Genomic DNA, 72,089 nt, shown 5'->3' with positions numbered 1-72,089 from the left:
TCTCTTGTATCTTGCTTTATTTTTTCTCCATAATATTTTTACATTTAAGGAAATCTGATTAATTGAAGTAATAAATGGGACTGATTGCTTAAGGAAGGGGTCAGTGTGTTCAATTTGAGTTTATTCAAATTAGTAATCACAGGTCAATATAATTGTTGATGTTTTAACACATTTCTGAAAACTATTTCAAAATTTATAAATAGAATTTGAAGGCTTAAAAATCTTTTATTTTATAAATTCACTACTTATTTAAAAGTCAACTAACTGTAAGTAGTCCTTTAAAGTTCTAAATTCTCTCTTCAACCCTCTTTGACATCTCTCATTCTTCAAATTTAAACTTAAAATTAACTTCTTTGGAATGTTTTCCTCACCCCTCAAGTCTGGGTTGAGGCTTCTTCTATATACTCCAAAACATCCTTTCCTAAGAATATTTATCCTACAGTACTGTAATTGATGATTTCTCTCCCAGCACCTAGCACAGTCCAGGGCACACAGCAGGCACTCAATAAATATTTGTGGAAGGAAGGAAGGAATAATGGGAGAGAAGTAGGGAGGAAGGAAGACTCTCTCCTCTACCTACTCCTGTCAATGCACCTTCAATATCCTGCATTCTTTTTAATCTCACAAAATATCCAAATTCTCAAAGTGAAATATATTTTTTCAATTGACTTAGATTCAATATAATTTAAGCTTTGCTTTTAAGCTTAAGAAAGAGAGAGAAATCATTCTTTCTGGCTGGTCAAGTAACAGTCAAGCAAAATCTTATTGGTTTACTAAGGCTACATACACACAGAGTGAATTTTCAGAATATGAAATTCTGTTATTTTTATATGTTCCATATAGTGCTAAGTACGTTATACACTATTATGAAATATTAAATCAAATGCCACTGTTTCTTGACTTAACGTGTTCCATCTTGTTGCTTAGTTACTTTGTTCTACAAAATTTCAAATTCACACTTGCCACTTGAAGTAGAAATTGTAAGGAGAGAAAAGCTTTGAGGATAATGATTCAGTTCTGTAGTCTATCCAAATCTTCCAGAAGATCCTTCAAGATATTTACATGTGCAAAAGCAGAATGACTCTTCTAGGCTGTGACAATCTACCTTTCTAGCATTTTATAGCAATCCTCTTCTCTTTTTCCTATCCTTTGTTTCAGTGCCATTCTGTTCATCTTTCTTTAAATACATCATAATCACCAATGCCTTCACACCTGCTGTGGCTGTGTCCTGAATTTCCCTTCTCACTTTTAGTTCTTTATCCCAACTTTCCACATGAGAATCAATCATCTCTTCCTCTGTGTTCCCAAAGCCTATACTACATCACTCATATCTACCTTATGTCATTTGGTATAAACATAATTATAATTATACCTAGCAGAAAAGAGAAATTTCCCCCTGTAATATCTTTCCAGAAGTACACAGTGTTTGTTCAACATAAATTAATAAACAAGCTCTTCTCAGATACAAAGGGAAACCTTCAGGGGCCTACGTATAAGCAGAATCATTCCACAGTCTTTTTTCTAAGAAGAAAAAGAACATGCTGGTTTCTCCTCTGGGACAGGAAAGAGCAGAGCAAAAGACAGAGGAAATGGTGATGGGTGATCAAGGGCCCCATGATTTAAAAGGTGGTCCCACCCGTATGTTGTTGAATATCTATGATAAAGTTATAAATTCATGAAATTCTTACATGACAGAAGATTTTGTGAGAAACTGGTGAAAGTTGGAGTTTTGCACTCACTTGGCAGCAGAGAAATTTTGACATAAAGGATAGATGCAGTCAGGTGATGGCCAAAAGGAAGGCATGAAAATAAAAGGAATAAAATGTTGGGGATTTGAAACACGTTTATAAGAGTCCCTCATGGCTATGTCCACTCAGGTTTCATTTTAGACCCTTTGTCTTGGATCCTGTGATCTAGCATGCCTTCGCCAGCTCCATCTAGTATGTAATCATCCACCCTCGAACACAACCGAGGTTGTGGATGTCCTTGCCTTGACTCAAATCTGTTGAATAAGGATAAAGAGCCTGACCAGGCATAAGTCCAGATTGCTTTCAGAACACACTCCAAAGACAAAGCAAAGTTTTGGATACTACTACTTACACTGTTGAATGGTGTCAAATGAAAAGCTAGGCATATAGAAAGTAGGGTGTGAAAGTGTTAGACTCAGCAATTCTAAGAAACTCCCACATAAAGCAGCTGACTGGGAGTTGTTTTTAACACAGCTTAACTGACACACCATGTTTTAAGAAAGTGAAGAAATCCTTCCTAGAAGAGGAAAAAATGTCTGTTGTACATATATTTAAGCTACGTTTCTCTCTCCATTTCACCTATTGAGAGAGAGGAATTTCCAGCCTGGACCGCTACTATATTATTGTCTATCAGGCAGGTAATGGAATCTCTAAACAAGGTTACAAGAAACAAGGGACATTTTAAGGGAGCATATATTTAGGGTTTTCAGAGGAGGATTTAGGGCTATGGAGAGAATAGGCTCCTGAAACGTTGCAGTACAGCCACAGGTCTTCAGAGTGGAGAAGTAACGGCAATTAATAGAAAGTTGGGAGGATGCATCATATGGTCCCGAAGCCACAGTGAAACTATCTTGCAAGTAGGATAGTTTATAACACTAGAGTAGGTTTTCAGGAAAGTGGAGTTATTCCAGGATTATAGTTCAAATTTCTGACCACCAACAGGAAGGGAATGGGGCAGAAATATTTTAAGACACGTGAGACATTTAAGTAAACCATTCAACAAAGTGCTTGGAAGTCATTTTGAAAAATTAGACCCAGGGAGCAATATATAGAAATGCTTTACTTAAAAAAATTTTCAACAGCATGAACAGGTTTAGAGCCCCCTTCTTACTATTAGTGAATCTAATTCAGAAAAAGACAGAGTGATGAAACATTAGTTGCCTTCTAGGATCAAGAATAAACAGGCTACCATACTGAAAGTGAATGGGGAATTTGAATTGAGGTAAGTACAATGCAGACCCAGAAGTCAAATGCAGGTGCTAAGACACGAGTTTAAGCTGGCCCCTCATCTTTAGTAAGAACGTATGGCAGTCATGAGTGCTGTTTAACAAGTATTTCCTTTCCTTTTCTCTTCAAGCATATGGTGGTGTTGCATTTCCCCATCCCCTTTAAAGTTAGGCATGGCCATTAAACTTGATTTGGCCAATGAAGTGTGAGCAGAAGTGATTGAATTACTTTTCAAGACAAAGACATTCAGAGTCAGTACATAAGTTGTCATATCCCTTCCCACTGCTGCAGTGATTAAGGAAGCACACGTCAAGATGGAGTCTCCATTGGCCTGTGTCCTTGATTATCCCCAATGAACAGGTACATATAACATGATTGAGAAATAATCCTGTACCATTGTAAGCTCTGGTGGACATACTCTAAGGTGATGTCCAATAATGCTCACCTCCTGCTTTTGTGTAATCCCCTCCCCTTGAGAGTGGGTAGGACTTGCTTCTATGATTTTCTTCTAATCAATAGAATATGGCAAAAGTAATGGGAGGGCATTTCTGTGATTACATTACAATACGTGTAAGATGGTCTTGTTAGTAGACACACCAGGGACTCCCCTCACTGGACTTGAAGAAGTAAGCTACAGTGAAATAAGGACCTGTGTTGGAGAAGCCCAGTGGCAAGAATCTGTGGGCAGCATCTAGGAGACAAAGACAGTCTCAAGCATGAAACTGAAGCTTCAGTCCTTCAGCCAACATGAGACAGATTCTGCCAGCAAAACAAGGAAGCTTAGAAGGAGATCTTTCCCTGGTCAAGCCTCCGATGAAAGAACAGCCCTAGCCAACAACTTAACTGCAACTTTTTGAGACTCTCATGTAGAGAATCCAGATCCAACTTTTGACCTGCAGAATACGTGATATAATTAATGTGTTTTAAGCCATCTACTCTACAGCAACTTGTGATTCAGTAATAGAAAACTAATATACAAGCCGTTGTGTTTTAGAAGTTGTTACTGCAGCATAACCTATCCTGTTCCTTCTGACAGAAAGATCTAGAATAAGCTCAAGATTTGTGTTCAAGAGTGTGCCTACAAATTCCTTTACAGTATAAGTGGCCCTAACCCATAGAAGGTTCTTAAGAGCCACTGGTTTTGCTTATCTAAGTATCCATTGTGTGCTATAAAATGCAGTGGAATGATCCCATATGTGTGGGACAGATTCAGGTTTAAAGAACAACCAGAAATTCTGTGAGGTAGAAACACTTACCAGCTGACTTAGATCACAGTGATCACTGGCCTCTTAAAATTCTATCCATGAGGTGAACCCTGTTTTTATATTCCAGAATTTTCAAAGAAAATTAGTGATTTGGGGTTATGTATTACGTTTATTTGTACCACTCTACACCCTCTGGAACACTATCACATATCCCCAGATCTACATGCATCCTGGTTGAAATGTGCAATCTTATAAGAACCAACTATACACATTAGCTACAAGATGACTGCGTGGCAATGCTGACAAGAGTGGATGGGTCTACAATTACAACATTTTAACAATAGTAAAGCTGCTATTTGGCATTTATGATAAACTTTCCTAGAGGTTTACACAACTTAGCATTTGGTTATTATTTGCCTCTGATTTGTTATCACTTCTTTCTTAAGTCACTTTTCAGAGTTTTCTATGTACTACATGTACTCAACTTCTTCTGTGTAAGTAACTGACAACCTTCAGGAAAGGGTCATGTTTCATTTTGATTCCTATACTCAAAGCTTAGCAGGGTGCCTGGCAGTTGGCTCTTGGTTATTGAATGGAATGGAATAGAACAGAATGGAATGCCCTGGTCTTTGTTGTTTGGCTCATATTCATTGACCAACTTATTGGTGAATCTGTATTTCCAGATCTATGATCTATGACAGGGAAAGGGTAAGAAGACACGGTGCATGAGCACAGCTCATAGCAGGTCTGTGAGGATTCACTCAACCATTTTGGATAGAAATTTGAAAGCTGTTAGCTCAGTGCATAAATATACTTTTCTGAATGCTATCAACACCTCCTCCACCTCGAAAGGAGCTGGCTCAGAAGTTATATTTATACTTCATGATCCTGTCCCTCAGTTGTTACTGAAAAAGGAGATAACAGACTCAAGTTAGACCAATTAGATTTTATCTCTGGAAAATTTGGAATTAGGATTTACTGAAAACAGCATCTGCTGGTCGTTTGAGCTGAAAAGGAAGAAACAAGAGCTACATGGGTGACTATATGCACATAGAAGGCAAAAATTCTCAACACAGAGAGAAGAATAGAGAAGTCACAAAGACACTGCAGAAATAAGAGACCAGATAGGAAGTGGGAGAGACAATGAGAGAGAAACTGACTGACTGATGACTGAGGAATTCCCATTTCCATCCTTGGGATTGTCATAAACCTCTTTTACACTTAGAGCAGATTGTGTCTTTTATTTAATTTGAAGTATGAAATTTGTGAAATTTATCTCTAGTAAGATATCCTGCTTTCCCCAATGTCTGTTTTTGTCTTTTTTCTTCCTAATTTCTAACGGACTATGTGGCATGAGAAGGATTCTCTAAAAGAAGCTAAGGGATAAAGTAAGGCACTTTGAAAATTATAAATGGTAACATAACATTGCATTTATCACCTTCTACTAGAAAGCAGTTGTCTTATTCCAAGACATGCATTTTTAATCTTGGGTCCATAATTTCCTGATGGGACCATGGGTAGAATTCAGGTAGTCCATGAACTTAAATGGGAAGAAAAGGGCATCCTTAGCTTTACTAACCTCTAACTGAAATTAGAATTTTCTCCAGTTATGGATGTAGGAAAATAAACAGTAATATAAAATAATAACTGTAACTTTGTCACCAATAGAAATCAGAAATTTTCATATCCAATTACTGTTGTCCAAGAAATCTTGAATATTGTATATGTTGATCACAACTTCAAAATGATGCTAGTTATTAAACTCACCATTAGATAGTGTTATTTAATGCATTAATAAGGAAGCACATAATTACTATATCATAAATTTGTTTTAAATTCTTTGCTAATTGCATTTCGATATAATCGATTTCCTTTGTAATCCCATGTATTGTACTATATGAATTTTAAGACAGTATTCTGAGAAGGGATACACAACCTTCACTAGATGTCCAAATGGGTGCAAGGCAAACAAAAAGGTTAAGAACCCCTACTGTGGAGAACAAAGACAGGGGAGAATTAAGTGATTTGATTATCAGTGACTAAAAACATCAAATCCATGGAAACCAGGGGAAGACCTGGAGGAACCAGACATTTATGCCTTTGAGAATTACTGTATTTCTTACTCCCAGGTTTGGACTTTTTACACCAACTGTGTTAAATATTTGACTATATCTTTAAAGAACCTTAGTGAAAAAGATAAAAGATAAAAATTTTTGTTTCTGCTATAGCTGAAGTCTTTATGTATTGTGGCTGATGAAACATTAAGTGGTATTATCATGCTAAGCCAAATCACTCAATGTGACTACCAGTTAAGAAACAGAGGTATAGGTTGTATTCAATTTGGAAGGAGCAATGAAAAAATATAAATTGCATCACTTTCATCATTTAAAATTTTTTCTCTTATAAAGCAATGTTCCAATCCTCTTTCAGTAACTTAAGATTATATATTTATATATATTCTAGTGATGGTTTTAAATAAGTATCCTGTCAGCCTCTAGTTATTACCTAAACTAATTTAAGAAAGAGAATCCGTGGCTAGAATTACAAATGAGTGGGTTTGCAACCCATGGCACTTAGGCAGTGAAGGACCATTGACAGTAATTACTTCTTTTCCCCTTGCGGGCCCCTGAGAAGGAAAGTATAGCATTTTCCTACTGAGGAAATTCAGTGTTTGACAGACCATGCACAATTATAAAATTAGCTAATTGATAACTTATTAACATTAGAAGCATGCGCGTTAGTAGGTATTTTTTAAATAAACACCTATCCCAATTTCAAACGAATATTTCAAATGAGACCGATCAAGAAATTTGGCTTTATTTTATTTCATATTTCTTCATTTGCATCGTCTGCTCCCTCTGATCAGTTCTAGAATCTTTAGAAGTTTAGGTATAAGTAGACAAAACCACTTACTATGAGGTCTCTGAAGTTTCCAGCAATTGCAAATTGATCTATGGCATTATTCTAAAAATGTTAAAAATCATCATCAACAACTACAACAGAAACCAGCCCAGATAAAGAACGGCCACCACTGCCTGCTTCCTTAGCATTGAAAAACACACCCCTTGATTCTTGCCTATAGGAGGGCAATGAACACTAGACAGAGGGAGAATAGCTGATGTGTGCATACAGCGTGTTCTCAACATCCCTGAAGACTCATTTCAGGAAAAGGCTTAGATTGAGCCATTCTTCTTCAACTACAAAATTCTGTAAATTTTAGTGTCCTGAAAAATAACAATGGAGAAAAAAATACCTTATGAAGAGAATAGCTCTATTTCATAATGTTCAAACAAAGATTTACTAAACAACAGAAAATCTTGATTCTAAAAATCTCATGATGCCATCGTTAACGGAGGTGTTTGAAAGCTGCTCACTGTAAGGAGCTCAAATTCCAGCTCTGCCACTTTCCACCTGCTTGTCCTGGGGAAAATGATTTAATGCACCACAGATGACTCGTGTAAAAGGAAGAATATAGTGATTCTTTTAAAGGGACTTGAGGATTTCAGGAAACAATAAAAGTGTCAAGTAAACTGCGGGTGCTCAGTGAATTTTAGCACATCTTTCTCCTGCTGGTTTGTATCCTTACTGACCATCAGGCTGAGCAGCATATGCAAGAGTAACTTAAATGCATATTGATTTCAGGTGAGATGAAATCAACACAAAAAAGAAAACAGAAATTTAGAGTGATTGAATTTGAAAAAGGACTAAACCTGAAGAGAGGGCAATAAAGTAATACATCTCAAATGGGTAATAAAATAGCTCAGGCTTAATGTCTTTAATTCTCGTTAGTTTGGATCTCTGAGGGCCTTAGTTTCTCCTGCCTCAACAGTCTCTTTAGCATTTCTTATTGCTTTCCAGAAAATCCTTGCCTTTTATTTTGACCATTTGGATGTTATATATTTAAATTAGACATTAAATTTTCAGTGATTTAATGGAAGTAGACTGACAGGGGTAGTACATAATAATATTTCTTAATGCTTAATGTCTTAAACTGAGATTTAGGTAATAAATCACTAGGGCATGGATTTTCCCATTCTACAACTCCATAGCCCAAATGACTGACTTGTTTAAGCAACAATAAGAGAGAAGGGAAGGAGAATGAAAAAGAAGGAGAGAAGAAAAGAGAGAGAAAGAGAGGGAAGGAGGAAAACAGAGAAAAAAACAGAAAGAATAAATACATACATTTTTAAAAAAATCTAATTTCAATTAGGTGAGTAGTGGGTGGCTTCCTCAGAACGCAGACTTGTGTTTCTGTGAACCCGAAGTCTAGCAAGGCGTGGATTGTTTGCAAAATACAAGAAAACACACTGCCTTTTCCATCTGCTTCTTCCTCTATAATCCTATATATTTCTTTGTTTTTGCACCTCCAGAATTGCAGAATGGAACTGGTAAAATTCCAGACAAGGAAAACTAAAGCAATCACAAGGATTGAGAGTGGAAATAGTGCTGGCGGAGACAGCTAGCAGTGCAAGAAGGAACTGAAAGAGTAAAACTATTCAGTCTGGAAAGGCAAAACCAGGAGATGCTAACCAGATTAAAATCTTAAAAATATAAAAAAGTGATGATTGATGTGACCAAAACAAGCATAGACTTAACTTTCAAAATCTGTAATACTACGGTGAGTCTCTTTTAAAGGAGATCGTTTTAAAAACTGAGCAAAGTAAACTTGGGACCAAAAAAATGGAAGCACTTTATACAGAGGACAATAATCCTATGAAATTCTTAACCCCCCAAGAGGCAAGTATTGGGTTTTAAAGAGGATTTGGCTGAATTTATACACCATAGCGCAATCGATGGAGATTATGAGGAGCAGATGCATGCTCTACCTCTAAGGCTGATGTCAGGATGAAAAATTACAATCACTCATGATTCGTTCCTTAGGGCCATTGTTTGCACAGATTTGGGGGCTGGATGGAATATTAATCTAGACCACTCATAGTTATTTCTAAGTTTCTAAGCTTTATCCTCCTACTTTTTTTTTTTACAGTATTTTTTTTTTATTGAGTTAATGATAGGTTACAATCTTGTGAAATTTCAGTTGTACATTAATGTTTGTCAGTCACGTTGTAGGTGCACCACTTCACCCTTTGTGCCCACCCCCCGCCCCACCTCTCCCCTGGCATCCACTAAACTGTTCTTAGTCCATAATTTTAAATTCCTCATATGAGTGGAGTCATACACAGATTATCCTTCTCTCACTGGCTTATTTCACTCAACATAATTCTCTTAAGGTCCATCCATGTTATTGCAAATGGAATGATTTTGTTCTGTTTTGCAGCTGAGTAGTATTCCATTGTATATATGTACCACATCTTCTTTATCCATTCGTCTGTTGCTGGACACTTAGGTTGCTTCCACGTCTTGGCTATTGTAAACAGTGCTGCAATAAACATTGGGGTGCATAGGACTTTTGGGATTGCTGACTTCAAGCTCTTTGGATAAATACCCAGTAGTGGGATGGCTGGATCGTATGGTAGTTCTATTTTTAATTTTTTTGAGGAATCTCCATACTGTTTTCCATAGTGGCTGCACCAGTTCGCAATCCCACCAGCAGTGTATGAGGGTTCCTTTTTCTCTACAACCTCTCCAACATTTGTTGCTATTAGTTTTAGATATTTTTGTCATTCTCACGGGTGTAAGGTGATATCTTAGTGTAGTTTTGATTTGCATTTCCCTGATGATCAGCGATGATGAGCATCTTTTCATGTGCCTATTGGCCATCAGTATATCTTCTTTGGAGAAATGTCTGTTCATGTCTCCAGCCCATTTTTTGATTGGGTTGTTTGATGTTTTGTTGTTGAGTTGCGAGAGTTCTTTATATATTATGGATATTAAGCCCTTGTCAGATATATGACTTGCAAATATTTTTTCCCAGTTAGTGGGTTGTTTTTTTGTTTCATCCTGTTTTCATTTGCCTTGAAGAAGCTCTTTAATCTGATGAAGTCCCATTTGTTTATTCTTTCTATTGTTTCCCTTCTCTGAGAAGGCATGGTGTCCGAAAAGATCCTTTTGATACTGATGTCAAAGAGTGTACTGCCTACGTTTTCTTCCAGAAGCCTTATGGTTTCAGGTCTCACCTTTAGGTCTTTCATCCATTTTGAGTTTACTTTGGTGAATGGTGAAAAAGAATGGTCAATTTTCATTCTTTTACATGTGGCTTTCCAGTTTTCCCAGCACCATTTGTTGAAAAGACTTTCTTTTCTCCATTGTATGCCTTCAGCTCCTTTGTCAAAGATAAGCTTGTCCATAGATGTGTGGTTTTATTTCTGGGCTTTCAATTCTGTTCCATTGATCTGTGCACCTGTTTTCATACCAGTACCATGCTGTTTTGATTACTGTAGCTTTGTAGTATGTTTTGAAGTCAGGGATTGTGATGCCTCCCGTTTTGTTCTTTTTTCTCAGGATTGCTTTAGCAATTCGGGGTCTTTTGTTGCCCCATATGAATTTTAGGATTCTTTGTTCTAATTCTGTAAAGAATGTCATTGGGATTCTGATTGGGATGGCGTTGAATCTGTAGATTGCTTTAGGTAGAATGGACATTTTAACTATATTTATTCTTCCAATCCATGTACATGGAATGTCTTTCCATCTCCTTAGGTCGTCATCCAATTCTCTCAGAAAGGCCTTGTAATTTTCATTATATAGGTCCTTCACTTCCTTAGTTAAATTTACCCCAAGGTATTTTATTCTTTTTGTTGCGATTATGAATGGTATTGTCTTCTTGAGTTCTTTTTCTGTTGGTTCATTACTGGAGTATAGAAATGCTACTGATTTATGCAAATTGATTTTATACCCTGCAACTTTGCTGTAGTTGTTGATTACTTCTAACAGTTTTCCAATGGATTCTTTGGGGTTTTCTATATATAAGATCATGTCGTCTGCAAACAACGAGAGTTTCCCTTCTTCCCTCCCTATTTGGATTCCTTTTATTCCTTTTTCTTGCCTGATTGCTCTGGCCAGGACCTCCAGTACTATGTTAAATAAGAGTGGTGATAGAGGGCATCATTGTCTCGTTCCTGTTTTCAGGGGGATGGCGTTCAGATTTTGCCCATTGAGTATGATGTTGGCTATGGGTTTGTCGTATATGGCCTTTATTATGTTGAGGTAGTTTCCTTCTATGCCCATTTTGTTCAGAGTTTTTATCATAAATGGCTGTTGGATCTTGTCAAATGCCTTCTCTGCATCTATTGAGATGATCATGTGGTTTTTATTCCTCAGTTTGTTGATGTGGTGTATCACATTGATTGATTTGCGGATGTTGAACCATCCCTGTGTCCCTGGGATGAATCCCACCTGATCATGATGTATGATTTTTTTGAGGAATTGCTGAATTATGGTTGCCAAAATTTTGTTTAGAATTTTTGCATCTATGTTCATCAGTGATATTGGCCTGTAGTTCTCTTTTTTCATGGTGTCCTTGTCAGGTTTTGGTATCAGAGCGATGTTGGCCTCATAGAATGTGTTAGGAAGTGTTCCATCTTCCCTAACTTTTTGGAATAGCTTGAAAAGGATAGGTATTAAATCCTCTCTGAAAGTTTGGTAGAATTCCCCAGGAAAGCCATCTGGTCCTGGGGTTTTATTCTTTGGGATGTTTTTGATTGCTGTTTCAATCTCTTTCCTTGTGATTGGTCTGTTCAAATTGTCTGCCTCTTCTTGAGTGAGCTTTGGGAGTTTATCCTCCTACTTTTAAACTTACAAAGTCTTGAAACAAACTGGAAGAAAACTTAGAGCCTATCTAGTCTAACTTCCTCATAGTATTCATAGGAAACTTGAGTTCCAGAGTCATATTGACTTACCTCATGTCAACCAGTTGGTTGATAGAAGAATAAGAAATAAAATCAGGAGCAAGTCCTGATGGCCTAATGGTTAAAGTTCACCCCTCACCACTTTGGCAGCCCAGATTCACTTCCCAGTGTGGAACCACACCACCTGTCTGCCAGCTGCATGCTGTGGTGGTGGCTCACATAAAAGAACTAGAACGACTTACAACTCGGATACACAACTATGTACTGGGGCTTTGGAGAGGGGAAAACAAGAGGAAGATTGGCAACAGATGTTAGCTCAGGGCGAATCTTCCCCTGCAAAAATAAAGGCTCACCCCTTTCTTAAAAAAAAAAAAATAATTAGGGGCCTGACTGGTGGTACAGCAGTTAAGTTTGAGCACTCCACTTCAGCAGCCCGAGGTTTGCCGGTTTGGATCCTGGGTGTGGACCTATGCACCACTCATCAAGCCATGTTCTGGCAGGTGTCCCACATATAAAGTAGAGGAAGATGGGCATGGATGTTAGCTCAGGGCCAGTTTTCCTCAGCAAAAAGAGGAGGATTGGCAGCAGATGCTAACTCAGGGCTAATTTTCCTCAAAAAAAATTAAAAACAAATAAAGAAATAAAATCAGGTCTTCTGATGCTAGTTTTGTAGATAGCACATTGACTTTCTTCTCTCCTCATAGCAAACTATAAATAAAGATATTGAACATAATACAGCTACACCAAGATGCATGCCCAGAGTAGGAATCACTGTGGTTCTCCTTCGTCAATCAGGAAATTAATTTCTGAGCAACAGTTTAAGGCATTCTATCTACCTCTTCTATCTATCTCTTCCATCATATGCCTTGAAATTCACATAAATTTAATTTCTTTACTAACTTCTTCAGTTCTCAGTTTTGAAGCCTGAACTAAGGCAAAAAACCTCTGAGAGAGATTTTTTTTTCTGTTAAAAGAACTTGAAATTATGGAAATCAAAATCATCTTTGTCTTATTGATTTTAAAACTCATCCTGGTGAGCAACTCTACAGGAAGTAAATGATATGACTATGCAAGGTTTTGTATGTGTAAATGCCTCCCACAATGACTAACATTGAACTAAAACATAGTCAACATCCCTCCCGGGCTTACCTGAGAACGTGGACCACTCAGTCATAGCTGGCAAGCATGTTCCCTCTTCATTAATGAGTGTGCACATATTTTTAGCCATTCTACAGAGATTTTGCTAATTGGCATTGCATTTACAGACTTCATTGAAGTAGAATGTCTCAGATACTTACTGAAAACAACTAAGAACTATTATTTACCATGTAAAATGTAAGATGTACGTGGTATTACCTCACTGCAAGGATATTGCAATTTTACTTGACTGATACTCAGAGAAATCAAACCACAATTGAAATTAACCTGTCATAACCCAGGAAAGCTCTGGTCACCAAAATGTCATTCATGAAATCCTGTGTTAACGTCAGTTATCAGAACTTAGTAACCAAAAGGATATGCAAAGTATAAGCGATATAGATTAATTGAAAACATAAACTACACATAATTATACCCAGCATATAAATGCCCATGAGTAGAAAAGAATATGAGAAGATTATGCAAAAAGAGAAAAGCCTGTTCTTCTGGATGAATGCAATCTATCCAGGGTATGAGTTTTGCCTAAGACTTTGCTTGCTCTCAGGCACTTCTGAGACACTTGGTTGTAGCATGAAAATGTAAAGTGATTTGTCTATAGAAATACTGTTGGAAATGCCCAATGTTAAGACTGGGTCATTGGAATTCTCTGTCCACTCCAGCCAACAGTGCCCTCTCTATACTCTGAAAAATTCTAGTACTCCATATTTTGTATTTAGGTAATGATTATATTTTCTGCGTCGATTTTTTATTAGACTATGACTTATCACGGGAAATAATAAGATAATCTTTTAAAATGTTTTTAAACTCATTGTGCCCCACAGAATACCTGACCTGATCCATTGATTGATGGAGGAATCATAGATCATAATAGGCAATCAAAATAGAGCAAGTAAATAAAAAGAAAACCATATGTCAAAGTACATTTATATTTATGATTTGACCTTTAGATTTCTTACAGAATTTTGGAAATGATTTTTTTGATAAGATAAAATTATTATTTGCATGTGTAGGAAATCTGCTATGGCTGATATTTTGGAATGAAAAGAATTTTACACAGCATAAAAACATATCTAAATATACTTTTAAAAGAAATTCAATTCTTGCCTGGCCATGATGGAGTAATCATGTCAAGAATAATTCTTCTACCATAAAAATTTAAAAAGTGAACAGAATAGATGAAATTGCACCTTTCATTCACTAGAAAGTAGACAGCACAGACCTGTTGTCAATGAAAACAGGAGTCCTGGCTTTCTACCAGTAGGCAGTTTCAGAACGTGACAAAGGGAAGGGAAATTAAAATAGTCTGCTGTCTCTCTCAGTTGAGGGGACAAACTTGAAGTTCAGTGAGGCCAAAGAAGCCCGAATTGGTTGGGGTGTCAGGGGAGGGGGAGGGAGAAGTTGTGGAATACCAGAGAAGAACAAACAAAAAGGTCCAGGTATGCATAATGGTCCCCATGAGTCCTTAGCTGACTATCAATCTTCAGACATTTGTTATGGGCCAGGCAAAAAACAACTTTCAGGAAGAGAAAAATTATTGGGGATCTTTAGGCAAATAATTCCCAGAGCTTACTTAGGGCGTGAAATAATTTGTGTTCCTACCAGCCGGAATGGAAAGATCTCACTGTTAATATGCACAGCATTCAGTAGATGTCCCAGAAGAATTATGGTTTAGTATTGAAGTTAGAGTGTAGGCTACCCTATACCTACTCCAACCCCAAAAGCTTGAAAACAAATCACAAAAGCACCAAAATGATCTGTAAGCAACTTTATTGCCTGCCAGGACACTCTTTATATACATTTAACAAGTCTGATACTCAAAAAATGTAAAATCATAATGCCCAACAGCCAATCAAAACTACTAGATATGTGAAAAGGCAGGAAAATGTAACCCATTACCAGGAGAAGAATCAATCAACAGAAGCAGCCAAAGAAATGACAAAGATAATGGAACTAGCAGAAAAGGATGCTAAAACCTTTATTATTAATATGTTCAATAAACTCAAAGATTTAAAGAAAAACATAATAAGAAGGGAAATGGAAAATATAAGAAAAGAATAAAATGGAACTTCTAGAGATGAAATATACAATACCTGAAATGACTATCACTGGAAAGAATGAACACCAGATTAGACACTGCAGAAAGAAAGATCAGTGAACTTAAAGATATAGCAATAGAAACTACCCATAAGAGAGAAAAAGAAGAGGCTTAGTGACTTGTGATTAATTGCAAGTTGTGTAACAAACGTAATTGGATTTTTCAGAAGGGAAAGAGGGAGATAGGAAAATATTTAAAGAAATTAAAATTTAAAAATTATTCAAAAGTTTTCCAAATTTGGTGAAAACAACAAACACACAGATTCAGGAAGATCAATGAAACCAAACAAAAGAACACAAAGGAAACCACACCAATGCACATTATAATCAAATTACTGAAAACTTGTAATAAATAGAAAAATCTTAAAAGCATATAGAAAAAAGGACATTTTGTACAGAAGAAAAAACAAGAATACTTACAGACGCATCAAAAATTCAGTGATCCAGGGGTCCAGCCCCGTGGGCAAGTGGTTAAGTTTTCGCAAAGCAAAAATATGTTTTGGTGTATAATATATACATATACATGTATTTGTAAATATACATCCGTAAAGTGTACCATGACAAAAGCAGAAAGGATTAGCAGGGAAATGGTATAGGGAAATGATTTTTTAAGGTTTTTAAGTTATACATATAATTTAAAATATGTTAAGTTAAAGATACACAGTATAAAATCTAAAGTAGCCACAAAACGATATACAAAGATGTATGTGTAGGTGATAAACTGATAGTGCAGACAAACTGAAATATTAACAAAGCAAAATAAAACAAAATAATTAATCTGAACGAAAAAGAAGAGGAAACAAAAATCAAATAGCGTAATGGCAGATTTAAGCTCAATTATGTCAAAAATTACTTAAATACAAATGGCCTAAGCACTCTAATTAAAAATCAGAGATTATCAGATTGGATCAAAAAAGCAATTATGAATTATATCCTGTCCACTTTTTAAGTATACTTATTTCAAGTATAAAGAGATCAACAGGATAAAAGTAAAATACAAAAAGATACACTATGCAAAGACTAATATTAAGAAAGTTGTAGTGACTAGCTAGGTAAAGTAAACTTCAAATTCAAGAATATTAACAGGGATTAAAAAGAAACATTTCATAATGATAAATGGGTCAATGCCTAACAAAGCTATAACAATCCTACATTGTATGTGCATAAACAGAATTTCAAAATTCATAAAGCAAAAACTGGCAGAACTGAAAGGAGAAAGAGACAAACCTATTATTATAATTGGAGGGGCTGGCTCCGTGGCCGAGTGGTTAAGTTCTTGCTCTCCACTTCAGCGGCCCAGGGTTTTGCCGGTTCAGATCCTGGGCGCAGACACGGCACCGCTCATCAGGCCACGCTGAGGTGGCATCCCACATGCCACAAGTAGAAGGACCCACAACTAAAAAAATATATACAGCTATGTACCAGGGGGCTTTGAGATATAAAGGAAAAATAAAATCTTTGAAATTGGAGACTTCAATACCCTTATCTTACTAATGATAGAATATGTAGACAGAATATCAGTGAAGATGCAGAAGTGAGCAACGCATTCAAATAACTTGACCTAATTGACATTTATTTATAGAACATTTACCAAAGAACAGCAGAATATACATTATTTTCTACTGAACGTGCCGCATCCACCAAGATGAAGCATATGTTGGGGTGCAAAAGGAGTAAATAAATCTTAAAATATTCAAATACACAGCATGTCCTCTGACAACAATGGAATTAACACAGAAATCAACAAGAGAAAGCTATCTGGGAAATCCCCAAACAGTTGGATATTAAACAATGCACTTCTACATAAATATGTCAAAGAAAGAATCACCGAAGGAATTAGAAAATACCTTGAACCGAATTAAAATGAAATATCAAAATATCAAAATTTGTAAGACTTGGCTAAAACAATGCTTAGAGAGATGTTTATAGCTTTACATACTTATTTTAGAAAAGAAGAAAGGTCTAAAAATAAATGAGGTAAACTTTCAATTTAAAAAACTAGAAAAGAAGAGCTAATTAAACAGAAGTTAGCAGAATGAAGGAAATAATAGATACACGATTGAAAATTAATAAAATGAAAAATAGAGAAAAGTCAGTTAAAACAAAAGTTGTTTCTCTGAGAAGACCAACAAAATTGGTAACTATCTAACTAGCCTGAGCAAGAAAAAAAGAGAGAAGACACAAATTGCCAGAAATGAAAGAGGAGACATCACTAAAGAGCCCACAGATATTAAAAGTACAAAGGAAAATTTTCATAACTTAATAATAGTATAAGCTACCTTCAAGAAAAACATAAATGCCTTGAAAATCACAATAAACCAAAACTAACACAAGACAATACAGAAATCTAATTTTTGCAACATTCATTAAAAACGTTGATTCTTCCATCAAAATTATTCCCACAAAAAACTACATGACTTTATTATTCAATAATGAATTCTGTCAGACATTTATGGAAGACATAATACCAACCATATACACATTCTTTTGGAAAACAGAGGAGGAACCACTTAACAAATCATTTTATGAGGCTAGTATCACCATGATACAAAAATCAGACACAGACATTACAAAAACGGAACTATAGACCATATCCCTCATGTGTATAAATGCAAAAACCCTTAACAATTTATAGCCAATAAAATCCAATAACATATAAAAAGGGTAACATATGGGGTTTTCACTGGGAATGCAAAGATGATGATGGAGGAAGGATTAAGACGCACAAATGGATCTTATGTGGGGAATGTAAGGACTGGAGGAGGTGACTGCTTCTTCAAATGCGAAGATAGAAATACAAAACTTCAAGGAACGTGAAAAATCAAGGGAACATGACACCACCAAAGGAATACAATGTAGCCTTTTCAGTAGTGGTTGGGAATGACTGGGTAACTATGGAGAAAAATAAATCTTAACTCATACCTGTATCTTAAAAAAATTAACTGGAAATGAATCTCATATTTAAATGTAGAAACTAAAATTATGAACTTCTAGAAGAAAATATAAGCAAAAGCTGTGTGATCTTGGGCTAGGCAAAGAGTACTTAAATCACAAAAAATCATGAACCATAAAAGAATTGAACTTCATAAGAATTAAAAATTACTGCTTTTCCTGAGACACTATTAGAAAAGAAAAAAGAAGTCACGATCTGGGAGAAGATATTTACAATACACACATCTGATAAAGGACTTGTATGCAGAATATGTAAAGAACATTTACAACTCAATAATATGAAGGAGATCAAATTTAAAAATGGGTAGGTGATTTGAACAGACACTTCATCAAAAAAGAATATACAAATATAGTCATGTGTCACACATAACCTATAATGTGAGGGATAGATTCTGAGAAATGTGTCGTTAGGCAAATCCGTTGTTGTGCGAACATCATAGAGTGTACTTACACAAACCTAAATGGTATAGCCTCCTACACACCTGGCTATGTGGTACTAATCTTTGGGACCACTATTGTATATGCTGTCCATCGTTTACCAAAATGTCGTTATGAGGTGCATGATTGTGACTAATAAGCACACAAAAAGATGTCCAACATCATTAGTTATCAGAGAAATGCAACTTTAAACTGCAGTGAGGTAACACTCACTCAAATGTCTAAAGTAGAAAAACTTAATCATCCAGGCAGTAGAATGACTAGAACTCTTACATGCCTGTGGGAACACAAAAAGATAAAACCTTAGAAAAACTATTTGATTTTTTAAAAAAAATTTAATCATATAGTAACTGTATGATCCAGCTATTCAACTAAAATATTAATCCAAGAAAACTGAGGGGCCAGCCCCATGGCTGAGTGGTTAAGTTCGCGCACTCCGCTTCAGCGGCCCAGGGTTTCGCTGGTTCGGATCCTGGGCACAGACATGGTACCACTCATCAAAGCCATGCTGAGGCAGCCTCCCACAGGCCACAACTAGAAGGACCAACAACTAAAAAGAAATATACAACTATGTACCAGGGGGACTTTGGGGAGAAAAAGGAAAAATAAAATCTTTAAAAAAAAAAGAAAATTGAAAACATATATGCACAAAAACACTCATACAGGAATGTTCATGGCAACTTTTTTCAGTAGTCAAAAACTGGGAATAACCAGAATGTCTATCGAGAGGTAATGGAAAAGCAGTTTATAGGATACTAGTTAGCAGGATAAAAGAAGCAACAACTGAGAAAACAATGTGGCTGAATCTGGATACAATATGCTAAGTGAGAGAAACCAGACACACAAAAGCACAAACTCTATGATTCCATTTCTATAAAACTCTAGAAAAGACAAATCTTATATGTAATGGCAGAAAGCATACCAGTGGCTACCTGGGACCCAAGTTGTGGTGATAGACATGTTCTATATATTGATTTTAGTGACGGTTATGCAGATACATACATTTATCAAATCACATAAAACTCTACATTGACAATCACATCCTTTCTGCTCCCTTTGGTTACCACCGTGAGAGACTGCCATGTCGGGGGCGCCCTGTAGAGCTTACTTTTTATCTGCACATTTATGACATTTAATAGCATAATTCAAATAACATCATCGTAGATACGGACATGCACAGACTCTATATAAACATTTGTTAATAGGCTATGTTGCCTTGGAAAAGTATAGATTTTCTCAGTGTTGGCTGCAGGCTTCTGTAAGTTCCATTCATTCAGGTTGTTTATCAGATTGTCAGCTTGATCTATCAGTGTATAAAAATGTCCCATCAAAATTCTGTTTTGACAATTTCCTGGGTAATTCTGTCAATGTTTGTCTCATTTGTTTGAAGCTACATTGGGAGGTGTATTCAGGGTTCAGAACTGTTATATCTTTATGGTGAATTTTATTAAGTGATAATTCTCATTATCCCTAGCAATATATTTGTCTTTGAAATCTATCTATTTTTATCTATTTTGATAATATTGCCACATAAACTTTCTTTAATTGGAATTTTTCTAATACATATTTTCCACTTCTTACCTTTTAACCTTTCTATAATGCTTACTTTATATCATAGGGATGTCTCTTGAAATTAGCTTGGAGTTGGATTTAGTTTTTGCTTTTGTAACACGTCTCTCTCTCTCAGTAAAAGATTCTCATCAAGGAAGTTTCTTATATTTACAATTATTGTAATTACTGATACATTTTAACTCATTTGAATTTCTAATTTTTCATGCCTCATTTTGGTTAATACGTAGGCTTTAATATCCAGTTTGTAATATTTATCTGTAGTTGTATTTCTTACAGGACTATGACTTTTCATTTGAAGCTCTTGAGAAGTCTTTCCTAAACATTATTATCAAAAGAGGGAGAAGAGGCACCAATTGATGTCTGTTTCTTAATTGAAATGAGCAGTCTTTCCCACAATAAGAAGATGATATATTTGTGAGAACTTTGGAGTTGGAAAGAATCTTACGGAGGTTGCCTAATTCATTTTACACGTGAAAATTGAAGGCTGGAGGGTTGAGATATGTTGCTCAAGGTCATGAAGTGAGTTAGTAATTGTGATACCACTGAACTGAAGTCTTCTAAGTCTCCGTCTAGTGTCCTTTCAGATTTATGTCATACAGACCATTGAATATCATCATTTCTGCAATACAATAGTAGCAGATGTCTTCCTGAAGGAGCTCGTAAGTTGAATCAAATCTGAGATATGCATATTAAGTTAGGAAGCATGCAAGCAGATGGTAAAATGCAAATGGATTAAGAGCTCCAAGGTTATACAGATTTGAATCATTTTTAAAAAATGATAGTCTAAGTCTCATCAGTGACTTTGAAAACAATACGCTCAGCCATAAAGGGAAATATGAAATATTTTCTAACTTGCAGTTGCCCTTTGTAAAAAATGTTTTATTTCAACATCTGATTTATTATTTCTCATTTATGCATACCCTGCAGCATTATTGCTCTACAACTTTTACCTTCCCATTGAGTATTTGATTTTTTTATCATTTATTTTCCCTCAAAGGCATTAACCTGCTTTTCTAAGTCATATTTCATTTTCTTTGTTACTTTTCCAGATACCTAAAATTTTTAAATATTATTTCCAGTTAATCCCAGATGGTACACAAGATGAAGAGCCAGCGTAGAGAATAATCACTCTGTATTTCAAAATACAGAACTGCTAGAGTAAATTAGATGATGGAAAAGTATGGCCTCGGGTCTCACAGTATTGACAATGGAAAAGTGGCAGTCATATTCAGAAAAAGCTTATATTTTCTCTGCATGAGAAAGAAAAGGGAAACACTAAAACTCAACTTCAAATTATGCTTCAATGTCTAGTTTAGTGCTCTCTTCTTAAAATATACATTGCCAAACCCCCTGGTTCAGCAGATCTTTCAAAATCAGTCTCCAAGATTTCTGTCTAGGGCTGCGTTATGAGCATATACTTTAGCAGATAGACCAATTAGCCTTTTTTTTCCAACAGCAGCCAATGTTGTGGGGACTTGGTTGAATTTCTGTCACATCCTGTGTTTATGAAAATGAACTGCATCCTTGGGAATTTCAAAAGGTAATGAAGCACGGGCCTGAGGAGAGCACCAGAGCAAAGCAGAGCACAGAGTGCATCATTGTGAGGTTCTTGTGAGGGTACTTGATTTATAATGATAGTGATGGTTCTCTATGGTAATAAGTCCAAAGAATCAGACTCAAAACAAAATGTCATGAATTCTAATATCTAGAAAAATCTAATTCTTATTAAACTCATGTGTACTACCAATTAATTCTGAGAAGAGGTATCTTTGAAATGCTGTATATTTTATTTTTTACAGAGACATATTTAAATCTGAGAAACGGCAGATGTGAGCTGTCCACAATATCTTGGGCATACACCATATTGAGTCTGCTGCATGCCAGCTCCAAGCTCAGGCTTTCATATTTTTGGTTAAAGAGCTCTCTCAAAGGTTAGCTTCTCCTGAACTCTGCTCTCAAGCTCTGGCTAGTCCCATTCTGGTTTTATTCTTCTCCCTCTCTTATTATTCTCTCCATCCCAGACACAGTCCTGCATTTATCTGTTCATCTTCAGATTGCCTAGAACTTCACTTTGGGTGACCAATCATCCCACTTTGTCAGGGGCTATCCAGTTTTAGCCATGTCCCAGGAAAGCCCCCCCTTCTCCTTTCTAAGATGCTCTGGAGATTTACATCTTTCTCCAAGCCCAAACTAGTTACTAACCCTGCTTCAGATCCATATCCTCAACAGGTTCCTCTAACAAAACATCACTGCCCTCTCTCCAAACACACACATACACACACACACAAACGTACAGAGTTTAGAAATATACTGAGAATGAGCCAAGGCTGGAACCTCACTTGCAAAATTTGCTTCAATCTGCTTAGAGCCTGTGTGTTCCCAGGTCAACCTTGTGCTTAGTAGGTATTACTCTCCCTTTGTCTCATCTTACCAAGCTTTTCATGCTCTGTAATGACCTTCACTTGCTGGCTCAGTCTTGCCTTGGATACTGAGCCAACCTAGGAGGGAAAGTTCATATTTCAAGAATGCCTCTCCACCTTATTTCCATGAAGTAGAATGTAGAATTGTCACACTTCACACTGTGGGATTTGCTGGCCCAACTATAATTGCTCATCTTTTGTATGTGACCTGCTTTTCTCTCCTTCTCTGGAAGCTTTTAAAATCTTCCCTTTGTCCTTAGTATTCTGAAATTTCACAACTGTATCCTTTGGTGTGGGTATTTTTCTATTCATTGTGCTAGACACTAAGTGGGCCTTTTCATTCTGAAAAATTATGTCTGTTGATGCATTTTTATACCACTTTTCTACTAATTTATACTTCCCATAATTTCTCTGTTCTTTCTAATAGTTTATTGTTGCTGAGTTCTTTTTATTATATATGATATCCTGTTTTTTTTAATGGATGCAACATTTTCTCATATAAAGGTGACCATAAAATGTAATACAATGCAATTTTTTAATGTTGATTTTCATCTTTCTAAAGATCAAATAATTGTATTAGACTATATCTCATGGTGCCCATAATTGTTTTGCTTATAAATTAAATTGTATAATTTCAAAAAGTAAAAGTTTCATTTTATGAATGTTGAGATTATGGCAACATATAATTAAGTGAAATTTATTGATGTTCAGAGGACTGTGGAAAATCTTGTTTCTGTCTGATTTCACAGATTTGGAGTACTGGTGAAAACTGAGAGCAAGTCTAATATATTATGTGTTTTGTATCTGCCAAAAGATAGATCATCCTAATAGAGCTACCCTCATATTTTCCAGTCCATGGAGGTCAGTTGAAGAACTGACATGCTTTAATACTAATCAATGTTTTGAATGAAAATACAGAAACAACACTTAACTCCACATAGGGATAGCTTTTTTAAATGATAAGGAAAAAAAAAAGAGTGATCTCAATCAATTAAAAATGAGCCAAAAGCCAAATGAATTTTAAGTACAGTAAGTCCTTGGGGATAAAACCAAATTAAAATATTCTTGATGGCACAAGGGTCCTTAGCCATAGACAGGAAAACTATTATGAGTCAATATTGAATTAACAACAAAATATCTTCTCTATTAACAAAATTATTACCACATCACAACAGAATAAATGACACAGGAAGTCACTTTTAAGTCAATGTTAAAGCTGAAAGGAATGGTGCAGAGGAATTAGTCCAATCTTCATTTTTATAGAGAAGCAACTGAGACCAAAAGAAATAAAGAAGTCATTCAAGTTCTCACAAATAGTTAATGGCCTATGCAACAAATATGTTGTGTTCCAAGATCAAACTCTTTAGTCTCTTTGTTCCTACAAACTTCAATGTTCTCTTCATTATAGTAATTGGTCGTATAATGGAATATCTAATTCAACTAGAGTTAAACTCTGTAGGTTAGGAATAATTGGCAAATTCTAGTTATGGTCATATAAATTTAATATTCAATACAATACAATTTCAAAAAGGAAAAAGAAGATTCCAGCTCTATATGTTTTAAACAAAATATCATTTAAAGTTCAGCATGAGATGGTACAGAAATGAACAATAAAAGTAAGAACAAATAAAAGAGAAAGCAGAGAACATTTGCAAGGGCAATTAAAAGAAGTTGGGTTGTAAAATCTAGAGAAGAGAATGTTAAAGAGTGACTTTCTACATTTAAAAGATAAATCTAGGCTATTATTCTCCATCCTCCCTGAGACTAAATATAGTTAGACCCAAGTTAGTACAGATGCAACCAAGAAGCAGTTCTTGAGTGTGGAGTGACTTACGTCTGGTCCAGCTCCCAGTGAATGAAATGCAAGGGTAATGGTAGATGGATTACTAGAGTTTTGCGGGAAATGGACCAACAGTTAGCAACCCAGTCACTTGAAATTTGTTGGTCAAAGGTCTAGGAGCTGGACCAAGTGATCATTATAATATGATAATACCACAAAGCAAGCTGCCTCTCCTAATCTGAGAAATAACAAGTTCAGTTCTTCCAAGCCAAAGGCATACTGTCATGGTTAAGCACACAGACTCAGGGGTCAGGAGGCCTGGGTTCAAGTACCGGCTTCCTCACTAGTTATCTAAATTTAGTTAAATTTCTTTAAGGTGCCTGAGGCTTCTCATATGTAAATGAAGGGGATTTTGGTACTCATCTAGGAGGGTTTTTAAACAATTCTTGGGACAGTGAATAGGAAATACTAAGTTATTATTATCTCTCAAATGTCTCAACTCATGCTATCTGAGAGATCCCAATATTATTTGTAAGATAATTATTGAAAATATCAATAAAAATGCTGATTTTAAAAGTATCTATTGAGGATATCATCAGCTTGATTTAAGGGGGAAAAATGTAGCTAAAGATATTTAATGTCTTTTATTACATCAGAATGACACATCAAATGGGCAGTAGTGAATACTTTAATTAAATTCTAATCAAGAGTCTATTAAATTAGTGAATTTTTGAGTCTCACAATTGGCATTTGTTTGCTCCACGTAATGCTGGGCTCTATCCTCATGAGCACTGGAGAGACAGTTTTCCAGCCATTTTTATTAGAAACCATGAGGCAAGACTATACCTCTCTAAACATAAAGTTCCACAAGTACTCATAATGTATACCCTCAAAGCAAAGCATTTCCAAATGGCTGAGTCTTTTGGCTGCCAAATGAACTCTCAAATGAAACAATGGAAAAAACACAAAGAATCTAGAATTTAGACACAAATAAGGAACACTCAACAGAATGACTTGGTAGTTAAACTCGATAGTAATGAAATGCCAAAGTCTTAAACTTATTTATGGCAAGAATCTCAGTCAAGACTTTAGGCTGTAAGTATGGTGAAATGACCATAGAGCAAGAGAAGGAGATTTTAGAGTCTTCACTAATCAGATATCCCAATACAGTCAGTTCTGTGGAAAGGAGATATATGTGTTCCTAAAAAATCACTGTGTTCTGCAAAATGATGCAATAGAAACCATAGGGTTTATGCCAAAAAATGAGGCTAGGGGCACAGCATTCAAAAGGTTCATCATAAAACATTGAAAACAAAAGATAGGAACCTAATGAATATGGCCAGAACAGTTGTACACATGTTAAATAGTTAATAAATATATAAACACTACAATACACAGGGTATTTTACCCTGAGAAAGACCTGAAGTTGGTTTATGTAAGTGGGCAACAGAGAGGTTGGAGCTTGTGAATTATTGTAAAGAGGTGAAAGAAGGATTAACAGAAATCAGAGGGAAGGGAAAGTTGTCATACCAGACATAGGTGGGTATGGCTCATAGCACACTCTGAATTGAGGCACCAGGAAGACATTTTAGATGTATGTGTGTTCATGTGTGCACCTGGTATATTCCCACCTGGATCAGCTCAGCTGGGCACAGTTTTCTGTGTTCATCTAGTATTTCTCGCAGATAAAGTCATGGATAAGCCAATGCAAGATTCACATTATGCTCAAATTGTTCTTTAAAATACCAAGCGCATGGGAACAAATAGGTATTCAAGATAGGGGCTATGTATATCACATCTTAATCACTGATAGAAAGGCTTTTGAGACTGGGAATAACATTGCCAGAAAAATAAAATAATTAACATTGAACTTTGTAGGATTGAAGAGGTTGTTGAATAAATTGAGTAAATTGAGTAATTTAAATTAGAAAGATTAGCACATTTAAAAAAACTTCCTTTCTTGGATTTTTTTATTTCCCTGCCTTTTGAAGATGAATTCAGCCATTTCCTAATATATGTCCAAATTACCTCCTTTCTAATCTTTTCCTAACTTTTCCTCCTCCCTGTTCATCACCTTGAATTATTTTCTTTTTGAAAAGTGTTTTTTAACCTAACATTCTTGATTTTCATTCTTCTAAACAGAATATTAACTTTATTTCAGTGTGAGAATAAAGCATTTTAAAAATGCTTTATTTTGAGATGAGTAGGAGAGATTTGGGGATTAGTAAAAAGGATAGATGGGCTTTGAATCGTTTCTAGGAGCTGCATTTCTGTTCTTGCGGAGACTCATTCTAAGTATAGTTGTTTTTAATTCCTCAAAACATCTGATTGCAACCTGAATGATATCAAGAGACTGGACCACCCATCCAATTACACTGTCCTCGATTCACTTCTTTATATCAGGAAGATGATCTTCCACTAAGATGGAAATCAAAAGATTCCTATGTTCTAGATTTAGAGCTGTGTGTCTTTGGACTATTTTAGTAAATCCTTCCAGAAAGGCTTCATGTTTTTCTTACCCTCTGGGTACAGTTTCATTTTAGCTTAGGGGAAAAGGCCTAAAAAGAAACTTCCTATCAGGCTCTGAATATCAGCTTCCAATTTGGTCAACTTCTGACCATAGAACTACTTTAAAAAAAAATCCTTTCATATATCTTGTCAAATTTCAGCCAGGACAAACAGTAAATATTCCTGGCAGGACTGAACAACCCCTTGAATACAAAAGGCATTCCCAAAGAGAGTGTGACAGATACTATCCTCCCAAGATACAGAGACAATCCCAAAGACAACCAAAAGAAAGACGATTTCCCTGAGAACTGGCAAGTGTCAATAGGACCCTGGCGACAAATGGGCTGCAACCCACATTTCTGTCCAGTCATAGTTTGCCCCGCCCCCACCCCCAACTTGATGGTGGCCAAGGCAAGTTCTCAGGACACGAAAGGAGACAAGCAAGAAGGAAATCGCTGTCCCTGGGAGAGAAAGGATTGACAATCCATGGGTACCCAAAATCAAATTCACAAGTTGCAATTCAAAGATCTTATTCTTACAAATGTTTTTTACCTACCAATTTGAATTTGGAAAGGAAGGGACGACGTGAAATTTTACTTTCCTCTCTCTGCCAGGCACTATAGACAGAGCTCTAGAAGAGCTGACCTTAATAAGAATCTCACCCTTTGCCAGCTTCTGCCAGCTTTTCCAGGATCCCATTTTCAGGCTCCAGAGCGAGTGGGGTGGCCCGGTGGATTTAATCCTGGTCACCAGAAACTGTTGTTGAGTCAGAGTCGATTTCAACTCCTCGTGACCCTGCGTACAGCAGAGTTCAACCCTGCCGAACTTTCTGTGCCATCCTCTCACCTTCCGGTGCTCTATCAGACAGTGCTCTGCGCTAGTCACAGGGTTTGCATGGCAAATTTTTTCAGAAGTGGGTGGCCAAGTCCTTCTTCCTACTCTGTTTTCGTCTGGAAGGTCCACTGAAACCTGTCCACCATGGATGAGCCCGCTTGTGTTTGAAATACTGGTGGCATAGCTTTCAGCACCACAGCAACACACCAGCTGCCACAGTATGACAAACAACAGACGGGTGGTGTGGTTCCCTGACCGGGAAGTGAACCCAGGCTACAGAGGTGAGAGCACCAAATCTTGACCATCGGCACTGGCTACTGGAAACTAGAGGAGGAAAAATAACTTTTCCTTTACCCTTTGTAGTGAGTGCTTGGCCGAGACGGCTTTTTCCCTACGGCACCTCATAAATGGAAAAGCTTATCTCGGTTAAAAGTTCTCCACTTTGGCCACTGTAATTCAAGATTAACTTTGGTAAGGTGAACCTGCTTGTTCAGCTTCAAAACAGAATTTTATTCACCTGAGGCCTCCCATTGGCTCCAGTCCAGTTTAAGTCAGACACAGTCTGATTCCAGAACCAGTCCAGCTTCCAAGTCAGGCCCAGTTGGATCTCAGACTCAGTCCGACACTGGACCCAGTCCAATTTTTTGAGTCCGACCCAATTCGACTCCAGCTTGTTTCTGGACGCAGTCTAGAGTAAAAACAATGCTCTAGTAAACTCTGAAATCTCATAACACAAATGCTGTGCAGCTAGGATCTGAGAGGGACTTATCCGCCACCCCCAGAGGCAGCAAGAAAGCAGTGAGCTCAGCGGGTTCAACAGGGCTCTCTGCCTGGCTGGCTTGTGGCTCCTGGGACCATCAAGGGTAACCTTCTTTTTTTTCTTTTTTTTTTTTTTTAAAGATTTTTATTTTTTACCTTTTCTCCCCTAAGCCCCCCAGTACATAGTTGTATAATCTTCATTGTGGGTCCTTCTAGCTGTGGCACGCGGGACGCTGCCCCAGCGTGGTCCGACAAGCAGTGCCATGTCCGCGCCCAGGACACGAACCAACGAGACACTGGGCCGCCTGCAGCGGAGCGCACAAACCCAACCACTCGGCCATGGTGCCAGCCCCAGGGTAACCTTCTTTTCCCTCTTCTGACAACAGAACTCTTAAAAGATCAGATGAGGCATATTAAAAATTTTAAGAGTTTATCTGAGCAAAAATCAATTCAAATTGGGCAGCATCCAATCTAGTAGATAGAAAGGAGGCCCAAGGGGGCTACCCAGTCACATAGTGGTTAAGTTCAGCCGCTCTGCTTCAGTGGGCCTGGGTTCTCTAGTTCCAATCTTGGGCATGGACCTACACACCACTCATCAAGCCATGTTGTGGCAGCATCCCACATAGAACTAGAACAACCTACGACTAGAATATCCAACTTTATACTGGGGCTTTGGGCAGAAAAAAAAAAGGGGAGGGAAGAATGGCAATAGATGTTAGCTCTGGGTCAATCTTCCTAAACAAAAAAAAAAGGAAAGGAGCCCCAAGGAGCTGTACAAAATGAAAGATTTTTAAAGGCAGCAGGGAGCGGGAACAAGGAAGTTGTACTAGGCAAAAGATCTTGGTTATTGTAAGGCTACTTTCCTTTAGGGGATGGCACAGGCTTATCGGGCAGATTACCTAACTAGTGCTGATCACGTGATTCCTGACTGACTGGTTTAAGATTCCATTTCTGGAAGAGCCAAAACTGTAATTAAGTTGTCTAGATTTGGTGACATGGGCCTTAACATAAGCAACTGTATTTGTGGCCTGTTGTCTTGTTTTTAACAAGTATTTTAAATTATGTTCATTTATTTGACATGTACCAGACAGAAAAAAATGTTATGAAAGTATCCATTTCCCAAATTTCCACCAACCCTTGATATTATTGATCTTTATTATTTGTAATCATCTGGTGGATATGAGTGAAAGTGATATTGCATTGTTGGATTCATTTGAAGTGCTCATATTAATAATAAAATTTAGCATTTTTCCATATGTTTACTAACCATTTATAGTTCTTTTTTGAATAGCCTATTCACATCCTTTCCCAAGTTTCCATTGAATTGAGCTTTTTACAAAAGAATTTGCAAGACATTTTTCTTTATTAATATATAAACCTGTCTATTATAGATCTTACATATGATTTTCCTGGTTTTTCATTTGGCTTTTATGCTTTTTTAATGGAGCTTTTTATAATGGAGAGTTTTCCAATTTTTATGTAGTAAATTCTGTCCATATTTAACTTTACGCCTTCTGAGTTTGGGAAATTTTTACATCCCAATGTATTTTTTAATCTCCGTTACTCCCCCGATAGTTTATAGTTTTTTCATTAAAATATTTAATCTATCTGAATTTTTTTGTATATAGAAATAAGGGTGAGACCTAAACTTTTCTTTACAAACTATAAAATTGTTCTTGCACTAAATTCCCATATACGTAAAAAACTGTTTCTGCATTGTATGTACTGTTTTACTAATCTGTGGTAGACATAAATTAAATATTTAAAATAAAGAATTAGCAAATCAAATTCAATATTTTATTAGAAATAATATTTATCAGGATCTCGTCAAGATGGCGCTGTGAGCAGACGTTGAACTCGCCTCCTCCCACGAACACAACCAGGTTACAACAATTTTGGGAAGAATCACCCTGGATGGAAAACTGAAAACTGGATAAAAATAACCCCCACGACAAGGGACAGTCCTGACGAAAGCAGAAGAGGCAGTAACTCCAGCAGGAGAGGAAAAAAGCCACCTTTGGGAGCAGCAGAGCTTCTCAGCTGGCCAGGCAGGAGCCAACCTAAGGTACGCAGCCCTCCCTGGAGGAGTAAGGTCCGGAGCGGAGGCAATACTGCTATAACCATCCTTCGGACTCAGCCCAACTGAGAGGGGCGTCTTACTGTCTGGCTTTGCTGGCTATTAACTGCAGCGAGGACACCCCAGAAAAGCTATCGGCCGAAAGCCGAAAAGATCCGGGTCTTAAAGGGCCCACAAACAAACTAACTCATTGCAGCAACCTAAAATCACCAGAGAGAAGGCTGACTGTCCTTTGGTGAAACAAGACTCACCTGGTGGGCTCTGGGGACATCTTGGTGAGAGGAGGATCCTCTCCAGAGACTGAGACATTGGTGGGGGCGGTTGTTCTGAGCTGGTCCAGATGTGCTGATATGGACACCGGTGGGGGCCATTGAGGTGCCTCCCTTGGGCTGTTAGCCCAGGGGTCTGCCACACCCACTAGAGAACAGATTTAATCCAGTTCAGCCAGGGCAGGCAACCCGCCCTAGGGACTGGCCCCACCTAACAGCAAGCCCTCAGGCTACTTTTCAGCCTGCATTGACTGAGTGCATTGATCTTCTACAGGCAGGCAAGGGTGTCTGCCTCTGTAGGGCAGGGCTTGTGTGAGGACCAGGTGAACTGTGGGGGGCACTGGGGCAGAGGTGGGCACCTCTGCAGTGTGGCATTGGGGTATGCTCCAGGGGGTTGAGAAGTGTGCACGGACCAGGACTGTGTTGACTGTGTATATGGTCCAGTGGGGGGTGAGGCTTATCAGCGGCAGAAGACTTGTGTTTCACAAATAGCCATAAAAAGGATCAGGCCCACCTTCCAAAGCCTGAAACAACTGAGTGCCTCCATGCCAAGGGCTAGCCCCACTCAGCTGCACTCCTGAAAGAACTGACAACAGCCTTGTTGGCATCAGGCCTATCACAACTGTAGGCCCCTGAGCCTAGCAACCAGCTACACTGGGTACCAACCCAATTAAGAGGACAACTGCAATAAGAGTGTGATAATAGACTTTGTAGCCAACAGTGCTGAGGCCCCTCCAAACCGGATTTACAAACAGCTGGCCAGTCTTTTGATCAGACTCCTTGGGTACCTGCAGTGGGAGCAACCCTGCCACAGCAGGAGAACACAAGTAGCCCACAAAGGGGTCACTCCTGGTTCTTATGGTCTGGTGACGAGAGGCAAGCACACTGCTGGGCCTTATAAGGCATCTCATACATAAGGCCACTTCTCCAAGATCAGGAGACATAGCCGACTCACCTAGTACAAACAAAATCGCACAGAGAAAGAGGCATAATGAGGAGGCAAAGGAATACTTTCCAAGCAAGGGAACACTACAAAACACCAGAAAAAGAACTAAATGAAACAGAAACTAGCAACCTCCTTGACAAAGAATTCAAACAAAATATAATGAGGATGCTCACAGATATGCAGAGAAGAATGGATGAACAAAGCGAGCACATCAGCAAAGAACTGGAAGATATAAAAAAGAACCAATCAGAAATGAAGAATGCAATACTCGAAATGAGAAATTCACTAGAGGGACTCAATAGCAGAGTAGAGGAAGCAGAAGAACAGATCAGCGAGCTAGATGAAAGATTAGAGGAAATCACCCAAGCAGAACAGAAAAGAGAAAAAAGAATTAGACAGAATGAGAACAGTGTAAGGGAACTCTGGAACAATATCAAGTGTGCTAACATTCAGATTATAGGGGTCCCAGAAAGAGAAGAGAGAGACAAAGGGGCAGAAAATTTATTTGTTGAAATAATAGAGGAAATTTTCCTCACCTGAGGAAGGAAACAGACATCCAAGTTCAGGAAGCACAGAGAGCTCCAAACAAGAGAAGCCCAAAGAGGCCCACACCAAGACATATTGCAATCAAAATGTCTAAAATTAAAGACAAAGAGAGAATCCTAAAAGCAGCAAGAGAAAGGCCACAAGTGACATATAAAGGGAAGCCCTTCAGGCTGTCAGTGGACTTCTCAGTTGAGACCCTACAGGAAAGAAGAGAACGGCACAACATATTTGAAGTGCTAAAAGAAAAAAAACCTACAACCAAGAATACTCTATCCATCAAGGCTGTCATTCAGAATGGAAGGAGAGATAAAGAGCTTCCCAGACAAGCAAAAATTAAAGGAGTTTATCACCAAGAAAGCAGTTCTACAAGAAATGCTGAAGGGACTTATTTAAGTGGGAAAGCAATGACCACAAATAGAGATAAAAGAAAAAACAATTCTCAAAAAACCCCAAAACAACAACAAGAAAAAACAGGCAATAAAATCACTTGTAAGGTAAAAGTATAGTAAAGGCAGCAGATCAACTACCTGGGAAGATAATATGATGGTTAAAAGACAAATGCACTAAAATCACCTATTTCAATGATAAGAGGGTAATGGATAGACACACACTAAACAAAAGACTATATATGATGTGAAAAACATATAATGTGGGACGAAGGGAGTGAAAAAGTAGAGCTTTTAGAAAGAGGTCAAGCTAAAGAGTCTATCTACTCAAGATAGACTGTTATATGTGGAGTATATTAAACAGGATCCTCATGGTAACCACAAACCAGAAACCTGTAACAAGCAGGAAAAAAAGTAAGACAAAAGAAATCAAACATATTACTAAAGATAGCCATCAAACCACAAGTGAAGAGAGCAAGAGAAAAAGAAAGGAACTGAGAAGAACTACTAAAACACCCAGAAAAAAGAAAAAGTGACAAAATGGCAATAAATACATATTTATCAATAGCTACTTTAAATGTCAATGGACTAAATGCTGCAATCAAATGCCATAGGGTGGCCAACTGGATAAAAAAAAACAAGATCCATGTATATACTGCATACAAGAGACACACTTCAGACCTACAGACACTCACAAACTGAAAGTGAAAGGATGGAAAAAGATATTCCATGCAAATGGCAAAGAAAAGAAAGCAGGGGTAGCAATACTTACATCAGACAAAATAGACTTTAAATCAAAAGCTGTAATAAGAGACAAAGGCGGGCACTACATAATGATAAAGGGAACAATCCAACAAGAAAATATAACACTTGTAAATATCTACACACCCAACATAGGAGCACCTAAATATATAAAGCAATTATTAACAGACATAAGAGGAGAAATAGACAGTAACACAATAATAGTAGGGGACTTTAACACTCCACTTACACCAATGGATAGATCATCCAGACAGAAGATCAATAAGGAAACACTCACCTTAAAGGACACATTAGACCAGATGGACTTAGTAGATATATACAGAACATTGCATCCAAAAACTACAGAATACACATTCTTTTCAAATGCCCATGGAACATTCTCCAGGATTGATCATATATTAGGCCACAAAACAAGTCTCAATAAGCTTAAGATGATCGAAATAATACCATGCATCTTTTCTGACCACAAAGGTATGAAACTGGAAATCAGCTGCAGAAAGAAAACCAGAAAAGCCACAAAAATGTGGAGATTGAACAAAATGCTACTGAACAATGATTGGGTCAATGAAGAAATCAAAGAAGAAATAAAAAAATTCCTGGAGACAAATGAAAATGAAAACACGACATGCCGAAATCTGTGGGATACAGCAAAAGCAGTTCTACGAGGGAGGTTTATAGCAATTCAGGCCTACCTCAACAAAGAAGAAAATTCCCAAATAGACAATCTAAAAGTGCACCTAAAGGTACTGGAAAAAGAATAACAAACAAAGTCCAAAATCAGCAGAAGGAAGGAAATAATAAAAATCAGAGCAGAAATAAATGAAATAGAGACTAAAAAAACAGAAAAAATTAATGACACCAAGAGCTGGTTCTTCAAAAAGATAAACAAAATTGACAAACCCTTAGCTAGACTCACCAAGAAAAAAAGAGAGAAGGCTCAAATAAATAAAATCAGAAGTGAAAGAGGAGAGATTACAACGGACACCTCAGAAATACAAAAGATAATAAGAGAATACTATGAAAAGCTATACGCCAACAAATTGGATAATCTAGAAGAAATGGATAAATTCTTAGAAACATACAACCTTCCAAAACTGGACCAAGAAACTGTAGAAAATCTGAGTAGACCGATCACCAGTAAGGAGATCAAAACAGCAATTAAAAACCTCCCAAAAAATAAAAGTCCAGGACCAGATGGCTTCCCTGGTGAATTCTACCAAACATTCAAAGAACACTTAATACCTATCCTTCTCAAACTCTTCCAAAAAATTGAAGAGGAGGGGAGGCTTCCTAACTCCTTCTACAAAGCAAACATTATCCTGATCCCAAAACCAGACAAGGACGAGGCAAAAAAAGAAAATTACAGGCCAATATCACTGATGAACATCAATGCAAAAATCCTCAACAAAATACTAGCAAATCGAATACAACAATACATTAAAAAGATCATACATCATGATCAAGTGGGTTTCATTCTGGGGATGCAGGGATGGTTCAACATCAGCAAATCTGTCAACATGATACACCCCATTAACAAAATGAAGAATAAAAATCACATGATCATCTCAATAGACGCAGAGAAAGCATTTGACAAGATACAGCATCCATTTAGGATAAAAACTCTAAATAAAATGGGCATAGAAGGAAAATACCTCAACATAATAAAGGCCATATATGACAAACCCACAGCAAATATCATTCTCAATGGAGAAAAACTGAAAGCTATCCCTCTAAGAACAGGAACCAGACAAGGATGCCCACTGTCACCACTCTTATTTAACATAGTATTGGAAGTCCTGGCCAGAGCAATTAGGCAAGAAAAAGAAATAAAAGGGATCCACATTGGAAAAGAAGAAGTAAAACTGTCACTCTTTGCAGATGACATGATTTTATATCTAGAAAACCCTAAAGAGTCGACTAAAAAACTTTTAGAAATAATAAAGGAATACAGTCAAGTTGCGGGATACAAAATCAATGAACAAAAATCCGTTGGGTTTCTACACACTAACAACGAAGTAGCAGAAAGAGAAATTAAGAATACAATCCCATTTACAATTGCAACAAAAAGAATAAAATACCTAGGAATAAACTTAACGAAAGAGGTGAAAGATCTGTACACCGAAAACTATAAAACATTGTTGAAAGAAATCAAAGAAGACACAAAGAAATGGAAAGATATTACGTGCTCTTGGATTGGAAGAATTAACACTGTTAAAATGTCCATACTTCCTAAAGCAATCTATAGATTCAACGCAATCTCTATCAAAGTTCCAACAACATTTTTTACAGACATAGAACAAAGAATCCTAAAATTTATGTGAAACAACAAAAGACCCCAAATAGCCAAAGGATTCCTGAGAAAAAAGAACAAAGCTGGAGGTATCACACTGCCCGATTTCAAATTATACTACAAAGACATAGTAACCAAAACAGCATGGTACTGGCACAAAAACAGACACACAGATCAATGGAACAAAATTGAGAGCCCAGAAGTAAACCCACACGTTTATGGGCAGCTAATATTCGACAAGGGAGCCAAGAGCATACGATAGAGAAAGGAGAGTCTCTTCAATAAATGGTGCTGGGAAAACTGGACAGCCACATGCAAAAGAATAAAAGTAGACCATTCTCTTACACCATGCACAAAAATCAACTCAAAATGGATTAAAGGCTTGAATGTAAGACCCGAAACCATGAGACTTCTAGAAGAAAACATAGGCAGTACGCTCTAATGACATTGGTCTGAGCAGCATATTTTCGAGTCCCATATCTGACCGGGCAAGGGAAACAAAAGAAAAAATGAAAAAATGGGACTACATCAAACTAAAAAGTTTCTGCACAGCAAAGGAAACCACCAACAAAATGAAAAGACAACCTAACAATTGGGAGAAGATAATTGCAAACCACATATCAGATAAGGGGTTAATATCCAAAATATACAGAGAACTCATACAGCTCAACAGCAAAAAACCCAACAATCCAATTAGAAAATGGGCAAAAGATCTGAACAGAGATTTCTCCAAAGAAGATATACAGATGGCCAACAGGCATATGAAAAGCTGCTCAACACCATTAGCTATCAGAGAAATGCAAATCAAAACTACAATGAGGTATCACCTCACTCCGGTCAGAATGGCTATAATTAACAAGACAGGAAACTACAAATGTTGGAGAGGGTGTGGAGAGAAGGGAACCCTTGTTCATTGCTGGTGGCAGTGCAAACTGGTGCAGCCACTATGGAAAGCAGTTTGGAGTAGCCTCAGAAAATTAAGGATAGATCTACCATATGATCCAGCTATCCCACTGCTGGGTATTTATCCAAAGAACTTGAAAACACAAAAGCATAAAGACACTTGCACCTCTATGTTCATTGCGGCATTATACACAATAGCCAAGACTTGGAAGCAACCTAGGTGCCCATCAAGGGACAAATGGATAAAGAAGATGTGGTATTTATACACGATGGACTACTACTCAGCCATAAGAAATGACGAAATCCAGCCATTTGTGACAACATGGATGGACCTTGAGGGTATTATGCTGAGTGAAATAAGTCAGAGGGAGAAAGTCAAATACCATATGATCTCACTCATAAGTAGAAGATAAAAACGACAAAAAAAAAAAAAAAAACACATAGCATTGGAGATTGGACTGGTGGTTACCATTGGGGAAGGGGGGAGGGGGGAGGGCAAGAGGGGTGATTAGGGTCACATGTGAGGGGACGCACTATAATTAGTGTTTGGGTGGTGAACACGATGTAATGTATACAGAATTCAAAATATGATGTACATCTGAAAAAAATAAAAATTAAAAAAATAAAAATAAAAAAAATAAGTTGCTGGAATGAAGAGCAGGACTTGCACAAGCCCACTGTTTCTGAAGGGAAAACTTAAAGTGTATCTCAAGAAAATTTGTATCCACAAATAAAATAAATATTCAAATCCTTAAAAAAAATTTTTAAAAATTAATAAAATAAAATATTCAAATTTTAAGTATCAAAAAATAAGAATATGTATCAAGATCAAGCTGGGTTCATCCCATGAATGTGAGGATGTACAGCGTTTTCTCTTAGTTATATTTGCTTATTTCTATTTTTGCCGGATTGATTAATTTTTTCATTCTTTTTTTCTTTTGATGGTTTAGAGGGTCACATCTTTGATACTGTTAGTGATTATACTTAGGCTTTAAAAACCATATTTTTACATATTTTCCTATAAACTTTGAGAACTACTGAGTATCTACAACTATTCCTTGAATAGGCAAACATTTAACATATTTAATTTCTCCTCTCTTCCCCAAGCAGCTGAAAACCATATTTCCCAACCTTGCTTGCAGCTAGACATGGCATGCAACTAAATTCTGGGGTTCTGGCCAGGGAGTTGGGAGTGGAAGCGTCCGGTGGCAACTTTTTGGCACCTTCTTAAAAAATAGATGCCACACATTCCTTGGCTCTTCTCTTCTATGTCACTTCCTCCATCCTACTGCCTAGAATGTGGATATCCCTGGCTGACATTCTGAACTAGATGAGAGCCTGGGTCCCTGAGGAACAAATCTCTGGATGGCCTCCCTGTGGACTTTTACATGACAAACAAAAAGCTTACTTTTTCAAAGTCACAACTATTTCTCTTCTCTTACTTGTAATTAAGGTCAATCCTAACTGATACAGACTTCCTAGATAGATCCTATCTCTATTTTTCACATTTAATATATTTTCATCCTTTTTACCACGTTCTATAAGAATCACATGCGAGGGGATATTGGGATGCTGTAGGTCAGAGGGTACAAATTTTCCTTTGTAAGGAGAATAAATTCTGAGGATTTATTGTATAGCATAGTGACTATAGTTGATAATATAGTATTGTATACTTGAAAGGTGCTGAGAGTAAATCCTCAGCATTCTCATCACAAAAAAAAGAGTTAACTATGTGAGGTGATAGCTGTGTTAATTATCTTGGTCTTGGCAATCATTCTACAATGTATATGTATATCTAATAATCACATTATACACTTTGAATATACACAGACATCTGCCACATAAGGATGCTTTGGTCAATGATGGACCGCATATATAACAATGGTCCCATAAGATTAGTGCCATAATGGCTAGGTGTGTAGAAGGCTATACCATCTATGTTTGTGTAAGCATGCTCTATGATGTTCACACAACAATGAAATCACCTAACAACGTATTTCTCAGAATATATCCCCGTTGTTGAGTCATGACTGTACAATTATATTTGTCAATTATTACTTAAGTTAAAAAAAACCACTTGGATCAATCTTCCAATTTATCAATTTGGTTTCAGTTGTATCCTTTCTATCTAATCTATCTACCTTTATTTTTCAATTGTTATCATGTGTTTTAATTCCAAGAACTTTAAATTTGCTTTTTCATTGGTGTGTTATTCTATTCTCTGCCAGAGGGATACTAACAGTAAATACTTTTAAATTTTCTTCTTTTCCTATATTAAATGTTTTTTGGGATTCTTTCTTAATTTTGTTGAATTTTCTTTCTCTTAGGTTTCCTTACATTTCTGATAACTCTTGTTGAACCTTTCTATTTTTAGATTATCATCTAGGAAACACTGAAAAATCCAGGCAGGGAAAAAGGTTCTGATTTAGGAGTTCCATCTCCAGAGGCTGTGCAGTGGAGCACAAGGCAGGACTCGTGGCTGGGTTAGCATTTCGTAAGCACATGAGAATATTTTGTCTGCCAGGGAGGGGGGCTCTCATTCTTCTTGGTAAGCATGTTATCTGGAACCTTTCTGCATACCAGCTCTTGTAATCCCTTGTGAGAATGTCTAAATTAGAATGCCTTATTCATGTTCCCACCAACCTACCCTGAGGCCAAAATTAGGAAAGGGTGGGAAGGATTAATGAATGGACATTTGTCATTTGTTTTGCCTCGCCCAGCATCTGAACCCCTTTAAGCGTCAGGAGTTTCCATCTTATGAGTCTTGCCGAGGCAAAGAATGCCTCCCTCCATAAAATCTGAAACTCCGGTGATCCACCTTTCTAGGTATCTGACCTAGGCTCTGCCAATTAAAATACAGCTGTGCCAAATTTGATGCTCTGAAAGGGAAGACCTGTGCCCACGCCTGCAAAATTAGTGTCCTAGAAAGGAAGTGGCTCGATGGCAAATCATCGGAACGCTACCTGAATGAGGTAACAGAAATTTCATAATAAGGCCACTTCTGTGGCTTGGATTTGGTTGTTGCTCCTGGCAGCCCAGCTTGCAGCCTAATTCTCCAGGCCTCCTGCAGTTCTGTGAGCCAACCAAGCCCTTATCTGATTCACTCAGGGTGGGCATGTTTGGCTTCCTTTTAAGAACCTGATTAATATAATTGGCACAACTATGTTAGTACCAGTAGCCCTTTAATTAATTACCAAGCAGACCTCACATGGGCTCCTTCTCTAAAACTTAATGCCTCTAGGAAAAACTTTTTGAAGCACCTCTTTTTCCTCAGTATGTGCTTTCCAGCAATCTTGCATTCCTTCATCAACCTCATAGCACATGTTCTATTTCTTTTAAAAAAAGTGCATCACTGTTCTGGTTTTTTGATGACTCTTGCCTACCTTTCCAAATGCCTATATATCCCATTTTCTTTTCTGTATGTTTCCATGAGATTTGGGCCAAAAGGAAAAGTAAATCGTATATTTAGAAAGCCATATTGAACTGAAAGTTAACTATTTTATTTTCTTCCTGCTTCATTTTTAGAATAATAATTGGTATGTAAGTATACTTACAATTTGTATATGTATGTGTATATATCTGTGTATGTGTGTGATCTATAGGTCACTTTAAGAGTTTCTAACAATGCAGATGTTAGGAAGCAGGCCTGGGGCCATGGTGGTGTAGCATCTTATTGCACTCACGTGCAGCTATTTATTATCATGATCTATGTAGCCAGGTTGCTTTCAAGTTATATTTATTGTCAATCAACAAAGTAAATATTCCATCCCAACCTAATCTGCTTTCAATGGAAATAATCTACAGAGTGTTTATTCTCTCTTTCTGTTAGTGTGTTTGTCTAAATATGTGCTTGAGATGAAATCACGAAGTTTATAATGGTGCCTATTTACCATAGTAAATGTGATGTTTCCTGATTATCAGGCCCACCAATAAAATCATTACCTAGCTTTATTCAACACTGCAGTCCATTCAATTTCTGAAATCATCTGCTACCAAAAAGCTTGTATAAAATAAATGTTTTGTAAACTGGACCCTACTTTAAGTGTAGTTATGTCCATTTTAAACCGATATACTTAAAGCTAGAAAAAGAATCTACACTTGTTAGTGCCAAGTTGTCCACACATAGCAGATGTCCAATCACAGTTCTTGTGTGACTGATATTCTCCCTCTCTCACCTCCTGACAAAAAACCCTCGAATTTATCTGTGTGTTTGTGTTTTTTAATTTTCAATGCTTGAGTTGGGCTTTCCTAAGATAGGGCACACCTGCATATATCTTTCCAGTTGAATTTTCCAGTCGCGTCAATCTCACATCCCCAATAATTACCCTGAAGGCATTTTCTGTTTCTGTTTCCTTTCCCTTTGCTGGTTTTCTCCTAGTGAACTAACACTGTTTAGGAACTCCCTTTTCAATTTGCTTTAAACTCCTGACTCTACTCTCTGAATTTTCCTGCTTCTCTTTAAACTTGAGTCAGGCTGTCAACACCACTTATTGAATGCCTGCTGTGAAAGGATACGAAAGGAATCAAGGCAACACTTCCTTCCCTTGAAGAATGCAAAATCTACCTGGTGAGACAGAACATACATTCCCATTAGAAGCATCTAAAACACTTCAAAATAGCTTGAAACAAACAAGTATTAATTTAGCATAACCCTTATATGAATTCTGAAAGAATGCAACGTTATTTAGTACTAAACAAGATTGATTAAAAAATGCCTTCTAGATCTGATATATGAGTCCTGAGCCTGTCAGACATTATGCCTCCCTTTTTAACAAATGTTTTATGACCCTTTACTATCCTGAAATAAAATTAATAGATGATAAAACTTAACAATGTACATAATTTCAAAGAAATTAATGTAATGCCTTATCTGCGTTATAAAGGAGAATAATGCAAAAATAATTTATAATCAAATAATACACATTTCAAAATATAACTGATCAGGCACGTGCACACTAGAAGACAAAATGATGAAGAGTCAGATGCTGATCCTCTATGTGACAACTACAAATGTGTTGGTGACTCAAAAGTCAGGAGAGGCTTGGCTGACAGAAGTGTGGTTGTCTAAAGTGGTGACTGACTCTTGGTCAAGTTCCAAAAGAAAACAAAACTTCCCTTGGTTTCTATGTGGGTTACACTCATGAAAAAATCCAGTAAGCGTTAAAACTTTACAATAACACTTTGTTTCCTATATGTAAAGGAGTTATATTCTGGTCTCAAATAATTAGAAACAGGCTTTCCACTTACATGAATAACCAGTGCCTATTCAAATAGGGTGAGGATTTAGAACAATTCTTTATTGTTTAAGATTGTCCTCACACTGAAGGATGTCTAATATCTTACTGCTCACAATCCTGTCCAATCATATGACAATTGTAAGTGTCTCCGCAGATTTAACAAAGCATCCCCTGGGGATGGCACTACCTCTGTTGACAATAACTGGAAGTAAAAAGAGGACAGATTTGCAACGAGAAATGGGTCAACCATTTTAGCACCCTCTTCTTTCATCCCATTGCTTCCCAAAACTTGTTTGTGTCAAAACCGTGTGGAGAGACTTCTGATTCATCGAGTTAACGCACACTTAACACATCCTTACATCGTGCTGACTATGCCTCAAACTGCTGTAAACACTCTACAACTGTTATCTCATTTAATCTACTTAACAGCCCTTAAACATAGGCATTATTATTACAGATTACAGATTGGGAACTGGGCCATTGAGAGGTTAAGTGATTTACCGAGGTCACACAGCTAATAAATATAGAAGCCAAGATTCAAATATAGATATTTTGGTTTCAAGGTAAATAGTAAGCACTATAATATGTAGTGACTATATACGTCCCATCCTGTATGATTTTTATTCAGTAAATCTGGGATAAGAACAGAGAAATCTGTACATATTTGAATAAGACATTCACATATAGTGAGAAGGGCACTGACTGGTATTTGGGAACCACAGCTCAACTGGGAGTGAGGGAAAGGAGACTTCTATGGTTAGAGTCGAAACTCTATGTTAGAGTCTAGTAAGAGAGCAAGAACTTTGGGTGGGGACTATCCACACAGAACTTTTGGAGGCACACTAAAACACATCACTTTTATAAAATGGTCAATAGGGAGCTATGTATTCTTCAATAGAATGAAATATTCTGAAAGCACAGCATCAGATGAACAGTATAAACAGCATTAATAAACATAATGTGAGTATAACGCATTCAGCAAACAAACACACAAAGATAGTAAATCTGAAGCTGGAGAAAGCACATTAGGTTTACGTATGATGTGAAAAAAAGTGATAGTACCATCTAACCAGCTGTTGAATAGCTTTCAGTTATGAAGCTAACAAACCAATTAGGTAATTGTGTGATCATAGATGGATAGGCACTGGGAGCTAGAAAGTGGCTTTGAGAGCATTAAGTCCGGAGGCCACAAACTCAAACATCTATAGGCTCAGGCAGATAACGAAGCAAAATACTTCTAAAAGCGAGCAGTGGGGAGGGTGTCAAACCAGAATGTGCACAGAGGGCAGCTGTCTATCTGTTCCAGGCAATTGCTTGTATAATTATGTTAGCCCGAGATGAGCAGATACTCTAACTTTTGAGGAGAGGCCAGACATTCAGATTTTGATTTAATAATTCACATTTACCACATTATCTTCAAACATATTTTGGAAGTTTTATCCAGTGATTTGTTGAAATCTGGATATAGTGTACTTTTTCACCTCTCAGTTTTTATAACGCATCAAAAATGACTGATTGTGACTATAAAAAAATATAGGGACTTTATTGTTGGATGCTCTTTTACTAATTTCTCACCAATGACAGGTTGCAATTAAAAAAAATCTGGCTGTTCCACCTACAGTGATCCCTGTACTCCTAATGGCTGGTGGTAATAAACTACACAATTTAGGAGTCAAGAAAGATTAGGTGCAGAGCCACGTCTCCCATTTATTAGACACGTTACCTTCACCAAATGCCTTAACCTTCTGTGCCTGCTCTGTAAATTGGAGATTGCAATTCCTAATCTATATTTCTCAATAGATTGCTATAAAAATCAAATAATGTGTATCAAACATATTGAACCTTGCACAAATGCAGTAATTGAGATTATCATTGGACTGGAAATTAGGGGATCTGATCAATTAGTAGTTGGTTTTCTAACTTTGAAATGAGAAGGTTGATCTGGAGCCGTGATCTCTAATAGAAATGTAACACGAGCCACATATGTAACCTTAAATTTCTAGAGTCTACATTGAAAAAGGAAAAAGAAACAGGTAAAATTAATTTTAATAAAATAACTTATTTAACCCAATGTATCCAAAATATTACTATGTCAACATACAATCAATAAAAAAATTATTATTGAGATTTTTACATCTTTATTCATGCCAAAATGTTATCTGTTGTGTATTTTACACTTACAGCATGTTTCAGTGTGAATTAGTCACATTTCAAATGCTTGATAGTCACAGGTGGTAGTGGCTGCTGTATTGGACAGCACGGACCTGGATAATGACTAAGGTCTCCCTCAACTCTTAACTTTGATACCTTCTTATTATTATATATCTCATTATGCCTCAATCTTTTTAAATGGCTAAAGCTTAAACCGACATCATGATGATGAATTAAACAAGGTCTTTAACATTTTTTTAATTAGGAAAAAAGTCCAGCAAAATCATTCTTTTCAAGTTCCATCATAAGAGAAGATACCAAGAATTACAGTATATAAACAACATCCTTTGACACACTTAAAACTGACATGGCAAAAATTAAAATTTTAGTCAACAGAAAATTTATTCAGCCCTTTCATTGTTTAGAAGGGGTATACACAATTTCACTCATGTAAACTGCCTGCTGTATTTGTTGCCAAGTCAACTGAATGCCAGACATATAATTGAATTTTGAAATCATCTAGGAGGTATCTACCACCACACCGGCACAAAGAATTTGTTTAGTGCAGATAAATCTATCAGTATGGTGACAAAGAAAAAAGATGCATGGAAAAACTTCCCAATTTTTTTTTCAGGTACACTGAAATATTGTTTTCCTTTTTGAACATCTTATGGGAATTTCTTACAAGACACAGCGGGATCTCATTAGATTCCTTAGCTAATGGAACCTTGACCTTAAGTGCGGGCAATGAGTTAGTCATTACTTCAACACTGCAGCTTTCAGTCAGGAGTAAGATGGAAATTCTGGTGCCTGGAAGGAATGATTCCAGAGATTTCCCCTTGGCCTTCTTTAAGGGAAATTCTTAAATCTATCAGCATTATATTTGTGTTATTAATAATGCTCTAAATTCAACTTGCCATGCATACAATGCTGCAGGACCACAGCACTCAACTGATCCAGAGGGTGCCATTTACATTTTATTCTATGGCGATGCCAAGACGGTTATAGCTGGGTGTTTGCAACTTGGCAGGCTTAAAGGGCTGTGTTTCTCTCCAGAACATTTAAACATGTCTTAACTTATGATTAATCAACACAAGTTATCCAGTTTAGCCATCATCTATACATATTTTTTTCCTGTCAATTCTCTAAGTACACATATATAAGCACTTGTTTTGCAAGTGAGAGTCCTAGCTCTGAAGTTCCCACTTGTCATCCTCTACAGTTGATTAAAATGACAATGAAGTATTTTCTTTCTTTCCCTGCAGATGCTGCTTGAAATATAAATATCAGAAAAAAAATAGCTGGAGCTAAATTATCCATAAAATGACACTTCCTAGCTAATCAAATATTTGCAAATTTTATTATGCTGTTTCTATTACAATAAATGAAGCAATCTTGTAGAAATTTATGTGTTTTCTACCAAAGAAAACATAAACTTTGCTTTAATTATCAGTATTATTAGCCTTATTAAAATCAGAATTTGATTTAATTATATAAATTACACAAGTTTTCTTTGTATATCTGCCATAAAACATGATTCAAAGTGGAGAATGTGGGAGGGGGCAGGATCTGCCATTAGGTTAAAAAACCATAATTAATTTGAAGTTGAAAATCTCACGCAAAGTTGTGCAAGAAAACAGTAGCAAAGTTAAGGATCCAGAACAGATCTAAAATTTCCATTAAGAAACCTCACTTAGAAAATAAAAATTCTTTAATAAAGCATGTGCATGTATACAAGAAAGCAAGGGAGAAGACAGAACAAAAAAGAAGAGATAGATGATATTCAAGCAAGCAATTTCAGGGTGGTGTTTATATTTAGTATTTTCTTTCTATCAAGCTACATCCTTAAATATTTTGGATCCTTAAGAGGAAGAACTAAGCAGCATGTGCAGATTCAGGCCTTTGACTTCTTTTCACAGTGTTGGTGTTGTACTATAAGGTCAAAAGACATATGCTCACTGCATAAGGAGAATTAAGACACTCACAACAATAATAAAATGAGGGGCTGGCCCCGTGGCCGAGTGGTTAAGTTCGTGTGCTCCACTGCAGGCAGCCCAATGTTTCATTGGTTCGAATCCTGGGCACGGACGTGGCACTGCTCATCAAACCACGCTGAGGCAGCGTCCCACATGCCACAACTAGAAGGACCCACAACGAAGAATATACAACTATGTACTGGGGGGCTTTGGGGAGAAAAAGGAAAAAAAAAATCTTTAAAAAATAAATAACAAAAAGAAAATGAAAAGTTTCTAAAATGATATTTGAAAAATGAATGATACTCCCAGTAAACTAGGAATATAGAGGAACTAACTCAACTTAATAAAGATCATCTGTAAATACCTAGAGTTAACATCATATTTCATGGCAAAAAACTTGAAGCTTTCCTGCTAAGATCAAGAACAAGATAAGGATGCCCCCTCTCACAACTGCTTTTGACCATCATATGGAAGTCCTAGCTAATGCAATAAGATAAGAAAAGAAAAGAACAGGAAGAAAGATTGGGAAGGAAGAAACAAAACTGTCTTTGTTTGCAAGTGACATGATCATCTAAGAATAAAATCCAGAAGAATTGACCAAAAATTATTGAAACTAACAAATGATTTTAGAAGAGTGCTGGATACAAGGCTAATACACAAAAGTCAATCACTTTCCTATACACCAGCAATGAACAAGTGGAATTTGAAACTAAAAACACATTATCATTCATGATAGCACTCCAAAAAATGAAATACTTAAATATAAATCTAACAAAACATGTACGAGATCTATATTAAAAAAATTACAACACTATAATGAAAAAAATCAAAGGACAAATAAACAAATAGAGAGATATTTCATATTCATGGATAGGAAGACTCGATACTATCAAGATGTCAGTTCTTCCAAACTTGACATAGATTTAATGCAATCCCAATCAAAATGCCAGCAAGTTATCTTGTGGATAGCAGCAAACTGATTCTAAATTTATATAGAGAAAAAGACCCAGAACAGCCAACACAATGTTGAAGGGGCAGAACAAACCAGAGGGATGACACCACCCAACTAAAGCTACAGCACTCAAGACTATGTGGAACTGGTGAAAGAATAAACAAATGGAGCAGTGAAAACAGAAGAGAGAACCCAGAAATAGACCCACATAAATATAGTCAGTTTATCCTTGACAAAAGATCAAAGGCAATACACTGAAGCAAAGATAGTCTTTTCAACAAATGGTGCTGAAACAACTGGACATCCACATGTAAAAAATTAATTTAGGCACAGACTTTACACCCTTCACAAAAGTTAACTCAAAATGGATCATAGACCTAAATGTAAAATGCTAAAGTATAAAATTTCTAGAAGATACCATAGGAGAAATCATAGATGACCTTGAGAATGGTGATGACTTTTTAGATACAAAACAGAGTACACAGTCCATGAAAAAAATAATTGATAGCTGGACTTCATTAAAATCTAAAAGGTCTGCTCTGAGTAAGACAATTTCAAGAGAATGAAAAGATAAACTACTTGGAGAAAATATTTTCAAAGGATGCATCTCATAAAGGACTGTTATCTAAAATGTACAAAGAACTCAAAGTCAATAATAAAAACATGAACAACCTGATTAAAAAATGATCAAAAGACCTAAACAGATACCTCACCAATGTGATGATGACAGATGACAAGTGAGCATATGAGAAGACATTCAACATCACATGTCACTGGGGAAATGCAAAGTAAAACAATGAGATACCGCTATGCGCCTATTAGAATGGCCAAAATCCCAAACACTGACAACACCAAATGCTGACAATGAGGTGAAGCAATAGGAGCTCACATTCATCACTCATGGGAATGCATAATGTTACAAAAATTTGGAAGCTAGTTTCTTAGAAAACTAAATATAGTCTTACCATATGATCCAGCAATTGCACTCCTTGGTATAAATCAAGTGAATTGAAAACGTATATCAACACAGAAACCTGAACACAGTTGTTTACAGCAAGATTATTCATAATAGCCAAAACTTGAAATTGACCAAGATGTTCAGCAGGTGAATGGATAAATAAACTGTGGTACATCTAGAGAATGGAATGTGAATGGAAGGTAAATAGATAAATAATCATTGGTACATCCAGACAGTGGAATATTATTCAACACTAAAAAGAAATAAGCCATCAAGCCATGAAATGACTTGACAAAGACTCCTTCCTTAAACTTTAGTTCAGTCCTCTGAAACCTCTTCCTACCTGAGACTCAACATTTGGACTTCTGTGTCCGTCTTCACATTGCTTAATGTGAGCGAGAATCTTTCTAAGTCAGTTACAAAGAATCTCCCATGCTCAATGTCTGATTCCCGTGGCTTGCCAGCAAGAAAAATCCTGTCAAGTCTGTTTAGCCAGAAATTCTCCTTTAACCTCAATTTTTCCTCAGTAATTTTCCATCTATGGACACCCACCCTGTTCCTTTGCTATAAATCTCCATTTGTTCATGTTGTATTCAAAACAGCCCAATCCTATGCGAAGGTCTCCTTTTCCCTATTGCCATGGTTCTTGAGCCAAATATTTTTACAACTTTAACTACTGACCAGCTGGAGTTTTCTTTGACACATGGAGAAAAATTAAATGAGTATTGTTAAGTGAAAGAAACAAATCTGAAAAGTCTACATACTGTATGATTCCAACTATATCATGTTCTGGAAAAGGCAAACTATGGAGACATTGAAAAGATCAAGGGTTGCCAGGGGTTGGGAGGAGGGATGGATGAATGGACAGAGCACAGAGGATTTTTAGGGCAATGAAACTATTCGAGATGATACTACAATGATGGATACATGTCATTATACCTTTGTCAAAACTGGTAGATTGCACAACACCGAGATTGAAGCCTGATGTAAACGTCAGGCTTTGGGTGATAGCGATGTGTCAAAGTACGTTCATCAGTAGTAACAGATGTATCACTCTGATGTGGCATATTGATAATGAGAGAGGTTGTGCATGTGTGGGGACAAGGAGTGTATGGGAATTCTGTCCTTCTGCTCAATTTTGCTGCGAACACAAACTGCTCTGAAAAACAAAGTTTTATAACATAAAAAATACTGCTTCTCATAGGATGTTGCTCTCATTCTGTAGTATTAGTTTTATAAATGCTTGGGCCTCCTCTTGTTGAATTTGCAATAAAAATTTTTTATTAATTCTTTTAAAAAATGATGACTGGGTCTGACCCCATGGCCTAGTGGTTAAGTTCAGTGCACTCCACTTCAGCAGCCCAGGTTTCTGGGTTCGGATCCTGGGCACAGACCTACATCATTCATCAGCCATGCTGTGGCGGTAGCCCACATATAAAGTAGAGGAAGATTGGCACAGATGTTAGCTCAGGGCTAATCCTCCTCAAGCAAAAAAAAAAAAAAAGAAAAAGATGATTATATCTTCCCTTCATGTTAGAGGAAGTTGAACATCAACGTCCTTCTTATAACTACTAAATTGCTTCTATTAGCAAGAATATAGGAAAAGGTGCCTTATTTACTTATTTCTTTATATTTTCCCCTCAGATTTATTGAGATATAATTGACATACAACGTTGTGTGAGTTTAATGTGTACAAGGTGATGATTTGAGTTACATATACAGTGCAAAATGATTACCACAATATGGTTAGTTAACATATCCATCACTTCACATAGTTATCTTTTGTATGTGTCTATGTGTGGTGAGAACATTTGCAATCTACTCTCTTAGCAACTTTAAAGTATACAACACAGTAAGGTAAACTATAGTCACCATGCTCTACATTATATCCCCAGAACTTATTCATCTTACAACTGGAAGTTTACCCTTTGACTAACATCTCCCCATTACCTTAACCCTCAGCCCCTGGAAATCACTATTCTAGTCTTGCTTCTATGAGTTCAGCTTTTCTAGACTCTACATATAGGTAAGATCATACAGTATTTGGCTTTCTCTGTCTTAATTATTTCACTTAGCATAACGTTTTCAAGTTCCATCCATTTTGTCACAAATGGCAGGATTTCCTTCTTTTGTATGGCTAAATAATATTCCATTCTACTAATGCTGGGCTTAGTTTGTTCTTGTTTTTTCTAGTTGCTTGAGGTGTAGAGCTAGGTTTTTCATTTGAGATCCTTTTTTTTTTAACTTAATGTAGGCATTTATTGCTATAAACTTTCCTCCTACAACTGCTTTTGCAGCATCCCATAGGTTTTGGTGAGTTGTGCTTCCATTTTCATTTGTTTCAAGATTTTTTTTATTTCTCTTTTGATTTCTTCTTTGACCCATTGGTTATTGAGAACTGCATTGTTTAATTTTCACATATTTGTGAATTTTTCAGTTTTCCTCCAGTTAATAATTTCTAGTTCATACCATTGTGGTTGAAAAAGTTGCTTGATATGATTTTAATCTTATTAAATTTGTTATGTCTTATTTTGTGGCCCAACTTACAATCTGTCCTGAAGGATGTTCCGTGTGAGCTTGAATAGAATGTGTATTCTGGCGCTGTAGGGTGGATTGTTCTGTATATGTCTGTTAGATCCACTTATTCTATAGTGTCATTTGGGTCTTCTGTTTCCTTGTTGATTTTCTGTCTGGATGATCTACCCAATTTAAAAGTTGGGGTACTGAAGTCTCTAGCTACTATTGTATTGCCGTCTATTTCTCCCTTCAGTTCTGCTAATATTTGCTTTAAATATTTAGGTGATCCAGTGTTAGGTGCATATATATTTATAATTGTTTATGCTTTTGATGAATTGATCCCTTTTTCACTATGTAGTGACTTTCTTTGCCTCCTTTGACTGATTTTGACTGTAAGTCTAGTTTATCTGATACAAGTATAGCCACTCTTGCTCTCTTTTGGTTAACAGTTTGCATGCAATAATTTTTTGTATCTGTTTATTTTCAGCCCATGTGTGTTCTTAAAGCTGAAGTGAGTCTGACTTCACCAAAAGCTCCACTTTTAGAGAGCCTCTGATTGCAGTATTAGCTTTTATGACGTGGAAAGAGTTGGACAATGAGAGAAAAATCAGGTAATGTCATTTTCTGGGATAATTTCATTTTCTGTCATATTTTGGGAAGAATTTGGAATAAAGTATAATATAAAATAGTTGAATATTTATTAATTTGTGATTTTAAATGGCTTACCTTAACATATAGAAAGCCCATAATGAAGAGTTTTGAAAAAGTTTTGTTCCCTTCAGATTTTGCAGAAGCCTCAGATATGTAGTCTCTAAATAATAGAAATTAATATTGTATGTGCCATATATTGAAAATGAATTTGAGGATATACCCCAAGTTTATATTATATTTACTCATATATATACACATGCTACTCTCTAGTATATCTTCTTCACTCTCTGGGGTACATGTTCCCACTCTGGAAATAGCTGGCATATCCTGTCAAGTATCTTCTCTCTGTCCTGTTAACTATGATTAAATGAATTATTCCAGTTAAGTATTTAAATGTGCTCAAGACTCTCTTACCATTTAAGAGGAAAAGACCAAATTCCTTGATCCAAATATTCCCCTCCAGCTACAATAATAGCTTTTTTCTCTCTTGAGTTGTCTAATCTTATTGTGTCCATCTCCTTATTTCCCACTCCCTCTTCACTCTACTCCAATTTGTTCATCAGGGCAAAATCATTCGCATCAAATTAACTAATGACTTTCAAATTGCTCAAATCCAGTGAAATTTTTGATTCACACAACACATAGAGATCTGCATATCTCTATGCAGCATTTGATACTCTTGAGCATTCTTCTCTTATCCTCTCCATGATCTTTTCGTTTGGCTTCTAAGATATCTCCTTTTCCATGTGCCTCCTATCCCTCTGGCTACTGTGATTCAAGCTTCTTTGCAGATCCATCATTCTCTAACTGGACTGTAAACACGGGAGCTCTTTAAGGTCTAGGTCAATAGCTTTTAAATTTATATCTCCAGCCAAGATCCCTGCTCTAAGACTACATACTTATATTAAGCAGTCTACTCATCTTTTACTCTTAGGTATCTTAATAATACCTCAAACTCAACATCTATGAGACCAAATTTTAAATCTTCAATCTAAAGTAAAATCTACTTGTTGTTTAACATTCCACATCTCCCTAAATGGGACTATTGTTCATCTGATTATTGTTCAACTGACTGAACAAGTCTGGAACATAAAAGTCATCTTTGACTCTTCCCTAAATATCTCTTGAATTTATTCAGTCCTCTCTACACCCACTGTACATGCTCTAGCCCCACCTAAACTACCATATTAGCCTCCTTACTGACATCCCTCCATTTACTTGGCCCATGCCACCATTTCTCAGAGACTTTTTACCCTGAAGCTAAAGCAATTTAATAACTTAAATGTGATCTAATTATACTCCTTCTTAAAATCCTTCAATCATTCCCCATTAAACTAAGAATAAAGACTATAATACTCGATGCAGGCTCTAATCCCTGCTTGTGTTGGGAAGACAACCTTTCCAGGTTCATGTCACACTCTCTACCCCTCACATTCTGTTCTTCAGTGGTTCTGGCCTTCTTTTATTTCCTAGAGCCCACCATGCAAGCATCAGCCACAAGGCCTTTTCATGTACTGTTTCCTATGCCTGGAGTGACATGAATTCCTCAGTCCCACCTCACATATTGCTTACTTAACTCCGATTCATCCTCTAGATCTGAGCTTGAGACTCTGTCCCTCGGAGAAGTTTCTCTGACCCCTGAATCTATATGAGCCTCCTTGGTTATATACCTTCATAACACTGCTTCTTTCCTTGAGAAAATTTATCAAAATTTCTTATTATGTGTTTGTTTTATGATCATGTTTTTAGTGGCTGACTTCCTCGATATGCTCTAAGTTCCAGAAAAGCAGACTTTCTGATTTTACTCACCAGTACATCTCCAATGTTTAGCTCTTCGTAAAGGTCTTATTTACTTTTAGACTGTAATACATTAATTTGTAGAACATCAGTAAATTAAATTCAAAAGAACACAAGTTGATACTATGAAAAATTATATGCCAACACACCATCTTATGCAACACTACTTAATGTTTTATTGATTGAGATCCTGTCCCCAAGGAAAAACAACTATAGGAAGGTAAATGTAAACCTATAACTCATAAAACTAAAGCTAATAATAGCTTTGAACCCATAATCACTTTCCTTTAATACTAGGAGTACAGATTATTTCTATTACACCTATAACTTAAGTTAAAAAATTTAAAAATTGTACAGACTTAATGAAAACTCAGGCAACACAAAACATTGCTTCATTTAAGTTCTAGTTGGATTTAGGTTAACTTTCAGAGTTTTCCTTCACTACTGTGAATTTGTGAAAGTGATTCTGGCCAGAATTTACCACTTTGTCCAGAAAACTTTTTAAAAGGGCTATTGAATGTAAAGTATATTTTCTAAGTTTTCTCTCAGGCTCTGCTAATAGAAAAGAACCTCCCAGAATAGTGATGGAGGTAAACTCTTCCTCTTTCTTTGGTTCAAGTAGGATATCATAATTGCTACCCTCAACACTTCCAGAGGTAACACAAAAGCAGGTGCTCTAAGCTTAGTGCTCAATAAGATGGACCCTGGAGTTCCGTAACAACGAATACAGAACAAAAATTAATGCCACTGGTTAAACAATATTAAAATTAAAATTTTAATTTAATTTCAAATTTTAGTTTTAATAATTAAAAATTATTCAATATGTATGTAGTAACCATTGTCTGGAGTTTACACAGTGGTTGCTGATATACTGTTAAGTGTATAAATGAGAGCTACTCTAGCCACAGGGAGTTTTACCTGGGTCACATAGCAGAAATAGAGCCAGAGGAAGAGGCAGAATATGCATTTAAAAATGAATTCAAATGTCAACAGCTAATAAAAAATAACCAATATGAGTATCAAACCACGGAAGAAATGAGGATCAACCTTGGGGAAGTCCCAAAACAAGCGGAGAACAAGAATAGCACTGTGAGTCCTAAGTGTGGTAGACCGTACAATCGCCTGCCTTCCCAGTAAGAGCATTACACATCCCCACAGATCGCAGTGAGCTTTCAGTATCTCTCTATGTGCATCTACTTCCTTGCCTCATTGTCAGGCTGGGCCATCTGACTTGCCTTGGACCCGGAAATATGAGCAGAAGAGACATTTTGCCAATTCTAAGCATAGGCTTTACAAACCTTTGGGTGCTTCTGCCGGCACTCTTGCCTTTTCTTCTATGCCATGAGATGGGTCGGTCAGGATTAGGGGCGCTTCTTCAGCCTCAATTTTGGAATGAAGACACAAGGGCCACACCAATGCATACCAATACAGCCACTGTAGTCTGCAAATACCATTAATGAGAAATACACTTCTGCTATGAGTCAACAAGATCAACGATTGTTACTGCAGCCTTACCTGGTGAAAACAAACTGGTACATTAAGCATCCACCAGGACTACCTTCTAGTGTGTGATCTGGAGGAGTTCACCAAGTCAGGGTTAGAATCTTGAAGACATCAGGTCAGGATGGAAGGACATTTGCTTAAAGCAAGGCTTTGTGCTAAAGGCCACATGATAGATGATAGTTTTTGCTTTTAGGGACTTTACATTCCATTTGAGTGAACTTATACGACTGCAACAAGCTGTAAATAAAGACTGTCTAAAGTCATGAAAAAAATGTCAGAGGACTTTAAGACTCACCCTTTCCAGAGAGAAATCATAAGATGTTTCATAGGAAAATTAAAATTTAACTTGAACTTTGAAGGAGGGCAAGATCACCTCCTGTATATGAACAGAAGGGATACTCACATTTCTTTTAAGAGTAAACATGTAGGTAAATGTACAACATTTAGGAGGCAGACATAGGTAAATAGGTGTAGGAGTGAATGCTTCAAATAAGAGAGGATAAACTGGAAGTAAAGGCCAAACCAAATTGCACAAAGCCTTGAATGCCAACCTATAGACACCAGCATTGAGTATTACAGATTAATTCTCACAGACACTCGGAATTGACATCAAAAAGTGATATAGTCCCTATAATAATTCTGGACAGAAGTCTAAATAACAGTGGTCAGATTCCACTTTCCCTATCCTGAGTCACAAGCCAGAAGGGAGAAACTTAGCTCAGGAGCCTCTTAAATGGCACGATGTTGCATGGAATCTGTTGCGTATTTCTCAAGGCAATCAGCCAATGCCCCTTCAAAATCGCAAAGCTCTGCTCGCCAATGTAGTTATCTTTGGAAACTTGCTGTTTTAAATGCCCAGGTAGGAAATGAGGGAATACAAAGCCATTATATATAGCACCTAGACGAGACATCACCGTACATATATATTTTTTTAATGGAAAAATTTGACTAATACTGGGCAAAAATATATACTTTTTATGGGTTACTTTAAGTTGCCCATAATTCTACTAAACAATTATTTGATTTAGTAAGCCTTTCTTTTCCTTCCATTATTGCAATTATCTTACCTTCTCTCTGGAAAATAAATTAGAAGGAATAAAAACAGATTGTAACACTGCTACTTTACAGATGAGGTTTCAAACCGAAAAAGTATTCTTGTTAAATCTTATGGCTACCATTTCTCCTGCTAAATGTGTTTTGCTATATGGAATGTTCAATGAGTGTTAAGACAATCCCGCAATGCTAATTTAAGTTTAGTACTTCTTGCGTTCTTTTTATTTCAGGTCACAGCTTTAATATTTCATTAACATTCTAGTAATATTTAATGTATTTGTACATTATAAACACTATTATCAGGGCTTGAATTACTATGCATTTTCATGCATCTCTTATCTAGAAAGTCACAAGACTGTTGCTAAAATGTTAGCTCAGAAATAACTGATTTGAAGTCAGTTCTTAGATGACAGTCCTAGGAGGAGTGACTCAAAACCATTTTATAATCAATCAAATCTGCATCTACATATGCAGTATTAAATGAAGAATAAAAGCAATTCTCTAAATAATTCAGGCAGAATTTCATTTAAGGCGTATTTTTGTTTGTTTGTTTATTTTGTTGGTTAGTTGGTTGGTTGATTATATTTTTGTGCTAAAGTAACATTTAGCCTGAATTCCACCAAAAGTATTAATCTATAGTCATTGCATTAGGCATTTAGACACAATGTCAATGCTAATTATATTCATGTGTAGAATAGGAAAACTTACAAATATAATCCCAGTAATTTTCAGAAGCCTCATATTATTATGCCTATATTACAATGTCAAAGAAGATTTTGTTCAAATTAATATAATATTTACAGAGGGCCAATTTCTTAGTAAATCCAATGCACAAATAGTTATTGAGGCTGTACCAATGGAAAAGACACTACACTAGGGGCTATAACCAGAAAGAATCTAGAAGCATTTAGCATCCAGTTAAGGGACAAAGCCCTAGCACCTCAAGCCAAGTTAAAAGTAGCATTTTAAAGCTAAATGCAAGTCTGATCAAGTCACTCATGTATTTAAACCCCTTCAATAAAATTGCACTGTTCGTGGGCCCTGCCTACTTCTTCACTTTCGCACCTAGCCACCCGGGGGCTGGAGAATCTGTAGATCTCTGAAACTCTTCTCCATACGTACACAATCATGCATCATCATCTGACCCTGAGATTCTTATTTCTGCCCTGTCAATCATTGATTTCATTTCTGTTGTCTTTCTGCACTGACTTGTTTTTAAGTTGTAATACGTAACAAACATACAGAAAATCCAAAAAGGCAGATATACAACTTAACAAATTATAAAAATAAACATCCCTGTAACCCCCACCAATGTCAAGAACCAGCACATGGCCAGCATCTGGAAGGCCTGGGGGCTCCCTCTGGATGCCCTTCCTGTCCTCAATGCTAACCATGCCCCTGAGTATTGTGAAATTCACTTCTTTTTCCATCTTTCATAGTAAAACTATCTAATTGTTCATCTCGAAACACTGTGGTTTAATTTGTTGCCTGTTTTTGAAATTTATATAATAAAAATCAAACAGTAGATTGTTCTTTGATATCTGGCTTCTTTCACTCAACATTTTGAAGGTTTATTCACTTTTTTGCATGTGTCTGTATATATTGAGGTCTAATATTTTGGGGTGAATATACAGTAGTCTGTTGACCTATTCTAATGTTTGTGGAAATTTGGGCATTTCCAGTTTGGAGCTATAATGAACAGCCTTGCTATGAGCATTCTTGTCTATGTTTCCTATTTTACTTATGTACACATAGGAGTGGAATTGCCAGACCACGTAATATGTATGTTTTCAGCAACTTCCAGATAGTGGCAAGCCGCCTTCCAAAGTAGCCATGACCATTTTGTATTTCCACCATCAATTTATGAGAGATCTTATTGCTCCATGTATTCACCAATTTGATGTTTTCAACTTTAAAATTTGGTCAATCTGGTGGTTGTAGAGTGGTACTTAGGCTTTTTTACCTTACATTTTGAGTTCTTCTTTCACAATAGTTATACATTTAATATCTTTTTGTTGCAATAATTGAAGCAGTGATAACCACAAACTTCTATGCTCTGATCTCCAAGGAAATGTTTCCCAGATTATACTAAGTGTGATGCTTGCTCTCACTTTTACGTAAGATACACTTTAAGTTAAAGAAGTTCTCTCATTTTCCTAGTTTCTGAATTTCTAGCATAACTAGATATTGAATTACAGCAAACGCTTGCTCTGCATCTAATGGGATAATCATATGATTTTTCTTCTTTGTTAGGCTAATGTGGCAAACTACATTATTTCATTTGTTAATGTAAAACCAACCTTGTACCCTGACATGAACCTAACTTAATTGGGAAGTATTATTCTTTTTATCTATAGACAGTTTTGGCTTACTAATATTTTATTTAGGACTTTAATATCTATGTTCATGACAGAGATTGGTCTGTAGGTTTTTAAAATTTTCTAGGTAATAAAACCAAGATCACATTGCCTTCAAAATATGAGTTGAGAAATCTCTTTTTTATTCTGAAAAAATTTGTATAAGAATTGGAGTTCTTTCTTCCTAAAATATTTAATGTTTATTTATCATTGTGTCAGAGTTAAGCTGCATTTTTCTTAGAATGTGTTCATTTCATCTAAATGTTAATATTTATTAGCTTTAAGTTTTCCATAAAATCCTTATATTTTCTTTGAAATTTCTTAGCATTTCTAGTGATGTCCTCTTTTTCACCTCTATTATACAGTTGTGTTATATGTGATTATTTGTGTTATTTCATTTACTGTTTCTTTCCTTCTTTTTTCTCTGAGTTTATTTTGCTATTCTTTTTCTATTTTTTCATACATTTTACATATGTCTCTTGTGAACAACATACGGTTTGTTTTGTGTTTTTGAGTCTAGTTCAACAATCTTTGTCTTTTATATACAGCATTTAGTCTTTTCATCATGTAATTACTAATGTATTTGCACTTAGAGCTACCACCTTACCATTTGGCTTCTCTATGTAATGATTGTTCTTGTTTATCTTTATTTTTTTGCATCTATTTGTCATAATTGACTATCACATCAGTCAGTGTTCAATTAGAGAAACAGTGCCACTAGGAAAGGTGATGATATACATAGAGAAAGATAGATACAAAGGGATTTATCACATGAATTTAACCTTATGCAATTATGGGAGTTGGTAGCAGTCTCTATAACACTGTCATTTTCCCTTCTGATGCTAGAGCTTGAAATCCGTAGGGTAGGCAGTTGGGAAGGAAATGTGGAAGAAAAGCAGAAGAGAGCAAAAACAAGCTGGAACTCACAAGGACGAGCAGGAGTCCCCAAGTACAGACTGAAATCTGTGTCAGTTTTTGTTGTCTTTAACCTTGGTGACATGGGTGCCCTGCAAAAGCCAAGAGCCTTTGTATTGTTGCTAAATACACACTCCCCTGGCTCAGGAGTCAGAGAAGGTAAAGGACAATCCAAAGAAAGATGAGCAGTTTCAAGCTTGGCCGCTGACTCAAGTCAATGGGGAGTCCCGCAGGTAAAAAAAAACATGTGAGCTACAGAAAGACTACTCCTTCACTCCCACCTTCTAAATCCCCCACAAGAATTTCTCCTGTGGACCACCCTAACCAGAAACTTACAGGATAGGAATTCTGGGAGATGTAGGTTAGCTTAGCCAAGTTGACATATTGCAAAGCCACCACAACCGGTTTATGCTATTCCATGTTTTCCCTAGTTTGGAATTTACATGCACTTTTGTTTTCTGTACTTTCACTGTATGTGTTCAAATGTAGGCTTCCATTTAATTATGCCATTTGACATTTGTTGGGCTTATTGATCAGTTGTAGAAAATTGTCAATAATTATCTCATCATATGTTGCTTCTTCTCATTTTCTTTCTCCACTCTTCTGGAATTCTAATTGATAAATGGATTTTAGACATTCTCATTTTACCCTTTATAGTCATACTCTCTCAATTATATTTCTGTCTTTCCAGTTCTCCATTTTTCATTATGAATTTCTTCTGATCTATCTTCCGAGTCACTAATTCTCTCTTCAGTTGTATCTCCTCCATGATAAGGGTCATCTGTTAATTTTAATATCAGTTATTATATTTTTCAGGTATATCATTTCTAGTTGGATATTTTTCAAATCTGCAATATCATGTTTTGTGGTTTCAATGCTTTGCAGAAACTTTTTGCACTTAAATTTTATTTCTAAGAATGTAATGACATAGTGCTATTACATTCTGTGTTGGATAATTTCCATGTTTTTACCCTTGTGAGTTTATTTCTGTTGGTGATTGTTTCTGCTGATTTTAGTTTGTATTTTATTGCCTTATGTACCTCATAAACTTCAACTGCTTGCTGGATACTTTATTTGCTAAATTCCTTTTAGAAATAATTTGAGATCTATAATTTTATTATCTTGTGTCAGAAATTATTTTATTTTATTTTTTCCCTCTTCCAATTTCCTGGGAAATTAAAAGTCCAAGCCCACAGCATTAGGATTTTCTGTGATACCTAGATGATCAGGATATTATTCCTATCCCCACACTATAGTGTAGGCTTTTTGGGTCCCTGCCCAGAACAGGGGCCACCTAACACAAGGTTTCGACTTTTAGAGAGGACTTAAATTTGATCCTTTCCCTTCAGTTCTAGGAATTTGTCTCAAAGTTCTACTTACCTGTTAACAACTTTCCTAGAATTTGCAACTGAAGAGGGAAGACAACTGGAAATTCTCTGGGGGCTTTGCTCCTGGTGGCTAGAGGACTTTGATTCCTGTCCCTTAGTTATTGTTCATGGAGACCTAGCTCTCATATGCTTTGGAAAATTGTCCCTGGGTAAAAGCAGCTCTGGTAAAATTCATTGGCTATTATCTTCCCCTTTTCTTGATCTGGTACTATCTTACCATCTTATAGATTTTTGACAAGTTCTTTTAGTTATCATTGCTGGAAGGATTAGTCCAAATCAACTAGTTAGCCGTTTCTGGAAGTGGAAGTCTCTCAGGCAGCTTTTCTTTCCCTATCTTATAGTCTTCATTTTTCCCTAGTGTCTTTGAAAATATTTCATTGGCATTTAAAATGTCTGCTCATCTCTAAGTATTTTTGAATCTTAAATTAGAGCCTCAGATATATTCTCAGACTCTTTGAATTATTTCTTAAATATTAAACAAAAAATATTTTTATAATAAAAACTAATTGCATAGTCGTTTAAGGTCATTTACTCTTACTAAAATGTAATATCAATACCATCATAATAATATGCTTATAGTAATTAACATTTATTCAGTGCTTACTTTGTGCTAGAAACTCTCCTCAGCAATTTCCATTGGTAAGACTCAAAGAGTTTAAGTAACTTGCCCCAGGTCATGTAATCAGTAAGTGATGGAACCTGCTTACAAATGTGTACAATCTGGCTCCAGATTTCCTTCTATAAACCTTTACATCAAAAATTCCTTGGAAACAGTGATAGTGGTATCTCATTTACCACTTATTTCTATTATCTAACAGAATGACTTATACACAGCAAGTGCTCAGTAAATATTTGTTGGATGAGTGCATGAATGAATTCAATAATTTCCACATGTACTGTAAACATGATAATTTCTATAAAAATAAAAAGAGAGAAAGATTATATCAGGTTGGATGGTCAGAGAATACTTTACAAAGCAGTTAGATTCTGAATTAAGTCTGGAAGCCTGAATCCTGAATGCTGATTACAATTTGAATAGGAAAATAGAAATAATGAAAGCAAAAGCAAAGAGGCAGAAAAGCACAAATATATCCAAGATCTGCTTGCAAATATGTTTGGATGGAGTAAAATGTTTGGAAGTCACAATATGTATCTCAATATTAATAGTAATTAACATTTTGAACAAGGGTTCTGAACTAAGTAGTTTTTATAACTATTTCATTAATATTATAAAGAATATACCATTTATTTCCATTTTACAGATAAGAAAATTTAGGTGCCAAGAGAAACAATTACTCCCTCAAATCATATGGTTAACAGGTGGTGAAGCTTGTAAGTACAGAATGAGTAGTAGAAGAAAATGGGATAGGGAAATTAGGGGCTAGAATTCCAATTTTCTATGCCTACATAGGCATTTGGATTTATCCACTAGGCAAACAACACTAAGGAAATTCCACTTTTGAGGACAGAAGTAACCAAAGTTCATGTGTATGAAATCTCATGATAGTAGGCATGATAGAATTTCTACATACACTAAAGTTGAAACGAGTTTTCATTTCTTGTACTCTTTCTGATTAGACTGGCATTTATCTATTTGTAGTTGTTGCTCCATCTGTTTGTTGTTCTATTTTTAATGTGGCAACAAACACATATCTGATTGTAGTCTGTGTCAGGCACTGGGATGGTTCCCAGGAACACAAAGAAAGAGCGGAAACAATGTGCAAACAAACAACTCCACATACAATATGGTGTGTGCTATTCATCTAAGAAGTAGGCATAGGGAGTTATGAGAGTACAAACAAAAATCATTTAGACCATCTTGGACCAGAGCGCGTCTGAGAAAGCTTTCTAAAAAGGTCATACTTAAGCTACTCTGATGAATGTAAAGAGTTTAGTCTGGAAAATACGGGAAGGTAAATCCACTCCCAAATAAATGGACAGCATAGGGACAGGAACGGAAATATGAGACTGCCTTGTACGTAGGTAACTATTTCTCAAAGCTGGTGACAGAAGAGACATCCAGAGCTAGGTCACAGGGGCTCTTGCACACCATGTCAAGCAGCTTTACCTTTATTCCATAAGGAGTCTGGAGCCATTGAAAGATTGCACCCAGAGCCCTGGCACAGATAGCTGTCAACATTTTGGTACATGACTTGAAATTTGTCCTCAGTAATTTCTTATTAAGAACTTTCTACCTACTCTATGTGTGGCTACCCCACTTCCATTAACCACACAGGGTTTCAGTTTTGGAGTCCAGAAATTTTTCAATTTAGAATTGCTTCTCCCTCCATGGAAGCTGTTCAGATATTATTTGATTTACAATATTCTAAAATAAATGTGACTACAGAAGGAACCATAACGGAATAAACCACTCTAAGTTATGACATTTCACTGAGGATTGCAAAGTATTGAAGGAGAAAAATCCTGATATAAATATAAGACATTAAAAAAATGAATGAAAAGTGGCTGGCCCCGTGGCCGAGTGGTTAAGTTCGCGCGCTCCGCTGCAGGCGGCCCAGTGTTTCGTTAGTTCGAATCCTGGGCGCGGACATGGCACTGCTCATCAGACAACGCTGAGGCAGCGTCCCACATGCCACAACTAGAAGAACCCACAACGAAGAATACACAACTATGTACCGGGGGGCTTTGGGGAGAAAAAGGAAAAAAATAAAATCTTAAAAAAAAAAAAAAGAATGAAAAAATACAATGAAGGAACTTAGGGTTAGCAACACAAATGTGAAAAAAGCTTCCTTCTCTATCACTCTCAAATGCTTTATTTGTGCCACGTATTTTCTAGGGTAGAATAACAAAGCTATAGCCAGTGAAGCGAACTTCAGAATCAACCTCCTAATAAAGCTTCCTGAGGAGCTCTGAGGAAATTCATAAGAAATTACCACCAGAGTCAGAGTTTATGAAGCAGCAACAGGTGCAGAAATAAGGGCATTCATAAGCTGAACATCTCTCCTCCGTCATCCCTCCATGGATGTTGTGTGCCCACGATTGACCTCATTAGCAGGAATTGGACACAAGGAAGAGGATACAGATAAAGAGAAGAAAAAGCCAGTCGTGGAGTAAGTGACTGTATGGCTTGTGGATCAGTCTACTCTTGCTTGCACACTGTTTCCACTTTAATGAATGTGGAACATACTTATTACGCTTACTTTACTTAACTGAGAGAAGTCCGTTCTCTACACCATAATTCCACTATTGCCTATTTTCCCTCCCCACATCCCAAATATACGTTCCAACTAAAACTTCAATTATGAAACACCAGCTTTTATGCTTTGATCCATTTAAACATAATGTGCCAGCTATCCCCTTTAGGAAAAATTATCCCTCACAGTTAGGGCATAGATTTTGTTCACATTCAGTATTATCTTGAGCTCAAAGCAGCTTTCTAAGAACTTTCAATATAGAATATTTTCAAGAAGAGATGTTTGCTTTACAATGGCATAGATACTAAAAATTCTAATTGATGCTGTTTGAATTTGACAGCCATAATTTTATCGATTGCATTACCTTTACAGCAATCCTATACATAGAGAAATGGGGCTTGAAAGAGGAAAATAATGTAGGCAAAGCCCCACAGATTTTAAAGATTAGAAATCTCAGTTATTAATGAACTTCACAAAATAAATTTGAAAACAGACAAAACCTAATGCAAAAACAATAGCAAATTTAAAAATATTTTCCATATTGTTGTAGAATTTCTAGGCCAATTCAGTGTTCACAGGTAAAAAAAAAGTTCCATTCCATATGCTGCAGGATAAGTGAACTAAGGAAATATTCCTGTTTGATAGCCTTAACCAGTCTCAGTAGCTTCTATCTTTTTGGAGCCCTCTCTCTTTGCTTCATGAATTGTACGAGGCTTTTGCTGAAAATAAACAGCCCCATCTCTCTTTAGTGCCGTGGATGATGGCTGTCTATATCGATATTGCATAGCTAAAATTGTCCTTAATGCCTGTTACTCAAGCAATTCTGCTTCCTCTCTTTGTTCCCAACAAACTCCCATTAACCATGAAGGTGCTACTCACTGTTCTGCTGTCAGACATGCTTTCAATATAACCAGTCTCACAGAGCGAGTTGGCCCAAAACTGAGTATAGGTGTAGCAACTTACTGGAAGTACATCTCATGGTAAAATAAAATCCAACAAAACAGGGAGATGATCAAATCAAAAGAGAAATGCTGGAAGCATTTGACACCCCCAAATTATAATATACTCCTCCTGATCAGTTTAAAGGAAACAAAGAAAAGAAACAGAACCCAAAAAGGAAGTCTTACTACCTGTAACTGGTTTGGCTGATTCACAGATGTAAGAAAAGGCTCTTTCAAGTGCAACTTCAAAAGATGAAATAGGTTATAACTGCAAAATCTAACACAAAACAGACTGGATTTAGTCCCTAGAGAGACTGAAGTTGAGGAGAGTCACAGTGTAAACCACAAATGAAGAATGTGGAAAATTGTCACCATCAATTTCAGTGGCTTTGGGAGGCATTTGGCAGCCTGTGCAGGAAGAGCAAGTAATACTAAATGATGGATTTAGCCCTGTTGTCACTGCTGAGCTGATAGATACAAATCACTCGCCTTTTAAACACCAAGTTGAGGGAATAGGATACATTGACCTGTAAGGAGATCAAATGGATGAAAGTCAGATACCAACACATCAGAAGGTACACACCCCAGCATAGTCTGGATCAATTTTCTTAAATTGGTCACAGTAAAGAAAATTAATGTTCTCACTGAGTTCTAAGGACTGGATTCTCTTATCCAATAGTTTTATAATAATGGTGGAAGGGAAGGTGATGTGGTTGATGTTTTAGGCCAGGGACATTGCTCACATTACAACTAATCACTCCATGTGGGTGGACCTGTTCCAACTCTGCATAAATCTCTGAGTGGAGGACAGACGATGAGACATGGAAGTGGAGACCATTTACCGGTCGTGTGACCCTGAAACAGCCACTTAATTTCTCTGAAGCTTGTTTTCTTTATATGGAATGTGAAGGTTAAAGAAAATTTTTTCATTTCACAAGGTTGTCTGAAGGTTAAAAGAATTAATTCTGTGGAAATGCACTGAAGCACGTATGTTTAAAGATAGCTATTTAAGGACAATCAATTCTCTTCTCTCTCAAAATTTCTTTGAAATGTCCAAAATGAAAATGAAAATTATATTTAAAACTTTATCAATGCTAGAAAACAGGGAAGATATTTGTCATTAAGACAAACGTTTTAAAGGATTTCTTTAAGATACAGTAAAGGTAAGATTAGAGTATGAAAGGCGATACCCAGCTGGCAAATCAACAGAAGTGAAGGATGTGGAGAAAGGACTCACATGGGCAATAAGTGAACAAGATGTTCCAACAGGGCTCTGGGAATTACTAATCTCAAACTGGCATGAGTCAAGAGAGAAGAAAGGCCCTTTGAGGACACTTAGAAGACTGGCAAATTGGAGAATTTCAGAAACTATCTCCGTACCCAGATGTATACAACAGGCTGTGGCACTCATTGCCGTTCCTCCGACTAATGTGGCCAGCCCACGAGGCAAGACACTGCAGACATAAAAACACAGCCATGTCTGGTAGAGAATGTTTGACGTGACACCTCTCCCCTCACGTGGTGGTGGAGTAAGGCAAAATAACAGCCTCTCTGATAGCTCTTTCCTTTCCTCCCCTCAACAAAAGAATTTTTGATGGCTCACAGGCATCCCAACTTTCCATCTGGGGGTAGTAGGTGAGGAGAGGTCATAGGTCAGTTGGCAGAAAGAAAATTGCTTAAACAACTTTAGGAACAGCAAGCATAAATATGGACACATATATACAAACTTTGCAACAAAGTAAATTTTCCTGCCGAAGAAGTGCCTTCCTGGAGGTCAACAACCTAAGGCTCACTTTCTAGCTCTAGGGATCATGCAGGGAAAAAAAAAAATACATATCAATGCTCATCCTCATATGCTTATATTCTAAAATAAGTTATTTTTGTGCCAGCCCCGTGGCGCAGCAGTTAAGTGCACACGTTCCGCTTCAGTAGCCAGGGGTTCACCGGTTCCGATCCCAGGTGCAGACATGGCACCGCTTGGCACGGCATTGCTATGGTAGGCGTCCCACATATAAAGTAAGGGAGACTTTATATGTTATATGTTAGCTCAGGGCTGGTCTTCCTCAGCAAAAAGAGGAGGATTGGCAGCGGATGTTAGCTCAGGGCCAATCTTCCTCAAAAAAATTAAAAAATTAAAAAAATTAAAAATAAATTAAAAAAATAAGAAACGTACTTCCTGATTTTATATTGCCAGACAAAGAAGGGCTACATCTAGAAAAATAAAATGATTAAATCCATAAAAAAAGATAAACCTAAGATCAGGAAAGAATTTTTTTTCAGATACAAAAAGGACAAATAAATTAAAAAATTAAGTTGAGGCAGTAAAGTACAGATTGGATACTGCAGGAAAACAGTTTGATTTAGAAACAGTAATCACGAAACTTTGTCTATAAAGAGTAAGAGAGTAAATATTCTAGGCTGTGGACTCCACAGACGGTCTCTGTTGCTGCTGCTGTTTATTATTATTTTTCTGAGAAACCCCTTAAAGATGGAACAACCATTTGTAGCTCATGGGCTAAACAAGTTATGGGCAATAGTTTGCCAATCCCTGCTATGAAAGACCAGCTTAATTCTCTAACAACATGTTAGAAAATATACTAAGACTAAGACAACTTTAGTGGAGAATAGATCCAGGAAATTTCCCAAAAGTGAGAGAGCAAACAGAAGAAAGGCAAAAGCATAATTAGGTACATAATAAGGAGCATTTTCCTGACCTAAAGGCTTAAATCTCCAGGTTAAATGAGCCCAGAAGAATGGATGAAAAGTAAATGTAAAGAGAACTATTTATAAAAAGCATTTTCATGTAGATTTTGAATTCCAAGAAAGAAGTTTTTAATCCTTCAAGTATTCAGGCAGAGAAAAAATGTTTACATACAAGATAAAAATAAAAATTACATTGACATCAGACTTCTTTTCTGTGTTATTAATCACCAGCGGACAGTGGAGCAACGCCGACAGTTGGACAAGTTGGAAGTCTAGCCAAGTCACGTCATTCAGGTACCTGAGCAACAGAAAGCATTTCCAACGTCCAGTGATCGCATTGTGTGCTAGCTATTTATCCCTCCTGGATAAAAATATCTGAAAATGGACTCCAGATGATAGGGAAATCATCAAAAAGAAGTAGCTCAAGAGGAAAAGGAAGAATAAAATCTGGGGACAAAATCTTCTCAGAAGTGTAAGTTTAGGGGAGAAAATCCTATTCTTTGAAATAGAAAAACCATTAGAAATAAATAGAAAAAATTAAAAGATTAGAGATACAAAGGTAACAAATTAGGAAAGACTTCAGATTCACAATCCATACTCTGAACAGTGTGGCTCAAATACGAAACAACTTTTGCCAAATTTAAAGAGGATGTTGAATCTCCAGCTTCTGAGTGTAGCAAAGAATTGGCTCAAGCCATTTCCTCTGTACCTCTAGACACACCAGTCTGAGACTTCCTTAGTTATACTTGAGTGCCCCTGTAGTTGCAATATTTCTTTGGGAAATACCCCAGAAATATTCCCCAGCATGTAGGAACCTGCTTCAGCAAGGACATGCACTACCCAACTTCATTCATTTACTCTCTTAAGCGATAGAGTGTGCCAGACCCTTTCTGGTGCTAAGGATAAACAGGAAACAAAGTAGACACAAATTCTTGCCTTCATGGTGCCTATATTCTAAAATAAGCTTATCTTCTCTTCTCTGAAACCTCTGCCCCATTTTACATTGCCTGGGAAAGAAAGGCTTCGTGTAAAGCTATGTCGCCAATGGGCTTTAATGGTTTTTGTCATTTTTTTCTTTTCTTTATTCCTAACTTTGTTTCTTAAAATGTGGAGTGAGGTCTATAAGCAACCCTACTTTGCTGCTAAGGATTAGAAATGATTGTGGAAGGGGGTCGTCTATGAACTAAGAGCGAGAGGGGTGGAGTCAGGGTGCCTGGCTTGGAACCCGGGCTTCATCACTTCAAGGTACTAGTTTTAGGACCTCAGACAAATTCCTTGACTTCTTTGTGCTTCAGTCTTCTTGTCTATGCAATAAAGCTAGCAATAAGATCTGCCTTAGAATGTTGTAGTGAGGATTAAATAATATAAATGATGAAAGGGTCAAGAATAGTGTCAGGCATGTAAAAAGTGCCCAATAGTCCTTACAGCCACATTTAATTATTACAGCCCATCCTGAATAAATGATATGCTCTTTGAAGGATAGCTGTAATAATATTAGTAATAATAATGATGAGCACTCACTGAAACTTTATTTCCTCACTTTTTAGATGGAGATAGTAAAAGTACCCCCCCACATACACACACACACAAAGTTGTGAGATATAAAGATGAAACGAAAGATCACATATAAAGTATTACAAGCCAATCCATAATTTGAACTCAGGTAATTCTGACTTCAACACTTTTCTGTTCTGTGCCACCTCCTTAGGAAAAGCATCTGAATCTCCATTCGTCCAAATAACCCTATCCAACCGAAGTCCCTTGGGACGATGCAAAGGCTTTGAGCACATTGAGCTGAGTATCACTTACCCTGGCACTTTTCTTATGACAAAAGGCATTTATAAAAAGAAAAGTGCAGTTTAGAAAATGGCATTATGACATTACTGCACATAAAAATAAAGCAGACCTAGCCCTTTAGGGAGAAGCCACTGCCCTCAGAGAGGAACTTAATAGGTCACTCTCAGGCAAAAGCAATCCTTATGAAAAGGGCAAGACCAGTCATCTAAGAGGAACCTCACACTTGACAGGCTGTTGAGCTCCCAGCTCAATGGCAGAGAGAAAACAAGAGCCATACGGATGGAGTCACGAGGATGAGGCATGCATCGGAGGAGTAACTGGCTTGAAAACAACGTCACACCAATTGTAGCAACAGTCAGCTCTTATAAAATGCCTACTCGGTGAGGGACACTGTGCTGACGGCTTCGCACGCTTTATCACACTCAGTTCTCACATCAATAAGGTAGGTTCTACTGTTATTCTGATTCTCTAGATGAGGACAGTGAAACTCAGGGAGGTTAGGAAATTTGCCTGAGATTTTAAAACTCCTAAGTGGAGTTGCTAAGACCTGGATAATAAATTCTTGAGAAAGAAGTGACTAAATCAAATTAAACAAAATTAGTCATTTTCTTATTCAGTTAACATGATCATTCTTCAAGGAAGAAAGTATATTCTGCCACTGCTTTTAACACAAATAATTTACCAATTTAATTATTCACTTGTAACCATGCATGAATGCACTCAGCCAATGCTTTCAAGGAGCCTACTGAGTACAGAGAACTTCTCTTGACATTGTAGGAAGTTGGGTTTTATACACCCCCAAAAAAGTGTAAGTTAACCAGAGAAGATGCTCCTAACAGTCTCAAAAACTACATTATCTACACGAAGAGCGAGTATTGGTTATCACTATAGAATCTCGAATTACTTGGTATTTCCTGAAGCTAGATTCACGCCTATTCTGATCCTACCTGATGCACAGCCTAATACTGCCTCAACACCCCCTCTCACAAGGGAAAACAGCTTCATGCGCTCTCTCAGATTTTACTGAGTGATATTAAGATAGCAGTCTTCTGACATTAGTGCCATGATATTTGAAAAATTGGTGAGAAGTTTAAGAAAATGTTGCTACCTACTAACTAGACGGAGATTTTGCAAGATGCAAAGATTAAGGGAGGGAAAGAAAACTGTCTTGGGAGTGGCCAGAGGGAAAGTGGAGCTGCAGTGCAATCCCAACAAAATCTCAGCCAACCCCATGGGAAGCTCTGGCGCTCAGATGGTCCTTCAGGGTTATCTTGAGCTGGGGCAAGGGAGTCAAGCTGTTATATCTCCATGGATGCAGGCTGCCCCTGGAAGGACCTTGGGTGAAGCAGTTTTCTTCCTTATCCAATTTTCCAAAGAAAATCCTCAAAGGCGGATGACAACGAATGGCCATCTTTTTGTAGCTCTCAGAAGTTGGTGGAATAAATTCTTAATTCCTAAAGGGGGGTCGAGGCAGTGCACCACAACAAGCACAACAGTTCACACCTTGTGCCCCTTAGATACATTTCTTTGTATATGTTCTGGGAGCAGCTCCTTTAGGATTTCAGTGAGATTCTCTTTGTGAGGGAAATGTAGAAGGGGAAAGATAGTGGGATGAAGCGCAGCCTATGTCATTGTACTCGGACTTGAGGCCACAGCTAATATCATTGCCTCCCTCCTCTCTGACTTATTTTATTGTCAACATGGACAATTTTTCATTGTTACTTTTTTTCTAAAAATAAAATGATCTTTAATGTTGTAAGAATATGCCTTACGAAAAATCTATCGCTCTAGCAGGTTAAAATTTCTGCTCCACTTTTTTTCTTTCCAGTTTTATGCTCACCAAGAAAGAATAATTTCAGTTTACCTATTAAAGATCAATGTTTCATCTCTTTTGTAAGCAAATACTAACTTCCTATATGGCTTTAATTTCCCACTTTCACTAATTCTTTATTCTAAGAATAAAAGGCCATTGTTTCTTTTTATGTTTTCTTACTTATCATCATCAGAATGGTTCCTTTATTATCCAAATATTTGGATATGGTAACTAAGCAAAACAAAGAAGAAAAAAAACCCAGGGGTTTCAATGGACACTCTTGAAAGACTTACTTTAAAAATGAATGATTTTCTCCATGAATAGACTCTGATAGGTTTAAATAAATCAGGGAAACCAGTCCCCTTGGTCAAAGTGACTAGTTTGAGAATGGGTAGGTAACCCAATCAGAGCCAGTGGAATGCACAGGCCTGTTTGCTGGGGCTTCCAGAAAGCTCTCCTTTTTTCCCCTCTGCAACTGGGATTTGGAATAGGTAAGACTTAGCCCAACTACATCCATCTTGTGAAATTGAATGGAACCAACCTAAAAATGCCAGCAACTCACTGTGGAAAGCAGACAACAGCCTCAGAGAATCTGACCCTAATAACTTTGTTTATGCATCTGAATTGAGCCATGTTGGAAGCTTGTCTTAATCCTAAACTGTCAGTTATGTGACCCAATAAATTCCCCTTTCTGTTTAGGCCAGCTGAATTAGATTTTCTGGCCAGCAGCCAAATGAATACTAACTGAAACCTAAGGGAAATCTGCCATTGATCCAATGAGTAATTGTTGTAGAATTAGGTCTTCATTACAAATCGGCAAATAGAACATACCAAACACTATGTTATCCTGTTTACACCTTCTGGAATGTTTACGTATCACCAGTATCTCTTCGCCAGGAAAGAAGTGAATAAAAATATGCACAAGGCAAGTTAAATGGGGAGACATTAGGGAAAGTGTAATTAGTTCTCCAAAGTGAAATTCACCAAAATTCAGTTCTGTTCAATTCTGGTTCTCTGTCTTGCATATCTAGAAAATGAAATAAAATATATCAGTATACCTGAAAATAATTGGTTTTTCAGTGAGCACCAACATCAAACAAATTCATATAAGGCCAATACATAAAATCTAATACTAATTTTGTAATGCATAATTCTATTCATTTAATTTCTAGAGGGTCAGGTTCTCCGTTCAGCACATCTCTTTCCCAATATTAACACCACTGTAGTGCCAAAATAGTACTCGTACTGGCTTTTTTTTGGTGAGCATGGAAATGAAGCCAAGAGAGGGCATAATCTTCAATGGTTCTCAACCAAAGACAGTAAACCCTCCCGAAAGTATTTAAACTTAACAGTGACTGGTAGTGTTTGTAGGGTATTATTGGGGCTTGGTGACCAGGACTAGGATGCTATTCACTTAGAAACACTTAGGTCAGTCCTGACCAAAATGCCAATAAATACTACGTCTGTAGTGAAACCTGTCAGAATGCACAAATCCCAAGATCAGTATCCTTTTTCCCTTATAACGTTCTAGCCCGAGAAGCAATTACAATCTACAACGAGGACCCCTAGCATACAGCTTGTGGTCTCTGAATACCATTTTACATTA

Source organism: Equus caballus, chromosome 15 (assembly GCF_041296265.1).
Source record: "Equus caballus isolate H_3958 breed thoroughbred chromosome 15, TB-T2T, whole genome shotgun sequence".
NCBI lineage: Eukaryota > Metazoa > Chordata > Mammalia > Perissodactyla > Equidae > Equus > Equus caballus.
This window is presented reverse-complemented; position numbering follows the sequence as displayed.